At 44.5% G+C, this 60,948-nt stretch overlaps 1 protein-coding gene across 1 annotated transcript; it reads right to left on the minus strand.

The window, feature by feature from the left end:
• Positions 1–4,317: 4,317 nt before the first annotated feature.
• efnb1 (ephrin-B1) lies at positions 4,318–59,832 on the minus strand. Its single transcript, XM_026188509.2, has 5 exons — positions 58,777–59,832; positions 34,118–34,395; positions 12,436–12,528; positions 7,091–7,201; positions 4,318–4,853 (listed from the first exon to the last, which is right to left on the minus strand). Exons 1-5 carry the CDS (start codon positions 58,890–58,892, stop codon positions 4,462–4,464), a joined length of 990 nt encoding a protein of 329 aa, XP_026044294.1. The 5' UTR covers positions 58,893–59,832; the 3' UTR covers positions 4,318–4,461.
• Between the last annotated feature and the right edge of the window lie 1,116 nt (positions 59,833–60,948).

Here is a 60,948-nt window from a genome sequence, read left to right on the forward strand (position 1 = left end):
GTCTCTTCACTCGCCCACTCTGTCTCTGCTCACATCATCAGCCACAACGAAAGCCATGCCCACAAACACTGATGTGTTTGTCAGAGAAAATGCCCAATCACTTTAATAGCATTTCATGCCATCTCCACTTTCACCAAGGACTTGGAGTTTGCTCCTCAGTCGGATAAATGGGGACTGTAATTTCAGACAAACGCAATGGAAATGCCGAGTGCAGCCAATCAGATGTAATCATGTATGAAGAAATGTAATTCTGGAGGACACTGGGGCAGAGCGGGTTGATATGGATATTAGTTACTATGCAAAAAGGCGTGTCCATACTCCCCGAATATGAATTTATGAAGCCTGCTTGTGATTTCAATCTGACTAATGTATCAGAACAAACCCATCTGTGCAGCACTGACCCCTGAGGTGAGGGTTTTTGGAGGGGTTTGGAGAGGAGGGGGCACTGAGGGGGAAATGCTTCGAGCGTGGGCGACTGGTTTGTGCTCCCACCATGTACGAAGGTGGTCAGTGGGAAGGCAAATTAAATCTTTTGCCCACATTCATAAGGCTTTGAAGAAGGGGGGATGACAAAATGAAAAGAAAAAACATCACTCCAGACCAAGTTCCATGGGAAAAATTTTATTTATCAATATGCGGTAGTTTCCAAACTGGTGGAACGTTATTTCCATTGTAGCTGGTGCCAACAGGTTATGCTGAGAAGCTGCAGAAAAAAAAAGTGAACGGCAAAATGAAATAAAAAACAAAAACTCGACAGCTGTGATTCAAACAAAGGGAAACGAATTCAACAGGTTCTGCTTACACATGCACATTGAAAAATAATACTGTGGCTTTGAACAATAGCAGAAATCAACCTACAGTGAGGCTCGTGCCACGAGCGACCAGCATCCTTGTGCTAAATTGGGAAGGGAGTGATGACAAAGGAGAGGGGCGGAGGGAGGGAAAGAGAAGGAGAGAGCATCTTTAAAACAAAGGACCGCCTGGGAGATAATGAGTGGTGTAAACCAGATGATTTATTGGCGAGCGCAGTACGGCCACACACTCATACATGGCCTCCTTTTCTCCTCCTTTCTCTCCCTCTCTCTCTACATCTCTCTCTCTTTCTCAGTCTGGCCCGACAGACTTATTAAAACTGAGGAAAGATTCATCTTTGCGGGCCCAGAGTGTTTTACATCTTATAATGGAGTGGAAGGTGCAGGTAACTCAAAGGCAGTGGAATAACAGTCTTCATATGCAGAGTTAAGTGGCGTCTCCAACAGGGAAGGGCCTTATCACTCACAGCTTCAGCGTGACGCATCCTTTTCAAAGCCACTCTGTGACAAAGCTTCAGTCCTGAACAGCTTCTAGTACAATTTGTGTTTAATGGCAATGTAAAAAATAAAATAAAATAAAAATCTGAACCCCATTTTTTTCTTTTTAAAACACATGTGGTAACAAAGACTTTTCTTTATTTTGACAATACTGGACAAAGCTGCACAAAAAAGGCAGCTCATGTGAACTTTTGCAATATTAACTCTAAAGGAAAAAGTAAATAAAAACATGTTGCAGAGACCAAACAAAAAAAAAAATGCAAGGATTCATACAAAACACACTTTAAAAAGACAGCTATTTACAAACATCCTCCATTACAAAAATCTAATCTTAATTTTTTTGTCCTTGTGAGCAGTGTTCGGGTGAAATTACATCTTAAATTGGGCTCTATCCATATATTTACATTTACTGTTTTATACCCCTCCCACCCCGCCCCCCCCCCCCCAAAAAAAAAAAAAAACTCGAATAACATTAAGTGGTTTACTAGAATGAATGAAAATGAGATATGGGTTTGTGGTAATTTGGTAATGACTCCCTAAGCTGGTGTAGGTGAACGGATGCGCGGCGATCCGAAACAAAAATATTTGATCTAGATGTGTTTCGCAGAGGGCCGCTGAGGGCTGCATGCTGAGTTAAAACACAGGACCACAAAAGCACAAGCAGCTGTTTAGGTTGTTAACTCTGAGGTTAACGACACGCACAAAAAAAAAAAGCCACTGGAGTCTTCCCAGAGTCTTCAAGCTGGGCTGCCTTTTAACTCAGCAGTGTCTGTCGGTGGATGGCAACGGTATGTGGCAGCGGATGATGGGTGTCTCTACCGGTGAATAAACATTAACCGGCAGCCTGACCGTTTGACTGGAGATAAACCTGGACCCGTCAGTCTTGGTGTGTTTGTGTGTGTGTGTGTGTGTGTGTGTGCGCGCGCACATGTGCGTCAAACGTCAGCTCATGTCTGCGTGCCGAGGAATGGCTGTCCTTATCTGCTCCCCTCTCCTCTCGCACATCATTAACCGGGACTGCGGCACTCTGTACTTTGGCAGCCACACTGTTTGGAGCACCTACTTCCACAGTCCCAAAAAAAAAAAAAAAGTCTGTTCAGAGGCTGGACCACAGAAGGGTACACTTACACACACTCACACATGTGCGCATACGTACAGAAATAAACTGCAAATATAAGCACAAATAAGCACTCACACATATGAGCACCTACACGTTCACGCAGCGAGCCTCTGCGTGCACACACACATCCAGCAGCAGTAAATCCTGTTTCGGTGCCGCTGCCCTGGGCTGTGTGATAGCTGGTCTGCAGTGTCCTCGCTGGCTGAACACCTTGACTGTGGAATAATTTGCGCAGCATTTTTATTCACAGCACAACTGGCGAGAGGATGGAGGGGGGTGAACGCTAAAAAAGCTACCTCCGCCTCACCCGTCACCCCCTCGTTCCCACCGCCATCACCCTCGCAGGTTAAAGCCAAGTCACAGGAACATTTTCTCTTCTAGCCGCCGCTCTCACTCTCTCTGCTCCCCGGCTGGTGAGTGTGGGCATGGAGATGGCACACAGATTAGTCACACGCTGGCGACACCGCTAACTGTGCACTCCACTGACTCATCCACAGATGGCAGCCAATTGGCATCTGATAATACTGTAGCTCTGTGTTCAGCTGTAGCTCTCCATCCAACTTATATATAGGGCATCCTACCTATGTAGGCCAGCCAATCAGTGCCAGCCTACGCCCACCTTGCCCAGGCAGCGAGCATGAAATTGTTTGATGCTTACACTGTGGCTCCAAAAGCTAGAATAAACAAATATCAACCTGCCTGCTGTCTTAAAAACAATCGCCCTGAAAGCTCATCAGACACAGTAAAGATCAGTGCCAACTGGAGCACTGAAAGGGTTTTGCAAGAGCTCGGGCTTGTCTCTCTGCAGGCGCGTCGTTCTGTCTGTGTGTGTCATTTTTGAAGCTTGCAACAGTAACCTAGTGTTCTACCTCTAAGCCAATAAGGCTTCTCAGATACCAAACGGGTCTGGACATGTCCAAACACACTAATGGAAGACACGCCCTGATAAAACACACACACACAGAGAAGTTGTAATGGTAAAGCTCATATCAGGCCAGCAGAGATAGGAGTATTCCTGGAAACATACATACTCACGCATACACACCTTGACATCAGCAGTCCAGGTCAAGGTAATTCCTTACGGGGAAGGAAAAGAAAAAAAGAAAAAAAATGGGAGCAGTGGATGATATGGGCGATGAGAAGATGGAGAAATAATGGTGCTCTATGTAACTCTATACATTGTGCACTTGTAGGAAAAGTCTAACAAAATACAACTGCTTTGTGAACTGAATCGGGGTTCAAGGAAATCCTCCATCAAAAATAGTAAGGCAAACATCAGAGGTGCGAAGGGAGAGGAACACATTATTTCACACACTGTGTCTGATACCTGAGCTATCTGGAGAGTTTCCTGGCCCAGCACGGAGCCCCGACTAACACACACGCGCGCGCACACATGCACAGAAATGCACGCATACACACACACACACACAAACACACACGTTTGTTTTGTAGTTTGTTTTTTTCCAACACTTGCACACAAACTGCAGGCCGAGCGGTGTTCGGGCCTGCGTCTGCCTGCTCCTGCCTTAGTGTGCTAGGGTGGTGTGTTTAATTGGGTGTAGAGCAGACTTTGGGGAACTGAGATAAGTTATATCCCGTCCCCACAAAGGGACAGCGAACGACGAAGTTTGAGTTCCATCTGTTGGTGTCTCCCCCCCCCCCCCGCAACCCCACCCTCCTCGCGGTCAGAACACAGCTGGGAGAACGGTACGGGAGGTGGGAGGTGAGGCAAAGTGGGGGGGAGGAGGAGGAGGGAAGAAGGTGGGGATTGTCAGGCAAGCCAAACAAACAGAATAAACCTCTGTCTCTCATCCGTCAGCTCCTAACCCCGCTGGTTACTGGTCAGTGCACGGTTCTCCAGATTTGTGCAGCAGGTGGTAGAAATAACACGGGCTTGAAGAAACAAGTTCCCCGAAAATGCAAAAGGAAAGTGTCCTTCCCACGAACATAAGTCAAGCGCTCCTCTCTTTTTTTTCCTTCTCTCTCTCTCTTTCTATCTCCTGACCGCGACGCCGGCTGCGCAAAAGCGCGTCAGACTTTGTAGTAGATGTTGGCGGGGCTCTGCGGCGGCATCTCCTGGACGATGTAGACCGGGTGGCCATAGTCACCGCTCACCTTCTCATAGTGAGGGCAGTAGTTGTTCTCTGTCCGCAGCGGAATGATGATGTCGCTGGGCTCCGTGCCAGCCGTGCCCCCCGGCAGCTTGGGGTTGGACAGGGTGCTGAGGGACAGCGCGGAGGGGCGGGGCTGCGAGTGGGCGTTTTTCCTGGCCCGCTTGCGCATCTTAATGAGGAGGATAACGAGGAGGAGGATGAGCAGGAGGAAGATGATGCAGCCGACCCCGATGACGGAGAACAGGGCCGCTTTGGACCTGAGGATGCCCTCTGAATCTGAAGACCCGGACTGGTCCTGATTCATGTGGTCTGGAAAACACACATAAAAAGAGAAAAAGGGGGTTTAGGGACTGTATAAAAAAATTATTACAGTGGATAGAAGGTCAGGAAAATCGAGAATATCGTAATTTATACTTTTTTCCGTCTGACTTCTTGCAGAAAAAAACGACAAGTCTTTTTATCTTTTTTGGGGGGCCCATATTTCTGCTATTTCACATTTTGCATTTGTGAGATTTATTATTCAAAAAGATCAAATGCATACATGAGAAACCTGCTTGTCATGCGCTCTGCAGAGTTGCATTTGGCCATGTGTAAAGAATATGTGGTGGTGGTTGTGTGCTTTCCATTCGGGGAGGAGGTGCAAAGCTATCGCCTCTTGTTGCTTCACTCATTTGGTGGCTGGAATCGGCCTAATCTCACTATATTCAGAAGTACACAGTAGGGGGGGCTGGGGGTAACAGTGTGCAATGAACATATTAATAAAAGCATCAAGCTTATTCCGTTTTCCTTTTTTTTGGTGGTGAATAAGGCTGAGCACCCACCACCACCACTGTAATTTTCATATAGTCCCTTAGAGACTGCAGACCATTTACAGTAAGCCCGTCCTGTCGTGTGCACATCTTGCAGTCTGAATCGACTGCGAGCACGGCTCAGTTTGTTGTTTGCTCAACATGACTAACAGCCCCATTGATGTAATCTAATTGAATCAGCTCAATCAAGAATAGGCCTCTAATGAAATCTGTAGTCATCACTCAACATAACAAAGATTCCAGCCATGATAGGATTTGTGCCTGGGCAAGTCGTACGACATGTCAAGGTTTATATGGCAAAGGCCAAATGAGATATGGAAAAAAATGAGGAAGGCATATCTGAGCATCTGATTTTATTTGATCCCTTTGTTTAAGGGGTTCAGGGTGGAGGGGGAGGCGAGGTTGGTTGTTACTGGTTGGAAAAGAGAATGACTGGCTCCTCCAGTGACTGAAATATGAGAAGAACCAAATCTGTTTTCCATGTATGCATGCAGCTGCTGCCAAAGAGCAGCACTCGCCCCTCTCCCAGCACCACCTTTTTACTGTCCGTGACCCCCGCACAGGCACACAAAAGTCTCATAACTCCAGAGACTGCCATCCCCGCTTAATGACTGTGTCTCCGCAATCATCTGGCCACTCCTGGACTTAACCATTTAGCGAAGGAGGGGCTGGCTCTGCTTTTGTTTTCAAACTTTTTTTTCATGCCTTATCGCAACCAAATGGCATCAAGGAAAGCTACCAGTTCTGGCCTTATCAGCGAAATCAGAAACTGGAGGAATTTTCTACACTCTGGTTGCTGGAGAAAGCTGGAAAAAGAGGCTGTCAGAAATGTCATTCCTGAAATATCTGCCCCTCAAACCGCATTGCCTCGTCCTTCATTCCGCCCTCCACTTCTTCACTTGACATAATCACTGATCTAACAATGGCAGACAGGCAAAAGCCCAGGTATGAGGAAAAGTGACATTAGGAAATCTTTTTATAGAGCAACTAGTGTCAAATAAGCAATTATTAAATGAGGACAGCTTATCACATTGGGACAGGCAGAACAGTCTGTACTTGGAGGAAGTTTGTAGCATCGAAAGTTGTGGAGTAAGTCAAAAAGTTAGCACGGGGAGTGATCAAAAAAAGAAAAAGAAAGCAGTCCCTCCTGTGGGAAGCAGCTATGAAAGGTGCTGGTAAAAACAGGAAACAAGGAGGGCCCAGAGCATCCGAGGAGGCTCATGTGACTTCTTCAATTATCGCTGCCTCTAATCTTCATTTATCTGCAATTCTAATGAGGTTTAAAAAGATATATAATAAAAAAAAGTGTGTCTTTGAGTCTCCTTGGGTGCAGTACACCCTGTGTGTACAGCATGAATAAGTAAAGTGAGCTGTATTTGTTTTACGGTGGCGTTTCATGTTGTTGGACTGCACCTGTACTTTTGGGGAGTTTTATTACCTGTGATTTTACAAGTATGTTAGCATGCTGACCCCCAAAATCAAAGGACTGCTGGAGGGGTGAAAAATCCATATGAGAGAATTCAGACTTCATTTTTTACTTTCTCTTTTGAGGCTAAATGTGACTAATTATGAAGAAGCCTGGAGGCTGTGAATATTCTCTCCCTCTCTACTTTTATTTTCTTTTACATTTCACAAACCTTTATTTTACTAAAATATTTGCACTCGAGAAACTAGAAAGCATTTTTAATGAAGTGTTAAGCTGCAGTTTATGGTAATAATATCAGTCAGTCTGCTCACCAGTGTTTCCTGGTATCTCTGCTCCCGGCCGATCCTGGTCAGGCAGACTGGGACTGGACTCGGGTATGGTGTTGTCTGGAACCTCCGGCACGGCAGGGTTTGCATTTGGAACTGTAGGAAATAAAACACACACAGAAAAACTTAGCCTTGACGAGCTGCATATGCTGAATTACAATGACTTGTTCTCTGCGACGCCACGGATTACTTTTATTATCTTTTGATATATCTTTTGTGTTGGGAGAAGGTTATCTTTGCGTGTGTTGAAAGCGTTTCACAGGCAAAGATGAAAGCACAAAAAGAGGAAGGACAAGTTAGCGAGTGTCTGTGAAACACGCCAACATCCCTGTCCTGCTGTAAAAAACCCAAAAAAACGAGCTCACATCTACATCAGCAGCTCCTTCAGCAAACACTCAGACAGCCATTTCCAACACTGACACATTCATGAGACACACACACACACCGCCATGCGCACACACCAATGCACACACCTACAATATACTTACAATACACTTAGGCATGGCAGAATGAGGGTAAAGTAGTTATATATTAACTTTTTATTGTTTTACATTATTCATCACGTTAAAAGGCCATAATATGCCTTATTTATTGCTTCGGCTTTAACTCTGCCAGAAAGAGGCAGACTTCTGAGGAGAAGAGAATAGAAGGACAGGAAAGAAAATGGGGGAGACAAGGAGAGGAAGGGATTGCATAAGCTTTGAGGTGAGGCGCAAAGGAAAGAGACAGTTTATCTCTCTGTCTGTTGTGATCTCAGCCAACACACTTTGAAGTCTTTGTGCAGTAAACACTGGTGGGTCCACAGCGTGGTTTTTACAAGGGCAGGGTCGGCAGACAGAAGACAGTTATAAGCTATTACCGTAGCCAGCCAGATGGATGCCACAGTACACTATCAGATGCTTCTTCTCTATCAGGCCTTATCTGCATCTGCCCAAAGGGCTGTTCAAGGGGCGTGTGTGCGAAATAGAGAGGAGGGCGTGTGAGGAGGCAATTTACATTCGAGTCCCCCATGGCAAGTTTGTGTGTGTGTGTGTGTGTGTGTGTGTGTGTGTGTGTGTGTGTGTGTGTGTGTGTGTGTGTGTGTGTGTGTGTGTGTGTGTGTGTGTGTGTGTGTGAGTGAAAAGAGCCTTTCAGTCTAGGAGTGTACTTCCTATTTCCACCCCAGCTTGGCCAAATCAAACTAGAGAATGAGCAGCGTGGGGAGTGCAGGGGGAGGTGGTGGTTTTGGGGGGCGTCTGGCAGATATGATAGAAGAAAAAGGAAAACAAAGAAGGAAAGAAATATGAGAGCGTTAATTCGTTTTCTTCTTCTTCTGTTTTTTGGAGCATAAACCGCACTGTTCCCCCATGTTCTCCATGTCCACACCAGCCCATCGCTGCTTACTGATTGCAGCGGTGGTGAACCTTAGGCGTGAGCTGTTGTGCGCTGTCAATAATTGATGAGGAAAGACAGGAGTGAGAAGTGGGAACATTCACGCATGGCAGAGGATATGAGAGGACACAGTGATCTGATTCACTCCATGAATATAGCCACAACACTGTGTCAACCACTGAGCATGTGCAGGGAGTGTTCTAATGTTCTGACCCATTTTTCGAGCGTGTACTGCTGACATTTCCCTTAGCTATGCAGACAGCAACTACCTCAGAACTGCCAACCCACCAGAAGGAGGAGGAAGGTGGGGGACGAGGAGGAGAACGCGAGTGAGTGAGGGAGACAATGATGGAGCGATAGAAGGGAAAGACAGATTTTGCTGGGGAGAGAAGAAGAGAGGGAGAGAAAACATGAGGGGGAGATGCGATCGAGGCGGTGAGTCAACACATTTCTAATGAGCACATGAGTGACACGAGTGTAGCGGAGGGGATAAGAGCGTGCTGAACAGCAGCGTAGGTATAAAAAATAGGCTTCCTGCTTCCCCTCGAACGCCCCCCCTCCAATCGGCTTCTCTTCTTTTTGAAGACAAAGGAAAGAATGCGAGGCATTTAAAAAACAATTAAATATCAATGTGTCAGAGACGGATGACTCGACGTGACTCTGCCCAGACGTGTTGTCACAGTGAAATGGAAATGCAATGCAAATGTAGCATTAGAAGAATGTGCACATATCTCACAGTGGAGTGAGTCACCAGAATACAATCGTGGTGAAAGTGCAAAAGGAGTACAAGGGGACATATGGGAAGATCTTGGGGATCTGGCAAGAGGAGGAGCTGGCATTCGAGCTACAGATACGCAGGGAATGTGAAGCAAACAGTCAAACACGGCAGCATCTGGGGTCAGAAGCAAGCGGAGCCCAGGTTTTAGCGTTTGCTAAAGCAAAGCCTTATGTGACTGCAGAAGATACGAGTATAGGAGTGTAAATAAGGCCTGCTTTCTGTAATGATTAGTCCACTGAAGATTTTAAAGCTGAGTCATTTAAATGTCAAGATACTGCAGAAATTACATTTAACCATGGAGTAGATCAATCTCTGAGCCAAATGTATTCAATTTGTGTATTAATTTAAAAACTGATTTCTTTAGTAATTTAATTCCAAGTCCATGAATTTGTGTTAAAGCCTGTCGATATGGATAAAGTGGTGTGTTATTAGCTGAATATACTCCAGTATTCAGCACTAATAATTGTTCGCTGGATTACAGATGGTGAAGGTAATATCTTAAAGTTAACACTGCAGAGTATGCACATTATTTATTTTTATATATATACATACATATACACACACACACACACACACACACACACATATACATATACACATATATACATATATATATATATATCAGATAGACAGATTCATCTGTCTTTAGTGAAAAAAGAATAATAATGTGAAAAAGTACACAGTACAAAAAGTACAAATCAAAGTTCCTGTCAACGCTCTAATTTCTCGAGGACCTTCTTCAAATAGTTACTGGGTTGGACGGGAACATTATACATCAAAAGTTCCGCCCGCAGAAATAGATTTAAAAGTAGTAGCAGCAGAGCCAACAGCATCTTTTCTATCAAGGTTTTTAGGGCACATTGATTGTGAGTGACAGCTCGCTATGGACCATTTTGGAAAATGAGCGCATCGCTCTGGCGAAGTTGAGGAACAGCCAGGAGGTACAGGAACACACTCCAGCTGAGACAAACTTTCCTCGAACTTTCCTCGAAAAGGACATTTCCTTTCAACTTTGATTAACGTTAAACGATGAAATTGTTTCCCCCCAGTTAATAGCGTGGCGTAAAACCCCGCACTCATGCATCCGTGTTGTCATTCTGCGAGGGGATTGCAATCCCAGGCTATTGGATGCTCAAATTGACCTACATGGAAAGATAATGCAACGGCTGTCTCCTTGTGAGATTGCTGTGGGTATTTTTCACTGTATTTGCTGAATTTGTTCCCACTCAGACCTTGCTAGCATCAGCAGCTTGTTAGCTTCTATTCTCTCTCTCTCTCTTTCTCTGGCTGCCAGGATATGCTGCTGTCATCTCGCAAGCCAGAATTCAAATATCTGCACACAAATTTGCAGACACACACACACACACACACACTGGAGATTTCTCAGCGAGACTGAGCGAGTTTATTTTTGACGGGATGTTGGGATCGAGCTTTTAAGCTGGAATCAGATCACTGTGGCAGGCAGATGTTCCTCTCAGATGGTGGTTAGTGTCTCTTTCGGTCAAAACAACCAAACTGAGGATTGGGGAAATGTTTACAGAGTAACACATCTGTGTACTGTATTCTGTCAAACTCAGGATATGGATGTCCACATATCAAGTAAAACTGCGTATAAAAGTGAAATGTATGATGCAAACCAAATGTTGCGACCAAAGATATCCAAACAAAGTGAGCTTGTTTACTTCTAGCATTTTGAGATGACTTGCCCCGACCGTGCACTTACATACCAATTTCAAACACATTTTCGTTCTGTGATTACTGTATAAGAATCACAGCCGAGGAACATCAGAGGCCTTTTTTTACAATTTGGAACTGGAGTCATTCCTCATAGATGTTTCTCATTTGGTTGTTATTCCTCCGGGATCTCATTTTCCACACTGTGCAAAAACTGTTTGTGGATATTTAAGATGTATTCAAAACTAGTGTACGAGTGTAGAGATGAGCTAATGGATAAAATCAACCATTAGGGTAAATGTAACTTTATATGGTAATGACAATCTATATTGAGGTAGTGCTTTCTTTCTTTCTTTCTTTTTTTTTGCTCTGTTCAAGTGAAAATGATGACAGGAATTCAATGGGTGGCAAATCAGGTCAGTGACGCACAAATCCTGAAAATTCAATAGTGTAATCTATAAAGTAGTCCTGGTTATTGATTTACAATATTGCCTGTAACTATGTAATGCAACACAGATATCAAAGGGGTAATAACTGCAGTATTTCAGCCTGCCCTAGAGTCCAAAATGAATCAATAGCTACTGATTTTAAAGTGATGCCTAAAACTGAAATTTATTTTTTTGTAATAATTAAACGTTTTCTTAAATTGTGTTTAAAAAATACGCAATTTTGTAACAATTAATTGAAAGCTACAAACGACTTCACATGCAAAGCTTCCATAACAGCTCATCAAATAACTGATGAAATATAATAAAATACAACACTTCTTCTGATAAAAGCTACAAGATACGAAAGAAAGTATCAAATAATTATTTCCAAGGTCAAGATTAATTCAAAGTTTAACATGTTTGAATGAAATTTGAAAACGACTGGAATTAACTTTCAGCATAACTGTAAACAATTTGTATTTAATTAGCCTAAATATCTTTTTTTTTAACTATTTGGTAAGTTTTTTGTTTTTTTTAAGAAAATTGTTCATATTGATGATCTCACCGTGTTTTTATTATCTTCTTTTACAACTATATTTTTTCTAAACTACCACAAAATACTGCTTTAACAATACTATTTAGATTTTTTCTTAAATATTTTAGAATAATAAACACAAAAAAAATAATAACAGGTTAATATCAGATCATCTTTTCCTCATTATACACAGAAAAGTCCAAATCTAGTTTGTAAATGTTAATTTCATTTTATCTGGAGCAGCTCGTTTAGATGTCAACATTTTATCGAGTCCCATCATCGCCACGTCGCTCAAACTCAATAAATTAGGTACTTCCCTCAAAGAAGTCAAATAAAAAAATGACAATAATATTAACCTTGGTGGCCAATCTATTTTCTAGCGTAACTTAACAGCTCCGCAGAGCAGGTCTGGTCGGAGGCCGGAGGCAGTCGTGTCACACTAATAACGCACGGCGTTAAATGAAAATGTCACACCAAAGTGAAACATCGCTTTGAGGCAGAAGCGCTGTATTGTGTTCTACATGTGAGGTGAGCGCACATTTACCTTGCCCGACTTTCATGATGACTTTCATGGCTCGGCTCTTGCACACGCCTCCCTCCCGGTTCTCGAGGCCCTCGACTGTACCGTTGGAGGTTGCTGGAGGGTAAGAAGGAGAAAGTGGGGGGGAAAAAAGAGAGGGAGAGAGAATGAGAAGAAGTGGGAGGACGTTGATGGAGGGTAAAGAAGAGAAAAGTGGGGGTGGGGGGGGGGAGAGAAGATGACACACCGGTTAATGAGCACGTCCATAACGCACAGAACTAATCAATATTTACGACAAGCACTGATTAGCTGTTCCAGTGATTAGCCGTTCTCATCCTCAATCAACCGCCGGCTTCTCTCAACGGTGTGTCTCATTAACACAATAAAGTGAAGTCAAATGAATGGAACAACATTAGAGTCTACTGAGGGAGGTGGGTGCTGAGGTGAAGAGAAGAAACATGGTCAAACCTGCGTGTGTGTGTGTGTGTTTCTACTTGTGCATAGTTTAGCAGTGAGGCATGCCAGCAAGACTTCCAGCTGCTTGCCAACTCCTCCAGCAGCTTACTCCCTCTGAGCCACATGTGTCACTACTTGCTGGTATTGCAGCGAGCTAAATGCCTCCCTCAGTGTGTGTGTGTGTCCATTTTTATATTGGTGCATGTGTGCGTGTCAGCCTCTCTGCATTTGTTTCAAAGCGCACGCTCGTTCCCTAAGTTGAGCGAGGAGCTCAGGGTTGAGGGCTGTTTATTCAATGTCACATTCACTTCAGACACCGCGATACAATTGGCCGTCTATTTTAGGGCCCATGATAATGACCTAGGGAGACAGAGTGTGACTCTGACCTTAACACTGGGCAGCTAAGCACACGGCTGTATGCGTGCTCGAGTGTGTGTGTGTGTGTGGGCATGCGCCTGTGTGGGTGCATATGATGGCAGCTCTAATTTTGGAATTCCCCAAATGATCTCCATCTCCGCTTAGTCTGCCGTTTCAACTCACTCCCTTCCTCTGAAATGCTTTTGTTTCTCTTCCTCGCATTATCCGTCTTGCTCTCTCTTTCCCTGCTTTTTTTCCCCTCCGCTCACTTCATTTAGTTTTTTTTAGTCTTCTTTTTTTATCAGCACTATCTGGCTCTACCCCTCCCCTTCCCTCCCTCTTAACTCAATGACCATCTCCCTGGGTGATTGCCTCAGATGGCACCCTCATTATGATGAGATAGTCTTGGAGAGGCTGCTTATCTAATGATGACACAAAGAGAAGCAGACTTGGCAACAGGCAGGGGAGTTGGGTGGGTCCAAACAATGCACTACAAACACGGCTGGCACGGTGCATCAGTGTTTCTACACGCGTTCCCCTGCTAGAAACTGATGTTGTATCGCTCTGTGTTGAAATTTGGCTCCGGAGCGACGTAAAAGCTCATCTAGCTGATTCATGTCCCATCACTCCTAAGTGTTATTAATGTTGACATTTTGTTGCCCTGTGGGATTTCAGCTTTGTGCTTCGGCAAAATTGAAGAAAACCAAATAATGAATTGCACTAATATTATGCTACATTATCAGATCGCACTCAAGAGTCGGCGGCAAATTTACAACGAGAACCACAACATTTTGTCAGCGTGGCCGGAGAACTCGATAATTTGCAAGAATGATTGTGATAACATCATGTCAGGGGCTCTTTGGCAAAATCCCCCTCGCTGTAGACTCAACACGACTGAGTGAACCGGACACCGAAATATATACGAGGGGGCCAGAGGAGCCCGGCGCTGCGCAGGACCAGAAAAAAAATAAGAGCGAGAGAGACTTGAAATTTACGTGGGGCATTAATGTGAAAGAACACTCACGACTAAGTGAGTCTTATGATTTATGTAAAGTCTACACAGGGACTGTGTCTCTTCTAAAGGGAACATTCAAAGACAGTGAGGTGAACAGGCCTGTTTCCAGTCTTGAAGGCGCACACCCGTCTCCCAGCCCCCGAATGGCCCAGACGCTGCCACAAGTGCTAACCTCATCCTGCCATTTTCCACCCAATTTCTTCTCTTCGTTCAATTTTTAAATTTCCAGGGCAAGGTTATACAAAAAAATGAGCTCTTTGAAGATCAAGCTCAAAGGCGCTTGAATAATCTGACTAACAGTGAGCTTCATGCTATGAATTTTATATCCTCTCCAGGAGAGCAAATCTACTCAGTGTTAACTTACTCCTGTCATCTAAATTAACTATTCCTTCAGGCTGGCTGAACGGGCCTGTGCAGTACTGATGTGGCATAATGATAAGTTGCCCCTCTGGGGCCTCTGTTTAGCCAAACAACTGAGACTGAAAACAGAGCAGGATTTATAAAGAGATGATTGCTTTATATGTTGTTTGCATTCAGGCCATTTAAAAGTCAAATAATTCAGCCCTTTACTGTACCAGTGGAAACTCATAATCCGATTAAATGTGTCCAATTTTAACCACATTTCCTTATGTGAATCATTTTTAAGTATTATTCAAGATGGAAATCAACTAAAGAGACAACTGTTGAGCGCATTTAAAAACCTGCACTAAATCTCGAAACTCGCACACCGTTAAGAAACGTGCATTCCTGTGTTGCTTGATATCGGTGCATTCACATCTATCATGTCAAAGATCAGAGGAAAAAAACCTGCCAGCCATGTTTCTCAGAACCCCCAACCTTACTCTGCAAATAAAGACATACTGCCAGCTTCCTCCTCTTTAAATCTAAAAGCCTTTCGCTCATTCTATCACTTCTTCCTCTCACTCAATTTGTCCTCCCCTCTTTAACCCTCCCTCTCTTTCATTTCATCCCTCGCATACTGACGTTAATCCAAATCTGGATTTTCAGATATTAAAAGGCCGACGGTCGTGTCGCATTTTGGAAAGAGGAAACTGGGGAATTGGGTCTTCCTGTGTGTCTCGGGCAGAGATAAAAACACACGGGGATAAAGGAACGACAGCATGAAGAACAAAGAAACTCCCAGTCTGCTGCTAATGATTTGGGGGAACAAACTGTTTCAGAGTGCAGCGGTTCAGAATACAGAAAGAGCTGGTCATTGCATGAAGGAATGTTGCTTTTTTTTTAATAAAGCCGACGGCTCCAAAGAATGGCTTTTGTATGATTTAAGGCCCTTTTTGTGGGTGTGGATCACTGGCCACAGAGTGACTAGTGGGGGGAACAAAAGATCTACAGCTGCTGAAGTCATAAGAGAAACCAGGTGCCAAATGTTGATGTTGGGAAATATCGACAGCACGAATGTATCGGCCAAGGAGAAGCATTACGGGGGTAAAAAAAAAGAAAAAAAAAGAGCTGGCCTGGAAGAAAGGCTCCCGTTCCAACGCTACACACGTACAACTACTGCACACATTACCTAAAGCATAACCCATTAACATGCATATGTGAATGTAGGCGCTTGCAAATACACCAGTGCACACAGACTTCACAAGGACATACAGGGTAGAGTGGAAGGGCTGCTCCCCGAGGTGCTCTGAAGAGAAGAGTGGGAGAAGTGTGAGAGGCGCACCACTGACTGGCCAAGACAACGCGAGCTAAGGCTAGAGTGCGAAGCGGTGGTCTATATTTATTCTCAGGTCTGCTAAATGAGGTCACTCAGGTGGTCCTGCTGAATACATTCCCCATCTCTATCATGAATCATCTGCTGCTTATTATTCCTGTCCAGCCCGGGGGGGGGGGGCTTGCTTTCATACAGCGCAATGGGCTGTGTGTCCGCGAGTGTGCGTAACGCTGCTGTGTGTGTGTCTATGCGTGCAACATCTGCCCAAAGCACCAAACCAGGGGATGGATAGAGCCCATGTGACAGACAGAGAGCAGGTTGTTTAATGAGAAAGTGGATGAGAGGTGACATTCATTGGCTACCTTTCACACACACCACCGACAACACTCCCCACCCCCCCACTTCCATTCTCTACAGCATTCAGACTTCCACTTAGACGAGCTGAGCAGGCACTGGGTAGTCACAGTAACCACCAGTAATAATGTCTATATTTTCAAAAAAAAAGCTAAATACATAAACAGGCACAACCACAATCTGATCATTTACACTTAGCATCAAGGAAAAACACCAGCACAAAGAGCTTTTTCATCAATTTGAGGCAAAAGCAGGGAGCTAACGCAGCTGTGGCAGGTATGAGTGTCTGCATCAAACAGAGCGTCACAGCAGAAATGGCTATTTCTCATACCTGCGACTTTCCTATCTCGGCTTTTGTTTACATTACCGAACCAGAATCAAAGTGGTGAGAAGGAAAAGAGGGCCTATTTGCACAAAATATTTCACTCCTGAATAAGCACAGAGAGGGTTAGATTAGGTTTATGCGCCTGATTCCAGAGATAACCCACCCCAGCAGATCTGGCATGCATGCAAGAATGCATGCACACACTCACACACACTCTTCCACAGACACAAACACAAAGTGAGGTTGGCAGACTGGAAATAATACTGGGGGATCTAGATGTTTGCACTTTGAACCTTTTCTAATCCTTAGTATTAGGGCATGGCTAAAGCCTGATTATGGTGGAATGAAATGGATCTAAATAGATGTCCCAACCCATCAGCCTTCCATTTCTTTGTCCTAGAAATAGAAATGGAAATAAGTAATCAACCTCCAACCTCTCACTGGCCGACTCTCCCACGTAGCCTCCTCCGCAGGTTTGGCACCAGCAAAGAAAATTCATTCAGACTTTTCACATCATCTCTGATGAATTGGGTGCTCTCTCAGGCTGGCCGAGGCTTTTTTTTTAAATTCCCGTGTTTCTTTTCAGTAATAAAACCTGACAGACAATATAAAATAGTGATATCTTCAACGCTAGTCCCGCGCATTTTTTATGCCATTTTGGAAATTCAATATTGAATTTAGGTTAGAATGAATGTGGTTTTGAGTAATGAGGGTGGACACAGATGATTTTCTCATCTTCACATTCAAAAGCTTTTTTTTTTTTTTTTTTTACAATTTACTCTTGCAAGCATCACCATGCACCAGCTCTGGCATTACCACGTGCTGTCTGCTCTCAGGAGCCACTTTGCTGAGGGTACAGAGAGCAGGTAGCAGCAGCGTTAGAGACGAGGTTTAAGGCTGGTTAGCGGCCCAGTGCACACAACTGTTGCTTAGCTCACTGCTTCAGTATACAGCCAGAGGGGGAGCTCCTCTCCTGTGCCCTCATTAGAATCCTCTCTCTCTCTCACACACACACACACACACACACACACACACACACACACACACACACACACACACACACACACACACACACACACACTTGAAATGGTTGCAAGAAATATATATACAGACATGTAAGAACTTGGGCCTACAGAAGTGAACAGAGATGATGCATACACTCTCACACACACACACACACACACACACACACACACACACACACACACAGGCTGCCTGTGTAGCCAAAAGATCAGGCGGGACTTAAGAGCTCCTCCGGCACCAAAATTACAGGGTACCTCTAAATCCTCCCAGCAGAGAGCACTATGGGATGGCGCAGGGTGGGGGGAGGATGAGGAGGAGGGGGTGGGTGAGGTGCTGTGGGGCTGTGAGAGAGGGAGGTGAAGTGGAGAGGTGTGTGTGTGAGCACATGTGTGGTGATCAGGGAAGGGATGGAAAGAGGAGTGCGTGCAGGGGTGCGAGGAGGGGCGGGAGACGAAGCTGGAGATTCCGAGAGAGTGTGCGAGCTGGACAGGGGTGAGATTTGATCTGTCTGAAGTGTGCGTGTGTAGGGGTTTGCAGGATGGGTGTGCGTGCATATGCCGGTGAGGGAATATGGAAGGAGGTGATGAAGTGAGGAGTTGAGAAGGAGGAGGAGGAGGAGGCAGGCTCCGTTTGGAGAGAAGAAGTGGGAGGTGATCTCTCTGTGAAGTAAAGGAAGCATATGTGTGCTGGATTGTGTGCATCTGAATATTTGTGTTCATTAGTGTGTGTGTGTGTGTGTGTGTGTGTGTGTGTGTGTGTGTGTGTGTGTGTGTGTGTGTGTGTGTGTGTGTGTGTGTGTGTGTGTGTGTTTCGGCCAGCTTGCTTCTCTCTCACTCACACTCAACATTTCTCTTACACTCTCCCCTAAGTATTCAGTTGTGTGTGTTTTTTGGCTTGTGCAACTGGATCCATTTGAGTAAACTGTGTGAGTGTGCACATACATTTATGTGCATTGGAGCTCACATTTGTAAAAATGTGTACAGATGTCACTGGGAATATATATGACTTTTGCAACTTTTTTATTGAGTGTGTGTTTAATGTGTAGGTGTGTGGTCCTAGATTATCAAGACAGAGGTACGGCATTATGAACTTCCAGCTAGCCCTACAGGGTAAGTGCTTCAAGGCTACTTATGACAGCTTTTAACCTCTGCAGAGGACCTGTCAGCGGCTCCCAAAGTGTCTGTGCGTGTGTCTATCCTTGGAATGTGTGCGTCTCTACAAGACTCCACAGCCTGCAGTCACAGAGAGCTTCTGCATCATTTAGCTGTGGGTGTCTGCGTGTCACCTCTACACTGGATCCAGTGGGGCAGAGTTTTTACACCACTGCACTTTCCACTCTTCATTTCCCAGCTCAGCATGCTACAAAACCCCTGTGCTCCCACACAGCATCAAACTTCCCCTCGTGTCCACACACACACTTGGACGAAGATAGAGGACGTCACTGTCCCGTGCGCGATCACAAGTAGTCTGCACGCACACACATACACACCGCACACCTACACGCAAACAAACAAAAAGTAGGCACGCGGTGCAGGGCCGTCTGTCGGATCGGTAGGAGATAAAGGATGCAGAATAACAGGAGGACCTTGGGGAGCAGGGCAAGTCATCTGTCTCAAACACGAACAGACTGAGCGCGCTCCAACATGACATGATGTAGACAGACTCTTCTTAGAGCACATCACATCCTGAACCTCTCTCTCTCTCGCACCCCACCCAGCACGAGCGCACGCAGACACATCCAAGGCGCACAAATTTGCAAACACACAGGGAAAACAAACGCGGCCTGCTCAAAATGTGCAAGCATGCTTCAGAGCCTGAGCCCACACAATCTGACAGGTGCACACCGAGGGAGTGCAGAATTCTGAATGCAATCGATTGTCACAATAAAACTGTGCAACCCAATGGAAGGCGAGGCTTAAAGCTCCTAATACTATAAGCTGTTGCATACACTATTAAAAGTTATGAGAAGCAACGACGGGGCCAACAGCATTCAATATAAATTTAATAAACCACGCCGACAACTACAGTTAAAGCCTACCCACAGCTCCCAATGCTCCCAATATGGGGCATTTTTTAGATATTGGCTATTTCAACTTTTACCAGTTATTTTAGCTATAATATATTCTGTTGTGTGGAGAAGTTGCCAGTAGCCCACACAACCCTCCCTAATGACAGAGTAGCTAATTGGCAGTAATGGCTCTTTTCACCGATATCATCGAGCTGCAGCCACAGAAAACCTCAGCAGTTTAACACTAATCATTTGCAGAGAAACAACTGGGGGGGAAAAAGCCTGAAGTAGTGGCCTGGAGTAACTCTCTTTGCCTTAGATGACCAGCATCTATAAATGTGTAATTACACAGGCTTAACCATTTGAAAAAACAGACAGTTGTGACTGTTATTTTTCTTTGTTTGCTGTTGTTCCTTGTCAATAAGGTATGTTTGTTTTTTCCTAGGTACAGCCTTAGTGGGCGCACACACACATTGTTCACCTGTTAGTTTAGTGTATTCAAGGGTGCTACACGAGCCACGGGTGACACACCTACACAGACACACACACACAAACACACCGTTGCCTCTGAACTCCCCCAGCAGACAGCGCATCATTTGACTAATAGCAGCTGAAATGTTGCGTGTTCAGAGAAATAAGTAGAGGGGAAAGTAGGTCAGAGAGAGAGAGAGGAAAAAAAAACTGGCATTTCACCTTCCTATCGGTCCGAGCTAAAGGTTAGCAGGGATGCTGCACATGCTGGGACACACACGTGTGCGCACACACGAGCTCTCTAAAGCTAAAGGTTAATATGGTTCACATAGGAGTTGCTGAGTTGGTGTTTATCTCGGTCTTAACCATTATGTCTGTGTGCACAAGGCTTGATTGCACGCCTGTGTGTGCAGCTAACAATGAGCATGAGTTTCATCCCTGTTAAAGACAGAAGCCAGTTCTGTATTTGCTGTCCCGTTAATCCCGCCGGAGACTCGGTTTGCTTTCTATCGCTGTCATCTTCCAAATGTCCATTAATCCACATTAACAATCCATCAACATGACTTCTAACCGCGTATTTCAGTTCAAATCTTCATTCGACTGATAACATCCTCACTAACTTCTAATCTGTTCTAATTTGTTATGAGGAACCTTTTTTTCGCAGCATGAATGATCACTTCAGGTTGAAATAATAATAAAATTTAAAAAAAAAAAAAAACCTCCCTTCAACATTGTTGCAATTTCATTTGGTCATGTTCACTCTGGGAAGTTATGCACAAAGAAATGGAGCATAATATTCAATTTTCATTCTCTATTAACTGTCATTTTATACAGGGGGGGGGAGCTGGGGAGATGCCAAGAGAGATGGCAGGCAAAATAGACAAGTATCTGTTGAGAATATTAAGAGTAACTGCCCTGAAATGAGCGCCTCACATGAAATGTGTCAAAAATCGTAAAGGCGGCGATAAATCAGAAAGTAAAATTCAATACACGGGATGAATAAGGTATACCAACAGGGGATCTTCAGAGGAGAAGAAGTGGTTTGACGTGTGAATTATGTCCACTACTAAGCCACGCATTCAGACTTTTATTTATTTTATGTTGCGTATTAAGTATTAATGTTATGACTGTTAGCCCATCTTGAGGAATTAAACTAGCAAATGAACATTTGGCTGTGTGAGTCATTTAAATGAAGCCAGTTTTGGGACAGATACCATTATCCATAAGAAAAAAAACAACTGGGCATCCTTTACAAAAGTCAGAAAAACGTCATTTCTGCATTAATGGAAAAGAACGGCTGTTTCTTATCCCACACTGTGACCATAATGAGGGAACCACTGGTCTGAAGATATTCAGCTTTTCTCAAGTTTTGTCCTTACTGTTGACATGAGAGCTGATTACTTCACAGGCTGCAAAGGACAAGGTCTAACTGCGGTTTTATATGCTATAACTGTGAGGGACACCTTTTCACTATGCCTCAAGTAGAAGAAAACTCTTTCCATAGCACACTGCTGCCTTCTTTGCACAAATGTTAAATGCATGAGGAGCACATTTTTATTTGAATGCACTAAAAACTGTTTTTCTCCAAAGCAAATGCATTAACAATGCTCTTGCTGAACGCTGAATCCATAAATTGTTTTTGCAAAACAAAACTGCAGCAATCTGGCCTCATTCTTATTGTACTGTTAAGGGGGGGGGGGGGGGGGGGGGGGGGTGTACAACACTGATTATCCTATTATTTCTCTCATGAAAATGCCTTTGTATTTAGCTTAGCCTACTATAAATCCCAGTGGTTATGTCCTTAAAAACATCCCGCAGCATCCACATTAGTGGGTGGTAGTGCTATTGTGAGGTTGCACATGTGTAATCAGGAGGCAGATGTACAAACAAGGTCCCCCAGTAAGCTCGATCCTCAGCAGGATGCTCATTGAAGTTTTTTTTTTTTCCTCCGTCCTGCTTCATTTGTACTGCTAATCACACGAGGTGAACCGTGGTTCACCCGCTAAATCCCGACAGATGATAAACCTGATCCTCGCTGTCTTTTCTCCGGCCTCTGTGGTCGTCTACAAAGGCCGATATGGGACTCTGGACTCCAGAAAGGAGTCGCCCTCCTCGATCCACCTCTGAGGGCGCACGAGCCACAAATCAGCCCACGCTGGCTGATAAAAGAACCACTGGGATGGATCGGAATGTGGTGGGAGATAGCAGTGTCATGTCAAAGGCCGTGAGGGTCCAAAAAAACATAGACTAGCTCTAGGAGCCATCTTTGAGTGACCTTGCCGCGAGAGAAACCAGAGGTGAAGCAATGGAACACGTCGACGAACTCGACGTTCACTCACGCTGACGTGTACAAAATGTTTGTAATGCATTTACATTTTTAAGTGTGCGAGGCTCTCGTGTGTCTGTGCGGCTCTCTTATACCATATCCATTCATCCTCCCCCAAGAGAGGAGCTTCATTTTCGCTGACCTTTTCAATACGGCCTCCAGAGGAGAGTTATGACAGCTGAGTGAGCCCGGTGTTTCTCGGCACAATAACACACATCAAAGATGGAGAAACCAACAAACAAACAATAATTCCTACTGCAGGCGCAGCGTTTCCCCTCTCAAACAGGCGATGCAAAACAAACCAAATGAGGCAATCTAAGTGAGAAGAAACCGTACCGGTGGATGGGGAGGATGCAGAGTCCAGGCACTGACCCAGGTGAGAAAACTGCCTTCAGGCTAATGATGCTGCTTGTATAATAATCAGGTGTGAGCAACATCAAAAGGGAAAGATTCAGCTAAACGTGGATTAATTGTTACAAGATGTCAGAAAGCAGCTTCCATCAAAAAGCGGAGAGATATTACTCAATTAACGACAAAAACAACCCCCCCGAAAAAGAGATCCTGCAATAATCAGCGACTGGAGCTTTTTCTCGCTCAGTAACTAACTGATGATGTGTTGCAGCGATGGAGAGATTATAATGTAAAGGCAGTGAGATAGAGGGCAGAGAGAGAGATGTCAGTGAAAGAGACAGAGGGTGTACTTGTGATGGAGGACAGAGTCGACGTCGGTCCATCTGTTGTCCACAAAAACAAAATCTGCAAAAAGCAGAACAAAGACAGACAGAGAGAGGACAGTGCACAGGTGTGTGGGCGTGCACGTGTCCCTGCGATCGTACACGTGTGTGTGTGCCCGCATGTGTGAATTTTTGCACATTAACGTGTGAGCCTGTGTGCCTGGGCCCCGGGGGAATCTCCTGTACCTGCTAACATGGAGGCGACTGAGCAAAGCTGACTGCAGCTAACATGCAGTGTAAAATGCACACGGTCAAACCTGAGACACATGGTGGCACATGGGCAGATGGATTATATATTATATACATATATATTTCTATATACATATATATATGTACATATGTTTATATTGTTTTTTTTTTTTTGGTTTTTTTTTAGATATATAGCAATATTAAAGTGGGTGTGGGGTGTATAATGGAGCTGATGTGAAAAGTACCAGGGCTCCAAGCAAGGCTCCAAAACCGCAATTCGGCTCCTCGAGCATTGAAGCCAGGCTTGCAACACAAGAAGCAGGGAAAGAAACACGCTTTTTCCTCCCTTTCCCCCCGTTAACCACCCAAAAAAAACCCAATCAGAAAAGCACAGCAGACCACAGAGAACATGCTGCTGATTACATCCTAATATGCACAAAGGCAAGCAATTGACACGCATATACAAACATGCACAAACACAAAACACACACACTGATTACATCCTCTCTTTCTCCTCTCTCCTGATCCTTGGTATCGTTTACACGGTAAAGACGGCGCTGATCGAGGACCAGTGGTTTTTTGGCACAGGCCAGCAAAAGAGCTCAGGAGCTTAACCTCTAGTCCGATGAGCGGAGAGAGACTGAGGCTCAGGATCCCCCACCCCCCCACTGCCCTACCACCTTGGTGCCCCCAAGCACAAATAAACAGCTACAACACAGACAGACACACACAAAAATGTCTAGCTTACTCGAAACAGTTTCCTGAAGAATCTGTCACTGTGCAAGAGGGATGGGAGAGGGTGGAGGGGTGATCTAAGGAGGAGAGAAAATAGGTGGAACAGCAAAGGCGGATGGAGAGGTAGATTAAGTTGCACGGAAGGGGGTTGGAGGGGGGTAGGAAAAGACGAACAGAAAAGAGACTGAGAGAAATTGGACCCATGGGTTTGGGGAGAAAAAAAACATGTACGAAATCATCGAGTCGCTGCAAGAGGCGGCGCGAGCCTGAACTCAAAACGCAACACATATTCATTTGAAGACACGTTTCTTTTCAGCATCCATCCATCCAAACAACCAATCGTCGTGGCACCCGTGCACAAGCTCCCGACAGCGTGCACGCTTTTCACTCGTGGGACAGCTGACTGAGAATATCTCGTGCTGAGCTACAGCACAATGCATACAGCAGCTTCTATTAGGCAAGCAAATCTGTGGAGAGGGAGAGAGATGGAGGACGGATGTGTGCGAGCAGATTGTGTTTTTGTGCAAGCATCTATTTGCAATCTAGTGTGAGCTTATGAGTATATATATATATTTGAATTTGCTTATGTGGCTTTGTGCTTATTTATGCCTGTGTGTTGGGCGCGCATGCATGCACACACAAACGCACACGCCTCTTGTGTGTTTGTCTGCTCCTGTTACTGTGTTTGTGTGCCTGCGGTCGTGCTGGAATGGAACACGGACATTTTGCCGCTGAGCTGAATTCACAGAAACGGGTTTGGTCCTGGCCTGCAGAGCAGTATTTAGACTCTGTATTTATGCGTCGGACAACCACAGCAATCTCTATCACCGCCTTGTGATTCATGTTTGTTTGCTTTGCTCTGTGTTGATTCGATTCCATCAAGAAGTTGCCCCCCTCCCCTTCTATCTTGTTCCCCTAAAACTCTTCCCACAGAAATGTTCACGCCATACCCGGTCAGAGTTTCATCAGCCACCCGTCATCGGAGCTGACCAAGCACGCAGTGGGTTTCCATAGCGAGGATGCGACATTAAAACTAACAGCCTCTATAATTATACATCCATATTTCTCCGATGAGTTTGTGTAAACAAGTCCGGGCTCCAGCTCGGGGGAGGCGGACTTCTTGGCAGGCCCTGGCTGAGGGTGCCACTGAATGGCTGTCGGAAAACAAAGCCATTTCAGAGTGTGCCTTGGAAAAGACAAACCGCTGTTCTAGGGATGGTGGAGAGGCAGAGCAAGCTCCATCTGACAGACACAGAGCTGTGATTTGAGCTCAGTTATTGGCCAGAGAAGAAAGACACTGAGAATATGTGTTGTTGGCAACGCAGAGGGCAAACAACCTCAGACAATCTCTGATGGAAAGGAAAATATGCATTTCCAGAGTGTTTTAGATTACGGGCCTTCATTGTTTTATCCCGTGTTTCTGCTTACGTGTTTTTTTTTTAAAGCAATACGCCATTGTCCAGTATAATTTGCCTTATGGACATTGACGCTCGTCTTTCCATGTCCTACATTTACTTTTCCTAATCATCGCGGACTCCAAAAATGCAGCTAACCAGCAGTCTTAATATGCCTCTCCTTCTTTTTGCCTGAAGCTATTTTAGGGGTTGTAAAAACCACAGAGGTAGTTTCAGCATAGAGGATGAAATTAAAACAAGCCCAGGAAGCCATGTTTGACAACTGAAAATCGCTCCTGGAGAAATAGTAATTCGACAAATGAGTTTGTGCTAGATGAGAGGGTTGGAAAAAAAACTAAAACAAAACAAAAAAAATCAACAGTGTTGTTGCTTCTGAGTCAGCTCTGCGGTCTCTCGTGGCCTCTGTGCTGAGAGGAGATCTAAGATAGTGGTTAACAAAAACGACTTGAACAGACTTCCCACAGCACCTGCAAATGCACACACACACACACACACACTCACACATATAAAACTTTGAAACGTGAGAGCAGAGGACGGATGGTTTAAGGGGTGGAAACGAGGAATGACATCGCAGGAAAGAGCAGAGTGCGAGGCCTCGCATCCGCGCAGGATAAAAATATTCTAATAAGATAAGCGCGGAGCACAGCCGAGGAGGGATGAGTGTCTGCGTTTGGGGGATGCACGGAGAGGACTAATTGAGATGAATACATGAATATATCAGCTTCATCTAGAAGCAACGGGTTCAGTCGTAACCAATGGTTACCATTCAGTTGTACAGTCACATGAGCAGCCCCCCCCCCCTCCACTTACCAAATAGCCCCCCCCCCCCCCCCCACAGCCCTTCAATGCCCCCCCCCGCCTCCGACTCTAAACAAGCTCCTCTGTAATAAACGAAAGGCAATAACCAGCGACAATCATGCTGTGCCTGCTAACCCTCTCTGAATGAAATATCCAAAGGAGAGCTAGCAGAGGCGGCCCGGATAGATTTGCAAAGCAAGCAGAAAGTCATATATTACACTGGCACTCTAATAAACACTGGGCTATGTTCACTCACGGGGGGAGGGTGGTGGTGGTGGGGGTTAAATCTCCTTAGTCCAGGCCATGATGCTTCACCGGTGATAACCTGACCTGTTAGCGGGGTTTACTTTTGAAAATGGAATCCTTTAAAGCTTACTGATTAGCCGCTTTAACCTGTAATCAGTAACATCAATGACAGTTATTTAGTCAATCAACAACTGTTACTCTCTACGATCAATACTCATTTAACTTAAAACACACACTGAACTTAATCATGTATGATTACATTTAAGGGTTACTCGAGGCATCTTTTGTGTTTTGCTTGTTTTACAAATGCTATTTATAACTTTTGAATCAAAAGGATGTTAAAACTGCTTCATTAATATTGCTTTTAGAGTCTTTTATGCTTTTAAACTGTAACGTTTTACAAAACAGGACAGACAGAAATGTTTGCCAACATTCCAAATTATTATTTCAGTGCCTGTTTCTTCAATGTCCACAATCTGATAAATATGCAATGAAACAATACAGCTTTTGTTCTCTACTTATAATAAGTATGTAGGAGAGGCCATAATTGATGCAAAAGGAAAATCCTACACGGAGCCTCTTGCTTGTAATTAAAATATTTCAGTGTGATTTTTACAGAGGGAGGCTACCAGATGTTAACAGTTATCATTTCTTGACAAAAAAATCATTTAATTGCCAGTTAAGAAATGTGCGAGTTATTTGCATCTCTATAATCTGACAATCAAAATGCCTTTGTGTAGTTTAAATGCTCCGCTGACAACTGCAGCTGCCTTGTTTCTGAGTGCCTGTGATTTGATTATGGTAATTTTATGTTAACTCTAAAAGATGACATTTAACACTTTTTTTTTAATCAGATTACTGTTATTGCGCTACATCATAATCGAGCCACTAGTGTCGATGTATATTTATTTGGCTGTGTACGTGCCTTTGCATTTGTATGCGTGTTTCCAGCTTCCTGAAGTTGTGAACCTTGCATTAGTGCATGCGAGGTATGATAGAGAGTTTATGTCCTTGCATGCAAATGTGGGGCAAGGGAGGATCTTGTGATCTTCTGCAGCCGAGCCCAGGGTTTCATTCTCAACCTCCAACAATTCCAAGACCAAAAAAAAAAATTCTTATATATGCGAATGTTATCCAGGGGGAAGATGACTGCTATAGGTGGTGGTTGGATGGAGGGGTATTATGTGTGGGCTGAAGCAAAAAAATAAATAGAGATACTTATGTAGAGGAGAGTCCACATCAAAAAGCATATTATGAGGCGTGAGCAAAAAAATCATCTCAGTGTGTCAAATGCAGTTTGTCAGATGTTCTCGGGCAGTGATTTTCAAATACTGGATAAGCACCCATCTTTAAGTGTTTTGGGAGATAAATACGGGTCTTTCGTGACTGACTTATTCTCAGATGACAACAACAGTCTCTTTCTGTTTCCAGAACAAACAATCAGAAGGTGTTCCGACAGATTTATGTGGAAAGTCAAAGAAATAAAATCAGCTACACTGTTTGCCGTGAGCAGACATAATGTTTTTGGGCTTTTTTTTTTCCTCCTTTTCGGTTGCTCCCCCCCCCCCCCTCTCCCCCTTCCTGCCTACTTTCTCTCTTTCAGTGGGGCATATCTTGTGGAGGTAAGACAATGTGTGCACCACTGCGGCAGCATTCTGGTGGGGAAGTCTGTGCGTGTCAGTGTCCATGATGGTACACTGTGATGGAGAGTGACAGCTGTCGGGAGGCATCAGGCTTACTCTGCCCCGCTACACGGGAAGAGGAGAAGTGCACCACGATAGGTTGCCTCCGTCTCCTGCCTCGTGGCCCTTTTTCCCTTATATCTAGCAGAGCTTTACCGGCCCGGTTAACCACTGCAAACGTCTAACCAAGCAGTCACGCTACATTATCTCAATGAGGAGCGAATGGGAGAGAAAATGAAGGGACTATTTTTTTTTGGCTCCTGCTAGGTGACATATAAAGAGTGCCTGTGTATATATTTGTACAGGCGTGTATGCTTGTCCTCCCTCTCTCTCTTACCGCTCTGTTGCTCATTTTCCCCATTATATTTCCTTTTCCTTTAAAAGCCTCCTGTCTAAAATCACCTCTCCTGCCTCTAACCCCTAAACGCGCCGCAGTCATTTTGCTCACAAACAGCTCGTTCAAAATCCACGTGTTTAGACAACGCAATGAAATATAACCAGTTTGTCCGCTTTTACACCTGGATGGGGGGTGGGAATGTGTATGTGTGTGTACATAGCTGGCATGGAGGGAACTGAAGGTCTGGGATTAAGATCAGTGCAGGGTTATCATTACTGACCCCCCTGCTGTGTTTCCGTGACCCCTTGGCCATGAATTTTGACCTTTAAACCCACCACGACTCCTGTAAGAGCGGGGCTGGGATGAGTGGACGGGATCCCCTGTGGTGATCACCAGAGTCAACACACACACGCTCACCATTTGGTACTTACTTTACCCCAAACCTTTTGTTGCTTATTCTGCCCCACGGAAAGAGACGAGGTAAAGGATGGGAGTGGGGGTGTGCGAATGATAAAGGGGCTAACAGAGCCACGGAGTCAGACTGGAGGTCGGGTGTGGACAAGAAAAAGACTGCCAGTAGATTGAGTGGAATGTCCACTCCCCTGTGCGTCTTCTTCTGATCTCAAACGGTGTCTTTCCCGTCTGACCGTTAATCAGAGCAGATAAGCCAGGTCATTATACACAGAGCAGATTTACACCGCTCTGCTGGCTGACCGGACCACATTCCCACAGAGTCACTGGGATAACCTACTCACATCTTCTAGGCAGGGATAAGCTTGCCTAAGGGGGCCTCAACACACACACACACACACACACAAACACACACACACAGTGCACTGCTGCACAGGTAAAGCAGGCGGTGCGTTCAATGCAGGTGCTTATTCTCTCTTCTCTTGCTCCCTCAAGGAAATGCACACATAACACACACACACACACACACACACACACACATATGCGCCAGCCACACATGGCCATTATCTAAATGATAGATGAAGTGTGTCATGGTGTATGCACAGGCTGCGGTGGAATAAATAAAACAAGCTTTTCCTGTTGCAAAGGACAACAACATTACCATAATACCAAGACAAATACTACATCCGATTACTGCTGACACGAAAACGTTACAGTATATGAGCCTAATAATGATCCACCATCAGGCTGGATTCTGCACGACCAGACTCCCCCGTGAAGGATTTACAACTGCTTCTGTGAGAAAACACTATGGAGAGAGTGTTAAGTGCTCCTAATGCTTACATAAAAAAACACACATCAGCAGGAATGCTGTTACGGAGCAGAGACACAAGAGAACGTTGCAGAAAAGCTCATTCGAGCTAAAGTAAAGCTGATGTTCGCTCAAACCGCAGTCGAGATGCACGGAGATGTATGTGCCATTAATAAAGTTCGCTCTAATATTTATGAAGACAATATGCGGAGAAGCTCTGCGAACAGCTGGTTAGCAAAACTTTGAGGAAGACGCCCAAAAATAACAATAAAAAATGCCCAAGGTGTTATCTGCAAGACATGTGGGCGTAATAAAGCTCAAAGAAATATTTCTAAAAGTCCACGAGATGCGTTGCAACAGCAGCCCACCCCTCTCTAAAAACGTCCCTTGATAACATCACAAGCTTCATGCTTCTCTGCATCCCCGTTTGTGAGGGGGAGTTCGCAAGTATCGATTGAACCGCTACACATGAAAAGAGAAACATATGTGCGATTTAATTTGTGTGTGTGGAGAGTGTGAAAAAAACAGAAGCCACTTGTGAGACTAAAATCTACACATCTGAACTTTTGAGATGTTTTATACCCAAAGTTACATTTTATACAGTTAAACCATGCAAGGAAGACTTATGTTCTTATTTGGGAAAAATGTAACATAAGGAGATTAATCGTGTTTTGTGAATATTTGGAAATATAAAAAAATTAATTATGTGTTGGATAAAACACTGTTATGTATCACGCCTCATTAGAGGAGACTGGTACTGGGTCCATGTTTTCCTGCAGTAATTTCTCATTGTGCCAGTCATCCTCTGGCATACGGCAGCTTGTTGCATGAGTTTAGACAGTGTGTTTCTAATGTCAGAGTCATCTCTAATAGTTTCAGAATAAATCACAGATGCAATGAAGACTTTGACTGACTGTTTTCTGAGACAAGATCAAGCAAAACTCGGCGTCTAATTTTAGAAATGTTTTAAAGTCAGACAACTTAAAAAAAATAAATACTAACAGAAGATAAAATTAGAGCCTAAGTAAGCAAAACAAGGCCTTATTTTCCTTTATTAGCTCAGTATGTTATCATGTGCAGAATCCCATTAAAAAGACAAAAACAGCAAGTGTTTCATCTTTTTGCAGATTGAAATCATTAGCTCCTTCCACGATAAAGACGACATTTGATGACGTTCTGAAACCTCAGTGTATATCAGTAAACACGTGGTGGTGGTGCAACTTCTGATGCACATCTGTGCTGATTCCTGCTTATGACAGAAACAGCTCAGTTCAAATAAGAGCTTCAAGAGTTCCTCCTAGTCGACTTTCAGACTGCAGAGCATTAAAGAGTGGTTCTAAACAAACATAATATACAGTAAAAATGCATGTTGTCTTTCGACTTTCCCGAATAAAACAAATTAATGTTGTTTTTTTGATACGCTCATGCACGATCTGCCTCTGCAGCTCGGCTGGCTTATCAACAGTTAAAAGATGTCAGGTGAGATTTACTGTTACCACCAAGCCAAAACTAACAATGAATGTCTGCTGCAGTCTTATCAGAGTGCATTTAAGTGTGAATCATATGCTTTATGTTTTTTTAGATCGCACCAGTGATAGAACTCCTCCAACGTCAGCCAGAAACTAAGGCTGTTGAAGACATGATAATCCTTGTGTTGAAGGACGGCAAAAGGACAGTGAGTTAATAAGACATATACAAACCAACCGCCCCTACATGTTAAACTGTTTGCAATGAAGTAAAGTACCTGAGATAAAACCCCTGTTTTCATTTCTCTTTGAAGGCTTTGAGAGTTTAAACTGAAGTTGCCAAGCCTCTTCTCATGCTGGCAAGGCTAGAAACCAAAAGAGGATCTATAATAGTTGCTTTAAATTCGTAATGATTTTATCTTTTAAATGTGTCAAAACTGCACTTTATATCTGGTTTTTCAGGTGTGAGTTTTTCAGGTAAATACAAATAATAAATGAGGTTTCAAGGCCAGATGCTCCACAGTCCATTCTCTGAATTTTTAGCAAGCTATATTTGATGCACAACTACTAACAGCTTCAATTCTGATGACTCGAACCTAGGGACATCCTAAAATCCCAAAACATGGCATTCGATGTATTTAGAGAGAAGCAGGAGGAGGCGGCCGACCGGTATTGGTATCTTCCAGGATTATCAGGACAACTTCTCCTATTCCATCAGGTTTAAAATGGTCCTGTTCATTTTGAAATTGCACGTTTCAGCCCAAGATCCCAAAAGTCTGACTTGTTTCTAAATCACCCCCTGTCAACCTTTTTCCAGGGTTCGGAGTAACAGGATTGAGGTTTTCTACATTCTCCAGGAGAAAGACCTCAAACCCACCAAAGAACCAGACACTGCTGTGATTCTGGATTTTCCGGCTCCTCTGACCCCACCTGTTAAACCACTGGTCATTACTTCAGTGCTAAATTACTCAACCAGACACTTGGGTGAAGCAGATTTACACAGCCAAGTTTAGAGGTAGATGCGGTCCCATCAGTTTTTTCCCCCTGCTGAGCCTCAATCCTTAAAGGAAAATATAGTACGTAAAGGAGCAGTCCAACCACGAGAACTCCTTCCAGCTCTTACACCCATTGCTAACTCTGAGGTAATTACTACGGCATCAAATTACACGAGCAGGAATCTGTGTGAAAGGCAGCAACCGCCACCCAGTACAGTGACAGACCCAGTTCCTTTGACACCCTCTACTAAAAGTCCTTTACTCATAGACAGACAAGTGAGGTTACAAATTAAAAGATCTGTCCTAAAGCCAACCAGAGAGCAAGACTCTGCTATTGTTCCAGTGTGACTGCAAAAATAGTCACCTATAATAAGGAAGCAGTAATAATTTATTTTGACAGTGTCTAAAAAATATGTGTAGGGGAAAGTTTGCACAATCTACAATCTTTAATTTTTTAGTAAGTAAATTTAACACTACACAAGCATTATTACTAAACAAAATATGGTAAAAGTACACATTAGATGGAAGGGCAAAAAACTTTAATTCTACAAGTTTGTAATTTCTTAATAATTTTCCAGAATATTTCCCAAAAATAGCTTTACAGTTTTACTTTACTTTTGGCACTAATTACAGAGAAAATACACATTTCCGTAAAAGAAAAGCTACATTTAAGCCCAAACTGTTCACTATTTATTTATCTTTGCAAACTGAAGTCTCCATATATGTTCAGCTGCCTCTCTGTGACAAATTTGGCATTATCGCACGCCCATCTGTCTGAAACGTTTCGCTCTGGTGATGAAAAGGTACGCTCGAGTTAGTGGAAGCGATAAAATAAGAGTGCAACAAATGCACTGTATTTTTGCATTTCCATCACGTAGAAAAAAAAAGAAAAAATAGTACTTTTTTATTTTTATTTTTTAGGAAATGGAATGAAATATTACCTCATATTATTATAATATAATTGCATTCTAATTGTTTATGTTGTGTTAAATTAACCTTTATTTAACTTCAATCAGCAGCGGTTAAATATAATAATATGCACACAAATGCACGTATGTAAAGTACACATACACACATACATGTTATAAAAGACTGAGGTCCAACATAATAAACTTCAAAGCTAAACAAACTAAAAACAGTGTATTAAGTCACTGTCACAGTCATCTCAGACCAAACAAGGGCAGTAATGTTCAGGCTTAAAAAGATTTCCAAAAGATTTGAAGCCTTTTCTTCTGTATGAGCTCGAGGAAAAGCTAGAATAAATAAGTCAACAGCTTCCTGTGCTTTTTTAAGACAGCTGGCGGTCAGTAAAACAGAAACAGACAAGTGTTTATTTTATTACTGACGTTTTAGCAAAAAAGCAATATTTAAACCTAAAACGCTGCATCTAGTGGGAACTGCAATATAGCTGTGTTGTTCTCTGTAAAACAGCAGTTTGAAAGAATAAAGTAGAATCAGGCTGAAAACTTTAAGTGAAATATCGAAACAGTGCCCGAGCGCAGAACTAAATAGCAGCAGTAAATCTACTCGGTGACTTTAGACGACTGCAGAAAATTCTATTTTTCCCACCACAAAAATGTAAAAAATAAAAAACCCAACATTCAGCAGTCAGTCAAGGTTGCCACTTTAAGGTCCCGTAATGATATGGAACATTTCCATCCTAAACACCTAATACCGCTCTGCTCTCTAGCTGCTGCTGTGGTGCTGCTGCAGCGGCCATTAAAATGCAGTTTTCCTAGGAAACTCCCAGGTGTGACTGTGTGTAACTGAGTGTGAAGCAGAGATTATTACTCAGATCGTTCAGTCGGGCCTCTGCGGTTAAATGAAGGTTAAAAAGCTAAATATCAACAATAAATCATCTTTCACGACAAACTTACAGGTGATGTAGTAGTTGACGTTCCTCTTGAACTCCAAGCCCATGTAGTTGGGGCTGAACTCCTGGAATTTGATGGTGAACTTGATGTCCTTCTCGGGTTTGTTACAGTTGACCAGGACGTTAGGATCGAGGACTGTACTGCAGCTCTCCGCCTGCTCCCTCTTCACCAGATACAACTTGTAGTATTCGTAGTCTGTCCCTTGGTCCGCTTTGGGACAGATGATATCCAGCTTGTCCCCGATGTCGGGGTAAATCACCAGGCCTTTTCCAGCCACAAACCTGAGAGTGGGGAGGGGGGGAGAAAAAGAAAAGAAATTGTTACAAACACATAAAAAACTAAGTCTGGAAAAGCAGCCGCATAATTCAGCAACAGTTTATACAGCCTTAATACTTTGAGCTGTCGGAGTTATGGGTTTAGATTTGTCTGGCATGGCCTTTTAGGCAGAGTGCAGTTAATTTAGCCCCGCAAAAACACTACATGTAGCAGCTTGACATTGTTCAGCATTAGTGTGTTTCACACAAATCCCCTTAAGTTCCTTCTCATACTTGGATATGAATCAAAGCATACCAAAAGTTTGCGAGAAGGGAAACAAGATGGCCTGACACAAAATGGCCGCCACAGAAATGGCCGTACGGGTCGGATTACATCACATTTTTGAAAAAAAGCTTCTTCATGATTTCTGATTTTTTGAGTTTTGGATAATACCAGCCTGTCGGCGTGGTATTCACATGGCATCTACTTCAGTAGCCTGCATCTCTGGAGGAAAACATTGTACCAGGGGTCTGCTGGGAGCTTACAGCTTCCCGGTTCATCTTCCCCTCTGCCGTGATCATCTACTGAAGGATTAAGATAATCCATCTGGCCTTACTGTACCTCTCCACCTCGCTCTCTGCTGCCAACTCAATCAGATCAGCTCTTGTTCTCCTTTATTCACTAAAGGTGGGGAACAGGAGGAGACCCAGTGTGTGTTTGTCTGTAAGTGTATGTGAAGAGAGGAGGCGGAGGGGACACGCCAAGTACTAAGCAGTATGTTTGGGCAGTGGTGTGTATGTTTATGCACGCCTGCCTGTGTGTGTGTGTATGTGCGGTCAGAAAAATGGGCTGAGGTTGCAGTCTGATGTGGGGTGGGGGCTGGACGGGCTGAATCATTGTTCTGGACTTGTTTGAGGCTTAAAATGTCAACATGGTTCAACTCTGCTGTCCCAGTTAGCCAAGCATTAACCCAGACAGCCGGACTGACCACGGGTGTGTTTATGTACGTGTACGTGTCTGTGTGTGTGCGTGCGTGTGTCATGGGCGCAGACAGCGAGCACAGCAGCAGGGCTATCTGCTAGATCTGCCCATGCCAGCGGATTTAAGCAGGATTTAGCAACGCGCGATGCATTTGTTGTTTTTTCTGATCCCTTGTGTTTTAACAAGACATCAGGGGTTGGGCCCCTCTCTGTCCCCCCCTCTCTCTCACAGTCTCTTCCCTCTTTTTTTTTTACCCTTCACAGTGTAATCTCACCTTATCTACAGCCCCTCATTTCATCGTCACACACATCATTTCACCAGTAAATAACTGACTCCTCAGACAGCCCCGGATGAAAGTAGAGAACTGATGCCTGATAGTGTAAGTGCGCGAGTGTGGTCGAGCTTATTGGGGGGAGGCAGCGGCAACGGCGGTGGTGCTGCGTGATCACCAATCTTCTTCCTCTGATGATGTTAAACGCTGGCAAACACCCACCCATTGTAAGAAATGATCTTTTAAAAAGTCTTCAATCTTCAGAAGAACCCCCCCCCCCCATGAAAATTAACATGATTGGATTAACATTCATGGCCATTCATCTCAGACAGGGTCATTACCAAACATATGAGTTCATTCACAAAAGAGATATGAGATATAAGATAAGAGACATGCAAAGTGGTCGAAATCCTCTCTGTCAGCCCGGCTGAATATGATGTCATGAAAGCATGTGTGGGATGGTGGGTATGTGGGGGGGGGGGTCTTATACAACGCTTGGAAGCGGGTGAGACGTTATTTGGCCGCCATTGTCTGAGGCTCATTGGGGTGGAGGTTGAGGGGAGGGGTTGTGCAAATTCAAGGGCCGATAAGAGAGAGGGAACTCGGGGTATCCTTTTGTCCTACGTCTCCCGACAATCTGCCCATTTTCAGCAGCAACAATTTGCATGCGCTTGTGTGCTCGTGCACTTGTGTGTATGCGTGCATCCATATGTTTTCATGCATGTGCGTGTGTGTGTGCGCTGTGCCCAGTTACACGTGCGTACGTCTATGAAGACACAGACACAATCAGTCTCTAATTGGATCTACAAGATGCATCAGTGAGGCATAAACAAGTTTCCATGGCAACATTAGGCTTTGTTACTGACCACCCCTCCCCACCTTCTTGCTATTCCTCCATCTACCCCCCCAGCCCCCTCTATTTCTACTCCACAATCTCATTCCCCATTGCTTTATCCTTCCCTCTCATTCACCTCCTCAACATTTCCCTCATTCCGATTTTCCCTCATCACCACCACCACCCCTTTCTCCATCCTCCCCCTCGCTTCTCTCTCTACACACACACACACACACACACACACACACACACACACACACACACACACCTACAGAAAAACAAGCATGAAACCACAGAGCAGGGGGGGAAAGGAGAAAGAGGAGGCAAACATCATGATTACACTGCTGTTTGTTTCACTCAACAAGTAGCTTGCAGTTTCTGTTTTCTTTGTAGGTAAATTGTTGGCAATTTTTGGGGTTTTTTTGATCAAATGTTCTGATTCAAACATTTAAAAGTCTGGCTAGCAACTAAAACGAGTAGCCTCACACTGGACTCCTCGCTTTTACAGGCCATTTATTCCGTTATCAAAGCGAGCCGCAACCATTTAGATGAATAATTAAGATTTCCAAAAAATCTTAATATCTTAATATCCCTGAAGGATTTCATCGCGAGCCGGCCCCTGTCATTGATTCAATTTTCCGAGCAGGCCTCCTAGTTGGCAGTTAGATAGCTATCCTAAGTGAATTCTCCGCTTCTGTTTCCCAGCCTTTGTTAACTGTCTGCTATAATGAGGCTCTGGCTGCTGTGGAGGTCTGGAAGCGCCATCGCAGATGGGAAAGAAGCAACATAAAAGAAATAGGGCAGCAATTAGTGTTTAGCCCAGTTTAAAAGCCCTCCACTTGGCAAGCTGCGGCCCAGCTCCAGTCCAGGATGTGAAACTAAACTGGTGGGCTGGGACTTTGTCTCCTGTTTGTCTCTCTGTTGGCTTAATCAGCACCACTCCGGTGCTACACACAGCCACGCAATGAAGAGGAGGAGACGAGTGACTGAAGATTATTGTACTTTTGAGGAGGTCGAAAAGGGAAAAAAGGGGGTTGGCGGTGGGGTGGGGGTGAATTGCATCTTTCATTCATGTTGTCTGGAGACTTTTTAAGACCTGTTGATGAAAGAAGGTTGAGCGCACAGAGGAAGAGCTGTGCAGATACAAATAATGTTTCTGGGAAATGACCCTGAACGTGAGAGAGCCTTTATTCCCCTCATGTCAAACGAGGTGGATCTGCCTGAACCAAGCAAAATAAAGAGAATCATTTTCAAAACAACCAAATGAGGTTGGTTTTGTTTCATCTGGATGGCTCCACAGCATGCTGAATCCTGTAAAGAGCTTATGCAAACATACCTACGCTGTGGTGGAGAGGGAACAGAAAACAACGAAGCAAAAAGAGAGGAGAACCCCCCACCCTCCCACCCTTTTCTTTTTACATTCCACTGGTGAATATGAGCACATGATCTCAAATATGCTACACCCCCCACCCACCTTCCCATATGCGCACACACACACACACACACGGATGTGAGAGCACACAAAAGCACTGTGGGGTGCATCCTAGGCCTTCCCAGCCACCCCTATTCAAGCACCCTGCCCTCACCGACTTTCATATAAAACGCCGCCTACACTAAGGCCCACTCAAAACCCCTTACAGAGCCTCAATCTCCCCCCACCACCGCCATGTTCTCCACCCCCGTCCAGTCAGCCCGAGCCTCTGCCCCGAGCGTTGCGCTGGCAGGCAGCCTTGGCCGCTGAATGAATGGACCCGAGGCACAGGAACTGAGAGAGAAATGGGCAGAGACGGCTCATATCAACAGAATGGTGTCAAATTGATTTGTTCCTCCTGAGCAGCAGCTCGAACATGCCATACATATCAATTAAAATCAATTACATTTCTGCGACGTATACACAGTTAATTCCTCCGTGCCAGGCCCCAGATGCAGGCACCGGCTCTTCTCTTAATGTCTCGATTTTGCAGCTGGGCGCATAATTACTCTCTCGTTCTCTTCAGCCTTTACAATACATAAAATCATGTAAAATAACAAACATATGCACGCTCTCCACAAACGACAACAGGTATTCAATTCCCCCTGATATCAGCGTGGTAATTATCACACCAGGAGATCTGTTCCCTCACCAATTACTTCTTCTCTCTCTGCATTATCCACACAATCAGCATGGCCGCCCCCACCCCCCACCTATTATTAGAGATTACACTTTCCATACGGCGTGAGACATTTCCTAACATTTCAATCAATACTCCATAAGTTTGCCGCTCAAACATACTAGAGTCTCCCTGCAGTAAAGCACCCGTGTGACACAGTTATGCTTAAGTCTGCAAAGAACACAAAGCCGTGTTATGCAAAGAGCATTGTGGTTGAGCGCTTGTGTAAGATAGTGTGCGGCGGCAGGGATTTACAACAGATTCATTCACTCGAGGCAGTCTATGTTTTGTGTAATCACAGGGTACAAATGCGTCCTGTTCTCATTCAAGTCAATCAATATTAAATAATTGCCTGCTACCAGGGACTGCTTTGGCCTTTCATTTCCCTCTAGGTGCAGCCAACTGCTTGCTCGGCCTCGCAATGAAAACATTCAAATAGCAGGTTCTGAAATGGCTTCGCTCTTAATGTGGCGGCACGCCGCATGGTCGTTTCAGGCCAAAGAGAGTTTTGCCACTAATTCACGTGAACGACGACAGAACCAGACCCCAAACCGGTCCGAAGCTTCGAGAAGGTGAGCTGGTCGCAGGGTTGCGCTTGTAGCCCGCAGCCCGACCCCGATCGGTTGTATACATAGCTGGCTTCTGTCAGGCTGTCGCGGGGGCAGATGTTCTTAGGGAGGCCTGACTATAAACACACGCGCATAAACACACGCCCCGCAGTGTACACACACAGATTTCCTCACATGTCAAGCACAGTAAACAAGTCGCCTCCAATGCTCACCCAGGCCCCACACACACACATAAAGACACATGAGCAAACACAAGCATCCTGAAATTAAGAAAAACAAGGTCCATCTGGCCCCAGAACTGTTTAGTAAAGCAGGAAGGATTTGACCCTTATTATAGAAAAAGAACAACAAACTAGCCAGAGGGTAGCGATATTGGATAAACTATAAACTCCGGTCCAAGCTGCACTGTAGGCCAGACTTGGCAACAGTGACTTGCTGAAAAGTAGAAAGCTTGGTATTTTCCCTCCGGGCTGTCCCCATTAGAGGGACATAAATGACGATGTCAGAGGCAAAAAAAAAAGACAGACAGAATATCCTGAATTCCACCCTGCAGAGAACTGCTTTTGTATGTGTGAACACAGGCTTCCTTTTTCTCTCTCTTTCTCACAGAAACACACAAACACGACACTAGCTTTAGTTAGCTCAGTCAACAGGCTGGCATGCAGAGCAGATCAGATCCCATCCAGCGTGGCTCATAACAGTGGCAAACGGATGAGCTCCAACGCAAGCGCACACACCCCTCGTGTTCAAAAACGAGCCCCGTATGCTTGCCCTCTATCACTGTCACATGAAGGGCTAGCATAACACCATCAGCGGCTGTAATGAGCTAACAAGATGATGCCCAGATGGCCTTGCCACAAGTAGGACAGAAGTGGACGTTGTTTCCAGACGAACAAGCTGAAGAGCACTGTTGAGCGAGAGGAGTGTCAGAAGTCATTAGGGAGGAGAAAGAGCATAATCTGTTTCTTCTTATGGCCTCTGTGGTTTCTGTCGGAGCTGAGCCCATCCCTCCCTAAGAGCAGGGGAGTTAAGCGAGCATGGGTGTATGCGGCGTGATTGAACGGCATCCACGGTATCGCTGACAGCAAGAGAAGGCCCAGACTGTTGCTCTCTGGGCCTCCACTTATTCATTCTTCAGCTCGGGGATTGAGCTCTTCCAGCTGGAGGGCTGAAGAGAAGAGAAGAGAAGAGAAGAGAAGAGAAGAGAAGAGAAGAGAAGAGAAGAGAAGAGAAGAGATTTGGCTCGGCTTGAGAGACATTGGGTCAGTTTCAGCCTGAGTTTAGCCCTCATTCTGAGGTTGCTCTGTGACCCAAACACACACAAGGCTCTTTCCTCTCCCCTAGCCCCTTTCCTGGCCACAACACAACACACACAGACACACAGACACACACACACACACACACACACACACACACAGCCAGCTGCCTCCCATCACTGAGGAGCAGCCACAGATGGGCTCTGCATGCTCCGTAAAGATCTCTCCACAGGCCCAGTCTACAGTCACAGCCAAACCCGCCTGGCCCAAACTCACTGTATATGTGCTTGTGTGGCTGTGTGCAGATTATACATGTGTCCGTGCAGGCCTGAGTGGGTGACGGTGAGCAGGCCTGTGTGCCAGACGCCCCGATTGAGCCAAAGTTTGCGATGAATGTGCGTGTAAATGAGGTGTGGGCTGCTGGACGATCACAGAGAGAAGGATCCCCGAGGACGAGCTGCCGCAGGGCAGAGAGTCGAGAGCTGGACCGGGATGCGAGGCTACAATCAGTGCCGAGCAGACCGAAAAGGGGGAGAAATCAGGAGAACCTCCCAGACGAACAATAGCATCCCTCACCCTCACCACGACTGGGTTTCACTCCCACTTAAGGGAGCACAGGAAGAAACCAGGGGAAAGAAAAAAAACATAACCATTATCAAACCCACACAGCTTGCAAGCATGCTACCAGAGGCCTTTTTGTGCTTGGTATCTCTAACCCCATCAATAAGCCCTTAGAAAACATTTTCATTAAAAAAAAAAATTGCTGCTCAGTCACATGCACTAATAAACACATCCAACACACACACGCACACACACACACACACACACACACACACACACACACACACACACACACACACACACACACACACACACACACACTAAAACGTTAAAAAGTTATTTAATTTCTGTTCAGCTCAGATACAGCCAGTCATGGTTAAATTCAATTGCTAACAATTGCCCTCCTATCTCAGCATGGTTAAAATTACTTGAGGGATCTCAGTTTTAGACTGAATAATGAAGCAAGTAAAAAAGCTTATTGAGGATGAGGGTCTGGATATGGTTTGTTGCTAATTTTCCAAACTTGTGCTTCTAATAAAAGTGGCTCTTAGAAACACCGTGATGAAGTGCAGCTGCCCGGTTTAGAAATATTCTGGCACCCACACATCTGGGAATCAAATCAAATCACCAAAACACACTGGACACCCATTACTAATGTGGTTTTTCCTCTGAGGGATAGCTTGACATTTTGAGAATTTTGTTTATTTGCTTCCCAAAAGGCTAGCTTAACCTAGCATAAAGTTTAACATGTCACTTTAATACTTCAGTTTATAAACATGAGATATGATCATTTCTAAGACCTTAAGGTGCATTTAGGTTACCCTGCTCTGTCCTATGTGACAAAAGTAAGTAATTTCTCTGTTTAAAGTAAGCTACATTGATACTTGCTTGTTTTCCAAAAGGCTAGCTTAACCTAGCATAAAGTTATTAGTACAATAAGAAAACATTTTGGTTTTACTCTCCAGTTTGTGTCATATAAAAATGGAATATGATAGTTTTTAAGACCTAAAGGTCCATTTAAGTTAATTTGTGACATAGGGCAGAATAGCTAATTCTCTTGATTTCTATTCTTTTTCTTTAGGGTCGCAGGCTGAGGGTCGCAGATGCCAACAGACTTAATAAACTGATCCGTAAGGCCAGCAATGTTGTGGGGATGGAGCTGGACTCCCTCAAGGTGGTGTCGGAGAGGCGGATGCTGTCCAAGATAAAGACAATGTTGGATAACACCTCCCACCCACTCCATGACATGTTGGTCAGTCACAGGAGCTCGTTCAGTGAGAGACTGAGATTACCGAAAAGCACCACTGAACGACACAGGAAATCATTCCTGCCTGTGGCCATCTCCCTGTACAACGCATCCACTTAACACACTGTTTGCTGCTACAACTACACATGTTTCTTTTCCAAATATTTATTTATAAGTGACTTATGTATGTATGTATGTATATATATGTATATATTGTACTATTCTTAGTTAGCGTATTGTCTGTCTTGTCTTAATGTTGGTTTAAAATGGAGCACTGTAACAAAAAATAATTTCCCCCAGGGATCAATAAAGTATTCTGATTCTGATTCTGATTCTGATAAACACTTTAACGCTTGCTTCTACAAATGGTTAGCTCAACCTAGCATAAAGCTTTTGAATACCAAAAAATAACATGACATTTTCACTTCAGTTTGTGTCATATAAAATGAGATATATTGTGATAATTTGCTTATGCTTGCTTGCTAGCTTCATAAATAGCATAGTCTTTATCATAATTCTTAGCAAGAAAGAGCAGGTGATTATATATTCCAAAAGGTCAAACAGTTCCTAAATGAATCTGCCATAATGTGATAATATATTAAGACTTGTGCTCTTTCTTCTGAAGGATTACTTGACTTTTTCAAAATTTTGTTTATTTGCTTCCCAAAAGGTTAGCTTAACATAGCATCAAGTTGTGAATGTGAAAAGACATGATATCATTTTAAAACTGTATTTAGTGTTCTATATAAAAATGAGACCTGATCATTTGTAAGAATTACAGGTATATTTTAATTAATTTTTTCACATAGGACAAAGCCGGACAAACCATTTTTCTCAATTTCCAGTCTTATGCTAACTTAACCCATATGGAAAAGATATATATAAATCTTATAAAGTTTGTATCTGTCTTGTGTGAAACTTGTATGAAAAGCATAAAAGAGTGAGAACAGATATAAGATCCTTAGAAAAATTATATAAATGAAACTTGTATGTTTTGGATACTTCCTAAAATAGTATACAAAAGTAATGAGAAAGTGGCCTTATATGATTCACTATATGAAGCAAGCCAAATCTGATGCAAGTCTTTTATAACTTTTTCCTATTTCTTTCCCATATGGGAAACAAGCCTGATGTTCACTTTGATGCTTGCTTAATTAATGTAAAAAATAATTATATATTCCAAAAGGTCAAATAGTTCTTAAATTAATCTGCCCTAATGTAATAACATATTAAGACTTCCAGAGTTGGGGTCTTATAGAAAGATTTGAGTTTGCCTCTATAGAATACAGAAATGAACCGCATGCAGGTTGAACTTTACAGCAGCTCTTTACGATCAAAGGGGAGCTACATCTATATTTTATAAGCCTGTATGTTGTTAACAGGTGTTAATATGACACAGCTACAGAAAATCTGGAATACTGGAAAGACACCAAAGCCTTCCTGGAAGAACAAAGGGAAGACATGGTGCACAGAAAGCGAATCAATCAATCTCTGCCAGAACACGTCTGGCTTTGACAGCGCCGCTCTGAACCCAGAAGTAAAAGATAGCACGCAGCAAAGTTCAAAATACTTCCATTGTTCATCTGTCAGTGTGAAAGACAATTGCACGGGAGAGGGAGGAAAAATACTAACACAATATTTATCTTGTGTCCCCTTCCATCCTGACTTACTCTTTTTTTAATGTATTCCTGCTATTGTGAGGAGTGCTGGGAGATGGATGGGTAGAGGAGTCCGGTAGGTGATATGTGTCTGCTACAAGCACTGTGCAGTCACTCACACATTTCCCCCTCCGTCTCCAATCTCGAGGAACGGCAATAATTCAGTCACCAACAAACAGCACCGGGGTTTTTTTTCTTCTTCTTCTTCTTTTTCTTTGTGGCATTTCAATTGTCGGTGGTTGGTGGTTTTTCTTCTGCATTGTTCTTGAAACTGCTTCCCTGGGAAACTGGGAAAGTCAAACAGCTGACGAGATGTCACCTCATGAACTCCCTCCTTAGTTTCACACACTCACAAACAACCACGTCGGCGATCTGACACACACTCACCCGGTCTCTCTTTTCTCCTTCCACAAACACGCACACACAATTCTAAGGATCTCTCATCAACCGCGTGTCAAGCTCAATGACACACATCTCTGTCTAAACAGGCCATGAGCTGCTGCCTCTCACAGGCACTGGCTGTTGCCTTTCAAGGCCGGTGACTCTTGATCATATCAAATTGGACATGCGAGTCTTATGAAGGCTGCCGGTCTTCGCTCTTTGTTCGCGAGTCACGATAAAAGTCTCCCAGTGAACGTCTCGGGGTTTATCTTAGAGTGTGGACACATTCCTGAAAACCTTGTTTTCCATTTTGCCTCCAGCAGCGATCACTAAAAAAGTATGTGTGTGGTGCAATAAAACTTAAATTTAACAGTCATTTCCCCATAGCAATACCTGCTCACTGTGCATGCCCGTACCTGGGCTTTGCACATGCCTGTTGCGACTGGCGTTATATGAGAAGCACGTATGACCCGAGGAATCATCCGGTTGTTTGAACAGGGTTGTGAACACACACATTCTCACATGTGCATATATACTTACACATTCTTTAAAAGCCAACAGTAGCGAAACAAGAGAAGATAGGCCTCTCTGTATGCAGCTGACAGAGTGAATTACACAGAGAGCTAAAAACCACCGCTTCCTGTCTCACCCAACAGCACTGGATGGCTTTCAGATGGATTTCTCCGAATCTTGTACAAACAGTGAGTCAATATCGGGGTAATGGCCTATCGTTGAGGAAGAACAATTCACAAGTGATTTGCGGAGAAAATGTGTGTTTAGGGCACTTTGGACCGCACTCTGTCACCCAGCCGTAACTAGGGCGCTCTGCCAACAGGCTCCATTTGCAGGGCTTGACAAGAGTACTGCATGCAGGTATTTGAGTATTCTACCCGACCCCTTAATATGTGCAGCCATTCCTCATCAGAGGCAGGCATCGGAAAAAGAAAAAATAATAATAATAAGAGAGAGCGAATTCCCACTGATGAATAGCTGATAATTCTGTTTCTGACGATTCAGGAAGCCATGAAATCAATGACAAATTTGCATTATGAGCAAACGTACACGACGTTTTAATCCTTCCGTACTTTGCCTCTGATATTTATGCCTGTCGCGGGCGCTTTCATTATCATAGAGCGTGTTTAATATTTCTCAGCTGCGTGAGAGGGACCGCCACACTACAGATGATTGAGTGTGCTGGATTTAGTGTCGTTCTCCTTCCCTTTCTCCAGCTGTGACCATGTACTTCAGGACATATACACACACACAGACACGACAGAGTCAACCGAGAGAGAGGGCACCAGAGAGAAGGGGGGAAAAAAAAAAAAGAGGGGAGGCGGGGAGGAGGGAGCAAATCTGAGGACGTGGTGCCAACCAGAGAGGCCCACCGTGCCTCAGTCCCATCTCTCCAGCTGAGGGCTTTGATTCGCCTGATTGTCTCCAATATTGAGACACACAATAAACACAACACTTGGCGGCCATTTGCAATTCTAATCAGCTCCTCTCAACTGGCCAGGACAACTCGGCTAGAGCCCTCTGAGATATCACTCATCTGACTGCAAAATAATGACACAATCATCGCCATGGCTACGCTCCTACTACATCCCATGAGCGGCAGCACAGAGAGGATATTAATACACAGGAGCACTTGGAGAACCAAACGAATTAGCAAAGAGATTAGCCAGATACCGGGTTAATGAATGTGCCACGCAAGGAAACGTGCTCACACCCACCTCCTCTTTAAAAAAATGAGGAGCAGCAAGCGGACAAGCTAGCAGGTCTACACCTGTTTCCACAAGTGCATGCCGCAACAGGTTTGCTAAATAAACTATCTTCTTTCAACGCGAAATTCCGACTATGTAAACTTAGGCTGATTGTTTCTGGATAAGGCAGCGAGTTGTTAACTTTGACAGCACTATCTGTTTTTCAAATGCTCTGCAGAGTGCAGAAAAAGCAGCATGCGAGCTCCGATGCGATCATTATCGAGTGAAACCTGAGCCTATATGTTGACACGGTGAAATACTGTGTTTCCTGGTGTTAAGAAGTTAACGTAATTTAGGACGTTTACGATAAGATAAGAGCGAGGGGGGAACGAGGGGTTTATCCTCAACAAACTGTCCCAAAAATCCTACATCTGTGAATTCTAAAAAGCCCATCTGTTGGCTTTTCTCCCCCGTGCCGTTTGCACCGACTTGACAACATGACGGTAATAGATGCTTTGCAGATAAATGAAAGCAAAGTGACATGCAATCATCCAGCGTTTTAGTAGCCTTGATGTATTTGCTTTAACACGCAGGCGGAAGATGAGAAACTGAAATTTATTTCAGAAAATAACAGGCAGGTCTTATGAAACTGGTTATTAGACTTGCAAATCATTCCGATGATTCATAACCGGGACCATGCTCGTATGACCTCGTTTTTGTTTTTTATGTTTGTTTGTTTTTTCCAAGCATGCACAAGTGCATGCCTGCATAGGTTCATTTAAGTGTGTGTTGGTTTGTGAGGATTCTTGCAGGGGCATGTGAGCGACAGCCTGTCAGTGAAAGCGATGTCATTATCTGGCTGATGTCTGTGTGAATTGTGACCGGGTGCAGGGTCACATCTCTAGTGGGAAGCTGACACTGCGGACAGGAAGCATTACTTTATGATTTTCCCTCCAGGAGGAAAACACTCATCACAATCAGCGACGCTACTGTTCAGGCCTCGTTTAGAGGTTAATTCAATATGGGCAGCATGCTAATGACAATAGCATGACGAATGCCTACATCTTAAAACCCGCTTTTTACAGGATACATGTTCTTTAAAATAACATAGTGGGGAATTTTTTTATGCTTTGTTCTCAGTGCCTTGAAAAAGAAGAAGGGAGGGAGGGGGGTTCAGGCAAAGCCCTTCCCTCCCTGTTCTTAGCCTTTGACTTTTTCTGTGTAACAACAATACACGGGGTTTTAGTTCAGTGTCCTGCAGTCGATCTGTTAGGCCACTGATAAGAGAAGCTGATGGATAGGTTTAATCAGCCAAGCCCAGGGATCAAGACCACGGGACAGATCAATCAAATGCTGTGTGGTTTCTAAAAGAAACTGCTTTTATCAGTGTCAGAAAGGACTCTCGCTGGATTTTTTTTTTCTTTTTTTGTGTTTGCAGGAAGGAAGAAAGCAACATTAGCAAAGTAAACTAAATATAAAGAAACAAGGGAATGTATTTCAGGTGCATGAGTGGAAAGCTACACTAACTAAGCCCGGCTAAAAATAAGTGCAGCAGAGCAGAAAAAGAAACATCTGTAATCACTACGCTGAGATTGTTAAAACTCCTTGAGGCAACTCTCCGACAAAGCATAAAACTAAATGTCCCTGGTCTCTTATATACTAAACACCTCCTGACATAAACAGAAATAAAATGTAAAAAAAACCCAAAACCTTCTGAAACAGTGAAACTAAACCTGCACTGAAATCAAACAGGAAGCACAACAGAAAGACTGAGAGCTATCTCCAGCGCACAACAGATCTCTGTAGAAGAGAGCAACGATGAACTGTAATAACTAGGACGCGGTGCTTTTAATACACAGCTGCCTTCCATTTCTTAAAAGAAGCTTCTTATCGGAGAATTTGAGTGACAAGCCTATTCTCTCGCTTACAATCTCGGGCTCATGATTGTAAAAGACAGCTACACATGTCCCATCAAATCCAAGACAAATTGGTTCCTCTTTCTTCTTTGCCTTGGATGGGAGATCTTATCCAGGCGGACATGCTTAAGTTGTCAGTGGGTTTTCTAAAACCCGTATTGAACGGCATATTGACTGATGCAATCGCGGAGACACACATCATTAGGCTCATTAACAGCGAATGTAAAAAGGGGAGGACGGCCTAACTGGTGCAGCGGGAGTCTGTGTCTCCTCTGATAACACTCGCCTTTAACAAGCGGAGCGCGCGGGCAAAGATGCAGGCTGTCGGTATTAAAATGAAATGTATGCTTGTGTGTGTGATGCGTCTGCTAATAAATAGCTTGTTTGACATGACGCTGTTCTCATTCGCGCAGTTTGCTCTGTGATAACCGGTCGGATTGTGGCCTCGTAAAGATGCTCCATGTGTTGTTTTAGGAAGCCATTACAAACTGGGCCGTCTCCATTACAAGGGCTATCTGATCATTATTACTGCCATCTGTAACGCACACTCAAACCTTAATCTGGGCGAGCCAACCACAGCTGACTCCTGAGTTGGCACGCACATCCATACTACCTTCCCCTGTATGTGCATGTGTGTACATCCAAACGTGACACGGCAGCTGTTGCCTCGTCACATTGCAGGCCCTTGGGCTCGACACATTTTACTCCAGCCTACTAAAGCAAGGCTGAGTGGAGCAGCGCAATCCCATTGAAGCCACTGACTTGCAAGTCTCTTTTTGAGAGGCCGAACCCCCTCCAACACCTGTGCAATGCAATCGCAATCTCCCAGCCAGAGCTGCTCCCACCCTTCAAAGGCTCGTCACAGGACGCACATCTAATGCAGAGAGATGGCCGGTTAAAGCCTCAGCCAGGCACACCGCTTTGAAGCGACTGCTCCGGCCCCACCAAAAGAGAAGCCAAATCATTTCCCTTCCCTCTACCCCCGTCCATTGTGCGAGAGGTGCACCAGGCGCTCTTATTCGGTGGCCGCATGTGGGGCGCCTTCAAAGATCACGCCACTCCATTCCAAAGCAGGGCCACTACAGGAAATGAGACTCTCCCGGATGCACGGGGGCTTCTCGGCGATAAATATATTCATGCATTCATGTATATTTCAAATAAGAATTTGACTCAGCCCGCATAATGCACATGGCAAGGTTCAGACTTTGAGATTCTTGACATGCATGAGGCGCTACAATCAGGAGTGTATAAATAAATCAGAAAACGCAGCAAACAGAGCTCCTAAAAGCAGCAACACAGGGCCTGAGCTCGGCGCGAAGAAAAGGACTCGCAGAGGTTTGTCTGAAAGAGAAAAAGCTTTCATCTCCGAGACAGCAGAGGAGAAGAGAGGAGTGATGTGATGGATGTTTGGGCTGTCATGTTTCACAGCTGGGGGGGGGGGGGACTTGAGACAGATGAGAGGAATAGCTAAAAGTAGTCAAACTTTTCAGGGCGAAGGGGAAAATGGAAGATGAGACAGCAGAACAGCGGATGGAGCGCCACACATTAAGATTAGCCGGTTAAAATCGCAGTGTGAAATCTCGTGCTACGGAGCCTCGAGGGGCAAAACCGCCAGAGTAACTCGTTAAATGGAGCCGACGCAACGCCGACGGTCGTGTTCTCCGAACAGTTCATAAAGGGAAGCTGAGAGGTTTTGGAATATTGTGTTTGCTTTAGCAGACCCTAACTCCGATTTCCAATATCGGAGAGATGATGAGGGACTTCCACGGCTGAGCACATCATGGGGGAGAATAAACACACGTGTAATGGGAAACATGTGTGTGCGAGATGAAACGGCCTCCCTCATATGAATGGGATGAAATATAGACCTGCGTCCTGCCGGGCTCCAATCAGGGCCGTAAGAACTCGGCATGGAGGGGAAATGACGGACCCCCGACGGGCTCACACACACACACACACACGCACACACACACACAGATACGGATAAGCTGCCAATATGGTCATTCTGGAGCAGATTCATGTGGAGGCCAGAGTCTGACAGTGACATCTCCATTCACTCCTGAATTCTTTTTCGCTTCCCAACATGCATGGGCACACACACACACACATGCACACACACATGCACACAGAGCTAGAGGCCATGGGAGGAGGAGGAGCAGCACTGAGGCATTAAAAAAAAAAAGCCTTTCTCCCCGCCGTGGGTCTCTGTGGGGTTTAGCATGGCATTATGGGAAGATTAGACTTTAGAGTGCTTTACTATCTGATGTCATTGTTGGTTTTACGTTGTCTGGATGGCTTGTGGAACTCGGACCTGATGGCAGGCACATTTCTCTCCAGACAAAATGCTCGGGGCTGCAGTTGTGATTGATTACAGGTTCCTATTGTATCTGTCTGGTATGGCTCTGTTGGAAGAAGAATTAGTCAGACAAAAAAAGTAATGGAAACGCTACACATTTGACTCCATCAATCAAGTCAGCAATCAAAATAATTCAATTAAGAGACTTAAATCCCGCTGGCTCACCAGTCCCTGCTCCAATAGCCCAGAGACAAACTCAATTTACTGACAACCCATACATGATAGCATTAACTCCACTTTAAGGCTCCAATCTTTTTCCATTACTTATGTTTTCTAAATATCAAGGGAAATTCAGAGGAAATAGCAGAGCTATGGTGTTTACGAGAGACGACAAGTTGGAAAAAATTAAATAAACAAGAGCAGCTTCAAATGCATAATGAAATTGTAGAAGGGCTGTCCGGACAACTAAGCTAATTTGCAAGTTGTTTAGAAGGCAGACTTATTTGCAAAACACAAGAAACTTTGCAAATGTGTTTTCATAGGCCGTACATCAATGATGCAGGATTGCAGACAGACTGGGAAGGGAGGTTGCTGAATATGTGTGTAATTGTCTTTTTTCCCCCCCGTTTCCGAGGTGTGAAAGGGAATGCAGGGTTGCGCTGGGGCGTCCCGGGGAGAGGCGATTGAAGCGTCACTCACAGCTGCCACACAGAGCCCCGGCGCACACCAAATCCCAGGCCCGGGCTTTTCCCGGGCAGAGGGGCCGGGGCCGGGCCTGGGAGCAGCAGGAGTCCCACAGGCCTTTTCTTCCAACTCCTCTCACCAGCACAAGGGGGACCAGGTCCCTGCTGGGAGTTTGCTTAGAAAAGACTGAGCCAAGACTTGGCAGAATGGGTTAACGGAGGCATACACACACACATATACACACACTATTTCAAATGCTTTTTGGGGGCTGTCTGTCTTGCCTGTGGGCATGGTGGGAAAAAAATGAAGTAGGGAAGAGAAAAAAAAAACCCCAAAGATAAATCAAACTTCCAGTTAACAGCTGAAAATTTGGGACACGCAAACGCAGAGATGCAGAAAGAGACGACGAGCAAGAGAGGCACTGCTCAAACTAGATTACCGGAGAAATGATGCCCGGGGAGCCTAATAGAGGAAAAGTCCCAAGGATTATACACTGTGCCATTTCCACGCTCGCCCTAATAGTCTCCATGTCCTGCCTCTGTATGCCATAGATGGATTATGATGCTTTATAATTAACATGGGTAAGGGGGTTGTTACAGACCGCCCATCTGCCACGCTGACACACTTACGGGGGGTATCCCTTGGGAAAAGGAGGCCGCTACCACACTATTCCATTACTTTATCATTCTATCATTCTATTATCCTACCACTCGATTCAATTACCCTGTCACTCCATTAGTGTACTCGTAACAGTGAACAAAGAGCTCCGTGATGATCATTAATGATATGTTCCGAGCCGGTTGTGGCGTGGTCATGCTTCATCCAGGCTCTTCTTGTAAAAATATGATCTTTTACAAAGCACGGCTCATTTTTGGTTCCAATTAAGATGTCAAACGTAAATTGAGAAGCTCGTCGGCAGCCATAAGAAACATCTAAATGTGATACACTTTATTTTATTATTCTTTTTTGGAGCATGCAAAAGATTACTTGCCTTCATTTTCTGCAAGAAAAAACTGAGGACGTAAACTGTTACTCGACTTGCAGAGTAAAAGCATTTTTTGTCAATAATACACATTTTTTAGTGTTGAAAGTTCCAGAAAAACTTTTGTCCAACCAAATCTATCGTTTGATTAATTAAGTTGAAACTTGTAAAAATGCTACAATTTTCATTTGTATTTTTGTTTTGGAGTTTTTTAAAAAAAGGCGAGAAACCGTATAACCCTACATGGCAATTTATATTCCCACCTCAGTGTTTTCACCAATTTTATTTGTTAATAAACACGCACTTCCTCCCCTGTCCCACACATTTTTGCGATTAGTCGCTGGGCTCCGTCACCTCCTGGCACAGTAAATGCAAACCAATCCTACAAAGGTCTTTAGTGTGCCACAAACTCGGAGGGGGAAACAGATCCCTCGTCGCCTGTATGCCGGTGACAGCCCCTGACGTCTTAAAGAATGTGCGGTGCAGCTGGCTGTTGAGGTTGCCTGCCCACTGTTAGGGAATGGCATCCGATGAGGTCTGCCTCCTCAGCACAGAGGGGTTCTATGAGAAAGAGTTAAGTCTGTGAGGTCAGTCTGGAGGAGGAGGTTACGAGTTCCCCGAGTCGGAGCCGTGGGGGTAATGGTTTTAGAGATGGCTGTCACACAGATCCGTTCCACTGTCCAATACTGCCGCTGATCTCCACCAGCCCGAGTCTGCTTGCTTTTCAATTGCTCAACTTCTCTCTCCCCGTCCTCCTTTCTTCTTTTCTCCCCTTCTTTCCTCCTTGCACTGACACATGGAAGTAATCTAGGATCTCTATGCTGGACTCAAAGGATGTGCGGTTGAGCCCGGGGCTGCATTTCGACGCTCTACATTAGCTTCCTTTCCTCTTCTGTTTAATCCCCTTATATTCAACTGCTCTTATTTAAAAGAACTTAGCTGGAAAACAAAAGGCAGACTTTGCCCATTCAACTTTTTTCTCTCTCTCTCTCCCTCTCTCTTCGTTTCCTGTAACTCTGCATCCCTTCCCATTTTTCTTCTCGAATCAGCTAAAAGCACAGGCGAGGCGACAAGTAGGACTCTTAAGGGAAGCCTTCCAGCACCGTCGTCTGTGCCTCTGCTTGGCAGAGCCGGAGCTGATGGGAACTTCCTGGTCGCTGCCAGCCAGGCCTCCGTCTAATGAAGCTGGGTCGCTAACAGCCTGTAAGGCAGCCACTGTTCAGCCACTCTACACTCATCCACCACCCGGCCCTCGACACTTTCACAGGGGCACACTGGCACGCTCCTAACACTTCCTTAATGCTCCGCTGTGGCTGGACAAAGAACAATGGCGCACGGACGTGCACTCTTAAGCACTCCTTCACTTCCACGAGCTCAAGAGGAAAAATAAACAAGACTCAGACTGATTGGAAGTTTATTTTATACTCAACTGAACTTACAATTACTCTTTAAATAAGCATCTATACACCCTATTTTTTCCTTTTAGGAGGTAGGATCCTTTATTGGGTACAAGCAAAAGAAGACAAGGCAGGAAATACGGGACAGAGAGCAGGGGAGCGACTCCCAGCAAAGGAGGCAAGCCAGTTGCGGTGCTGCTCGGCTGAATTTGCACCCATGTGGTGCACGCCCTAACCACTCAGCTATCATGACCCATTTAAATGAATGTGGTGTTTATCCCAGTGAAGAATTTTTTGTTGCATAATGCACTTTGCTGCATTTGTCATTGTTATCAGTGACTCACAACTCTGACTCACTAGCAACTGTCACACCTATATGAAAATTCCCCAAATGTAAAAACAGTTTTTACTCCAGGGCTTTGGTAACAAGTTCCTATCTGTCATCCCCCCCCAAGCATAAGTATATTAGATGTCTTATTTCACACAAACACTCCAAAACAAAAAGTGTTAAAAATGCTAAATCCTAACCAGCTTTTCTTGTATGAAAAATTTATTTAATTAATTGGTGGTGGGGGGCAGGAATTAGGCAATATGTGTGCAATGTGTGCATTTTGCTGATTTTTTTCTGTGCCGTTTCTGTTAGTTGATGTGTGTGCAATATTTCTACTAGTGTCAGGTTACAATCCTGAGCTGCAACTCCCCACATAAACAAAAAAAAGTCAATACACTTGATTTGGATTTTTGCCTGTTTGTGTAGCTGTATATATATTTAAATAGAAGTACATATGGTAATATTGTGATATGACACGTTGCCTGCGGATTTAGATTCTCGACGTCAGTAAAGTTGCTGTTGATTGTGTCCAGTCACTGCTGTTTATGTTCTTGTTCTGCTAATTGACTAATCCTTCCAGGCATTGTCCACTCTTGCCAAATGATTCACTGCTTTCAGCTGCTGTCCCTGTAATATGTCTTGAAAGAAAACCAACTGGAACTGTGGGTCACGACGACCAGTTGGAAAAACACACACACACACACACACACACACACACACACACACACACACACACACACACACACACACACACATAGAACAAAAAGACGGAGGAAGAAAGAAAGAAAGAAAAAATCCAAACAAATTAGTAGCAAATGCTACTTTTCCCAAACTCGGGGAACAAAAGCTTTGGTTTCGTGTGCACCACTGCTTGAATATAAAGAAATGAATGCATCAATAACACAGCAAAACAGAATGATCAGCTTTCAGTGATGTGGCAGCCAAAACCACCAGTGGATAAAGTGAGTCCATCTGGAGCAAAACCATGATGAAAAAGCTGCATTGTTTTCCTCTTTTTCTTCTTCTTCTTCTACTTCTTCTTCTTCGCTGAAATAACCTAAACGCCCTGCAGCCCTCTTTCCTGAGCCCAGGTGCCTTGTGTAGATAACCAAATGAAGAATCTGCCATTACCCACACACACCGCTGAAACAACAGTCGTGTCGACACAGAAGCACGCGTGTGCGCGCACACACACACACAGACACATAAAAGCAAACGCAGCTGTCCTTACAGCGAGACACAGGGACCCTTTACAGCACTGTGGGCCAGTTGCTATCCAGAGGTATTTCTTATTGGTTGGCCCTCTCTCGTTCTCTCTGAGTGGGGCTCAGGCTCTAAGTCCTCTCTGTGTGTAATGAGATCTCTATCAGAGGGAAACATGATCAGAGTCTAAAGGGTGGAGAAAGGGGGAGACTGTGGGAGGCAAAGAGAGAGAGGGAAAAGGTACGTATCGCGAAGGGGTAACGGGGGCAAGCGGCGGGGTGTGAGGCAGGGAAGAAACAAAAACAGGCCTCTGACCCTCCCGACAGTGACCGCGGCTGCACGGAGCAGGAGAGGGGAGCGCTCGCTGGACTCCAAACCAAATCCTGATTCTCGTCTGAGGCTGCATCCGGTTCTCGCTCAACAGGTTTCGGCAGTTTTCAAGTTGTGCCGTTTCAGTTTGTTTTGTTTCACTTCCTCCTGAAAGTCGGCATAGCTGAGCAGGTGAAAGTGGCAGATGAGTCAGTGTCTGAGAACAAACCCATTGAAATGATTGCTTTTGTAAGAGGCACTTCCAAGATAAGGAAGACATTGTATTCTTCTCATTACCTCATGCAAAGAAAAAAGAAAGAAAGAAAGAAAAAAAATCTGCCTAATTAGCTTATTGTAAAACACTAAACATGAAAACAAAACCAGCAGCAGTTAAATTAAATTATGCTGTGATGGAAATGTAGTGAACCAATAAAATTGCTGCCTCATCATCTCAAAGCGCTTTGCAATAAAAAAAAAAAAAGCCACAAAAATTCCCTTTTTTTGTTTTGGGAAAAATTAAACATATTTGCTAAATGTCCCAGTGGTAATAAAGTTTAGCTTAATTACAAGCCCACTGAACCATTTAACCACGCAAGCATGATATAAAGCAAACCAGTCAACTGTTAAACTCTGAGCCAGACAGCTGAGGTAAAGGGACAGCAAAGTAAGTCGAGTAAAGTAGAGACTCACAGGCTCGAATCAGGAGACTTTACTTTTTATCAAACGCGAACGCTCTTTTCGTTTTTACCCCCCTTTCTTCTGCTATTTTGCGTCCCTTTGTGGGCTTTGACACAGAGGCCAAAAAATAAAAAATAATTCATGCAAAGTCTTTCCAAGCCTCACCAAAAAATGCAAAGAGTTCAAAAGCAGTGCAGCAGACTGTTGCCCAGCCTGTGGCCGCTTCCTCGCTGCATGTTTTTAGAGGTGTGCAACTGTGTTTTCCATCTCTCCTCCTCTCCTTTTCTTTCTCTTACCCCTCTCTCACCACCTTGTTTGTCTCCTGAGCTGCTGCAAACAGGCTGTGGTAGTTACAGGTCATGAGGTAAATATTAGCCGAGGAGGGCTGGAGGACGTGCAGGAACCGCTCACAGCAACCTTGTCAGATCATCATTAAATTGGCATCACTGCAGTGTACCTCAGCACAGTGTGAGTGTCAGTGTGTGTGTGTGTCCATGTATGTAGCACGCCTGTACATAGCGGCGCTAGCTTCAGCCAAGGCGATGGGACGTGATCAGTCATAACAAAGTGACATTTCGTGGCGTAATCCCACTCAGCTAAATGAGAACTAATCCGATTTGCTCTGATCAAATGTTAGACTGTTCTTTACCGGCCGGGGGGACGCTGACACATCTCAGCCTTCTTCTTCTTTTTCTGCACGGCTGCTCCTTCATCACCCCCCCCCCCCCCTCCCCTCCCACCGACACCCCTACTTTGCCACTTCACTCATCCGGCCTCAAATTAAATATCAAAAAGGTATGATGCATCCTGCAGCACAAAAAAAGAAGAAGAGAGAACGAAAACTCAAGCATGTTTCCTCTTGTTATTTTTCTCACAAGACAGTGCTACCGTGATGATGTATGCTGCCTGTTCAAGCACGCTGGGAGGAAATCAATTAAGCAAACCCCCAGTTATTGATAATACAGGAGGCGGGAGTGATGGCATCCTCACATGAAAATCCATAGCAGCAGGAATGCACATAAGCCTGCACAAACACACACACCGTAGCGGCCCAAACCTGCTGGTTTCCTAGACTTTGCCTCATAACTCATGGCCTGTGGGGAGGCACTGGTATTGTTATAGTTTTTGTGTGTATGTAGTACACTGTGCAAGCAGAGGGCCAGATTAATTTATTAGCTGAGGCAGCAGCGCTCCCAAAAGCAGGAACAGGAAGTAAGACATCGTAAATCTCGATAAGTCACCAGATAGTGTACTGTACATTTCTATAGGCTTCTTCCACTGTTATCGCTATAGAGTAATATAGGCCAATACCGAGAGATGGAGTTTAGAGGAACAAACAGTGAAGACTGATGCTGATTCCTGCGCAAGCACACCCACCCCATCTCTTTTTCTTTTATTGCCTATCAGCGAGTGCTGCTGACTGATACATTTCAGAGCAAAAACAGGTTTGTCTCTCTCTCTTTTTTTGTTATTGTAAAGCCTGCACACAGCAAGATAATTGTCTATTGTTTTCCAAAAGGCAGAGCAGCGGGATAATTAGCTTGAGAGAACACTTTGCAGAGTGCATTATTGTTCCACTGTGAACTTTATGAAATATTCAGCCGTTCGTGGGGATTTTACAAGGAGCAGAGTGGAGAAACAGATGGAGAAACGATCTTCCAGTCCCTAAAATCCCAGCATGGTAACCTTCTAAGACATTCCCTTCAGGTGACATCATCAATCAATAAATGTCTCCCTCTATTTTTTTTTTTTTACTCTTAACTAAAAAGTGTGGATTTTTGCATGTGTGTGTGTGTGTGTGTGTATCTTTGTCTGATGACGCTCATTGTTCCACTACTTCTGCAGCCAAATAAAAGCTGATGGGCCGTAGTCTTGCCATTAGGACCGGGCCACACACACACACTCAGAGACACACACTTCAATGAACATGGCAGCAATATTCATACCCACTGACTGCACAACGAGCCTCTATGACATTTGACATTTGGGGGATAAATCATGGATTCACTTCAATGAGTAACTTACAGTTATAGGCTGGTCGAGCTACTCTCCATTTCCCCCCAGTGCTGTGAGCTCGAATGAAGGTCAGCTCCAACCACACAGATCTTTCTCTCTCTCTCTCTTTTTCTCTTTTAGTTTATTTTCCCCCCCTTTATGAATGCTTTCCAACATGATGTAAATGTGGGAGTCAAGTCTAAGTGGGTGATAATTGTTACCAGAGCGTAATCTATTATCAGTAGTCTGGGCTCACTTTACTTGTTTGGATGGGAATAATATGGATTTTTAAAGAAAGTGTCTGGCTTCAGCTGCTGACTTTTGAAAAACGTGTCCTTGATTTCATGGGAAGAAATTGCGCTGGATCCAAGCCAGGGTAATTAAGAAAAATACAATTATTTTCAATCATTTGCTCACCTGATATCTGGAACCATCTTGTTATGCATTTTTGTGGGGAGAAACTAAATTCAAACTTGGCCACTTTGGACGGAGTGTGGCCCTCGTACGCCTGTTGGGAGGAAAAAATATCCTGCGCTATAGCTGAACACACTTGGCGTGGTTTACTTGACTTTTTCACCTTTATTCTTTGCACCAATTATGAGTGGATGAACTTCTCACAGCCCTAGAATAGCCGTGATTTAGTTGGAAAATAAAACGGTGGGTGCAATATTGCGAATAAAATTGCTATAATTACCCATCTTAATGTGTGATTTAAGCTGGGCCCGTTGTACATTGTATAAGCATGTACTTAACGGTGTTTCTTCAGTGTTGGGAAATTCCCCACTGGGAAAGACGTCAACGCCACACTCTGCGGCGCAGAGAGGACAATTAGAACTAAATAAATTGTGTTCTTTTTAAGATAATTGCCACATTTAACAGAACATTTAACCCAACGTGTACACAATGGCAACTTTTCCATAAATGTTAGCCCTCCATTGAGCGCGCACACACACTCACACACACCCATAGAGTTTGACACCCTCGTCCAAATGAAAATGCAAGACTTACTTGGGATTCTGCGAGCTCCAGATTATAGTCTCCAGCGACTTAGCCGAGGGTAACGCCGACCTGCACATTATTGTAAAGATCCAGAGGTAATACTTCCAACAACCGAGTCCCGCCATTCTGATAAATGCACAAGACGAGTGAGCCGAGAACTCTAGAGCTACGGACGGTGCGCTTGGCAACCTTTATCTGCGGTTCGCCCGGTGGGAAGGTGAGCTACGATCAGTCGGGAGCATGTGAGGTCGATATCAGATACATGTCCTTGTGTCCGACTTCTTTAGATCTGCTCCAGACCCCGTGTCCTTAACTGAACTGCCGTGCGAAGGAGCCCCGGTTCTTGATAGGATTTGGAGGAAAGCAGCAGCAGCAGCCCACCGAGTGTCCTGGTTGACCTGTGGCTGAGGCAGTAGAAAGAAAAAACACGACCTTTTCTTTCACTCTGTGGACAAAACTCAGCGATCCCTATGCGTGGAGCGGATCTGACCAATCGCGCAGTTTTGCCAAAATCTGGCGATGCGGCTGTCGGTGGAGCGCCGCGCCGCGTCTTTGTCAGAGCTGCCCTCGGTGGTGCGTGTACCTGTCGCCGTTTATAGCCTACAGATGACCACATTCATCCATCAGTCACAACTCCGCAGCACGCCAGGAATCCCGAGGTCCACTTCATTCCAGTGTTATCTTTCACTCCTCCGCCCCCCCTTCTTTTGCTATTCTTCCTCCCCCCCCCCCCAAAAAAAAAGGAATTGAGTTTCTATTGTAAATATTCCTCCTGGCTCTCAGTGGCGTTACGCGTGCGTGTTGCGCTCCGGCAGGGTCGCTTCTAGTCCAACTCGGGCATGCTGCGTGGCCGGTGCGTAAAAATACAGTCCGGTCTCCCCGCTAGTTTATTGCTTCATGAAACACACACAAAAAAGTGCCGAGGTAAGATTAGACCTGCTCCCCTGCTTCTCGACGTGGCTCCTAAATCAGCTCACCAACATTTCCACGCCGGTATGTTGTTTTTTTTTTCTGACCGTCTGTAACACTGTACACTCCGGTGTGTGCGGCAGCCCGAGCTCAACTGTAATCCGAGCTGAACAGAGCGCATGAGGAACAGCCCACTGTGCCAGCAGCGGCCAATCACAGCGCTCTGTCCGAACTTGGAAGCAGGAAGCGAAGGCATTTAAGGGACGTGGATGGGTAGATGGTAGGTAGAAGGAGGGAGCGAGAATTGGTGAGGGGGGCGGGGGTGTTATTGGGTTGACCCCACATCTCCACCTCCCCTCTCACCACCACCTCGGCCCGAGCCATCGACCCAAATTGAAATGGACGTTGGAGTTATTCGTCATACTGAAAGCTTCGGTGAGGAAAACGAGTGCACCAGTGTGTGTGTGTGTGTGTGTGTGTGTGTGTGTGTGTGTGTGTGTGTGTGTGTGTGTGTGTGTGTGTGTGAAAGTGCTTACAAGAGCAAAACTTTGGCCCCTTTAAGTCCAGGGCTTGTTGTTCCCAGTAGATAACTAATTACTAATTGGTCCATCAAGAAATTCGCCTGGAGCGCCACATTTATCATTTTGGTTATGAAGGATTGCATTTGTAACATTTTCCCTACGACTAGTCTGTTATTTCTTCTATTTCTAGCTGTGCCGCTGTAAATATATTGGTTTTATTCTATATACACAGGATTACAGTATCTGTTCTTTTGGCCCCCTTCTTTTTCTTCTCTGAAGGGAATGATGATTAATGGTCTCTTTGGATCTCTTTCTAGTCGTCCTCTTTTGGGATAATGAACTGCATGAGAACTTAGTCTCCAGTGTCAATAGACAATAGACGGTCGGTAGCCTATAGTCACTGGGCCATTCATTCACTGAGGAAGAAATGCTTGACACATAATTGATCATGTCCATGTCTGTGCCCCCTTTGTGCGCGCATATGTGTGTGTGTTTGAGGGAGAAAGGAGAGAAGAGTTCCCCTTCATTTCCTTGCATTTATTCAATCAATGCTGCCCCCTAATGGCTGTGATGAAATCGATTCTCAGACTACAGGTGGGGGGGGGAAGACTGAGTCTAATTGGAAAGGAAATAAAGCAGACATGTAAAGACACGTCTTATGGTTTCTGAAATTATTTTTTTTATTACATCCTGTGGCGTGTTGACAGCTCATAAATCTCTGTGAGACAATAACACAGGCTTCCAGTGATTA

Source organism: Astatotilapia calliptera, chromosome 2 (genome assembly GCF_964374335.1).
Source record: "Astatotilapia calliptera chromosome 2, fAstCal68.1, whole genome shotgun sequence".
Lineage (NCBI taxonomy): Eukaryota > Metazoa > Chordata > Actinopteri > Cichliformes > Cichlidae > Astatotilapia > Astatotilapia calliptera.

Bases quoted from the DNA above. Each gene is read 5' to 3' on its own strand.
- efnb1 (XM_026188509.2), bottom strand. From the start codon at position 58,892: ATGGCGGGACTCGGTTGTTGGAAGTATTACCTCTGGATCTTTACAATA. The intron at 7,202-12,435 runs GTAAATGTGCGC...TATTTCCTACAG, and splicing joins CATCATGAAAGTCGGGCAAG to TTCCAAATGCAAACCCTGCC. The intron at 4,854-7,090 runs GTGAGCAGACTG...TGTGTTTTCCAG, and splicing joins AGAGATACCAGGAAACACTG to ACCACATGAATCAGGACCAG.